Below are 59,870 nucleotides of genomic sequence, written 5' to 3' on the forward strand. Positions count from 1 at the left end.
TGGAACAGTCTTGAGGGGCTGAGTGGCCGACACCTGCTCCTAGTCAATTATTTTAGTTTTAGCTTCAGGGATACAGCATGGAAACAGGCCCTTCGGCCCACCATGTCCATGATGACCACCCTAACCTGTTCACACTACTTCGACGTTTTCCCGCTTTTTCATCTTTCTATTCACTGCACATCTTGTATATGTATGTGACAAATAAAGTTGACTTGACTTCTCTGCAAACTAGGTGCAATTTACAGAGGGCCAATTAACCTACAAACTCACATGTCTTTGGGATGTGGAAGGAAGCCCACGTGGTCACAGGGAGAACATGCAAACTCCACACACAATGTGCAAGGTTGGGATCAACCCCGTGTCTCTGGCTCCGTGGCCATCTATTTTAGTGTCGTAGATTGGGAGATAAAAATCTTAGCCAGGATTTGAGAAAAGAAGTGAAGAGAGGAGAATAGAGGGTGAGTGAGCAAGGAGAGAGGGAGGAGAGGGGTATGGAAACTCAAGGAAAATCAGGGTAGATCGAAGAGTAGAGTAGCGTGTGAGAGAGAGGAGAGGAGGGGAGGAGGGCCAGACAGAGAGGTGAAGGACAGATCATGTTGAAAATCATAAATAACTTTGCTGTTCAATTTATTTATAAGGATTTTTGAAGATTTAAACCAGTAACTAGGGAGTATTCAGAGCAACTATTCTGTAGGTTCAGCAAATAATTCTTTCAATTAGAAGATCAATTTCAGTGAAACCACACTTGCACAAGCCGCTATTTTTGGACGGGGAGGAGGTTCTTGGGATGAGATGAGCTGCTGTGTAGGGAATTCAAAATAATACGTTGCTGGTGATGGATGTTCACATTTACAATGGAGGATCGGCCTGCTTGGCAGGGACTGATTAAAGCTCATTGTTTCAAAACCAAGTGTTCCCAAGGGGCAGCTTTCGCCACAAGATGTCAAGCCATTGACAGCGTTCCTCGGGCGGAAGCTGAGATAGATAACGTGTGGTCTGACCACCAGCCAACCCATGACCTGGCGTGACCCTGACATAAGTCTGAGTTCAAACATAAGAGATGCATATCTCAATGTGGGGTTTCTACCCATTTTGAATTCTGGCTGTTGATTACAGATAGAGGAATCTCTCCTTCACAGCAACCTGACTGTTGGTCACTCCCCTTCCCATTCCCACAACGACCTTTCTGTCCTGGGTCTCCACCATTGCCAGAGTGAGGCCACACACAAACTACAGGAACAGCTCCTCATATTCCGTATGAGTAGCTTACAACCCAGCGGTAGGGACGTTGAATTCTCCAATTTTAGGTAACCTTTAACAATCCCCAAACCCCTCCCCCCTCCCCTCTTTCCACCACGCGCACCCCTTTCCCCCTCCACCCTCTGTGCCGCACCACACCTAGACTTGCACCTATTTCTCCCCCTCCCTCTCAACCAACATTCCTTCGTCTGGCTTCACAATTTGCAACTTTTGAATCCTTTGGTCTCACACTTTTATTTTCATCTGTGGCCTTTGTCCAACCATCCGCCTCTCAAATACCTACCTCACCTGTGTTCACCTATTACCTGCCACGCTCGTCTCTTCCAGCTTTCATCTTCCACCACCCCCCCCCGCAAAATCAGTCTGAAGAAGGGTCCCAGCCAAAAGCCTCACCTGTGTCTGTTCTCCAGAGGTGCTGCCTGACCTGCTGAGTTACTCCAGCACTTTTCGTCTCTTTTTTTTGTTGTAAACCAGCATCTGCAGTTCCTTGTTTGTACATATTGGTCAGGTTTACCTCTAAGTCAGAAGATGGAAGTAGACATTTCTGATCCACGCACATCCCAGCATTAATGGTGTGCTGCACTGGGACACACTAAAGGTAGCCCTGCACCCCACTCAGTGACGGTAATATCCCAAGACTGCTAGTCAATGAAGTGTGAGGGAGACACCAAGAAATGCAGGAGCTGGAATCTTGAGTAAAGTACAAAGTATTGGGAGAACTCACCGGGTCAGGCAGTATCAGTGGAGGGAATGGACAGATGATGTTTTGGATCAGGACCCTTCTTCAGTCCGATGTGTTTCTTCCACGGACGCTGCCTGCGTGACCTGCTGAGTTCCTCCAGCACTTTGCTTTTTGCTCAAGGGTGAGAGCATTCTAACTGAGCCAATATTTATAGCATCAACCGGTGTCACAGTGAAAAGAGCGGCACAGTGGTGACGCAGCTAGAGTCATTGCCTGGGCTTGTCAGAGTCCCGGGTACAATCCTGACCTCGGGTGCTGCCAGTGTGGAAGTTGCATGTTCTCCCTGTGACCATGTGGGTTTCCTCTAGGTGCTCCGGTTTCCTCCCACATCCCAAAGACGTGCGGGATTGTAGGTTAATTGGCCCTCTGTAACTTACCCCTAGTGTGTGGGGAGTGAATGAGAAAGTGGGATAACGTAGAACTAGTGTGAATGGGTGATAGCTGGTCAGAGTGGACTCGGTGGGCCGAAAGGGCTGTTTCCATGCTGCATCTTTCAATCAATCCCTGAATTAATCAGTCAATCAGAGTTTAAGGGATAGGGAAGAGCTCTGGGAGGCTGAACACAGTGACCTGGAGAAACGGGGAGTAGGCCATTTCACTGTAATCACCTCTGTCATGTGAGTGGGGAGGAATTCCTGGGAATATGGGGAGGATTAAAAAAACAGGACTAAGGTGGGATCCGTTGGTTGATAGTGGGCGAAGACATTGAGTGTGCTGTACCACTCCATGACCGAAAGACTTTAGAGCTACAGAGCAGAAACAGGCTCTTCGGCCCACCGAGTCCGTGCCGATCAGCGATTGCCCAGTACACAAGTACTATCATACAAACTGGAGACAGTTTCCAATTTTACCAAAGCCAATTAACCTACAAACCTTGTACGTCTTTGGAGTGTGGGAGGAAACCAGAGCACCTGGAGAAACCCACACAGATCACGGGGAGAACGTACAAACTCCGTACAGACAGCACCCGCAGTCAGGATTTAACCCGGGTCTCTGGTGCTGCAAGGCAGCAACTTTACCGCTACGCCACTGTGCCGCCCAACAGTTTGGGCTGTGAAATGAAACCAAAGCCTGGCGACTTGCACATGGACTCAGTGGGCTGTTTCTATACGTTATGTATTTAATCGGGGATTGTACTTACTGTATCTATGGCAATAATCTTACTGATCTGTATGCAAAACAAGAATCTCACTGTACCTCGCTCGGTACACGTGATAATAAAGGAACCATTGATAGTTTTAAACTCTGCTGCTGTGTAAAAAAGCCGGAGAACATTTCTGCAATATCTTTGGCACCTCTCCCTGTACATCCAGCTCCTGAAGGATTAAGAAAAATCCTGAGTGACGTTATCGGGTGAGCTGTGCTGTGGACTTTGAAAGCATCGCTGAGTTGAGGAGGAACAGGGAGGGGAGAAAGACACAGGAGTGACTGACACAGTGGCACAATTCATGAGGTGAACAAAGAGCCGGGTCATCTTTTCCAATTAACCTTCCACAACCTGGTGGGGTATTCTGGAGTGAAGGTTATCGATCGCTGCTTTGCTAAAAATAACAAGATCACCGCCCACCTTGTTCAGTTTCTGGATCGTTTCACACACACACTGTCTACTGAAGCAAATCAAACATGAAAAGGAATTTGCATTGATATAGCACCTTTCACAGTTCTGTCCACAGTGGGGTGGTCTCTGTTCGATACAGGAAGCATGGTTGCTAGTGTCCTACAGTGATATATTTCAGAGGTTGAGGGGTGGCCTGCTAGAATATATAACATTAGGAGAGACACAGATAGGATAGACAGTCAGATTCTTTTCCCCGGTTTGGAAATGCCAAAGACTGGCTTTAAGATGGCTTTAAGATGGGAGGGGCAAAATTTAAAGGAGATGTGTGGGCAAGTCTTTTACACAGATGCTGGTGGGTGCCTGGAAGGCGCTGCCATGGCTGGAGGAGTCCATTCGGCCCTTCAAGCCAGCACCGCCATTCATGGTGATCATGGCTGATCGTCCACAATCAATAACCCGTGCCTGCCTTCTCCCCATATCCCTTGATTCCTCTAGCCCCTAGAGCTCTATCTAACTCGATCTTAAATCCATCCAGTGATTTGGCTTCCACTGCCTTCTGTGGCAGAGAATTCCACAAATTCACAACTCTTTGGGTTATCAGGCAACTGAACCATCCCATCACCAACTCGATAGCAGTCCTGACCTCCCATGTACCTCATTGGAGATCCTCAGACTATCTTTAATCAGACTTCACTGGACTTTAACTTGCAATAAACATTACTCCCTTTATCCTGTAACCGTACACTGTGGACGGTTTTACTGTAAATACGCATAGTCTTTCCACTGACTGGATTGGATAGCATGCAACAAAAAAGCTTTTCACTTTAGCACCACTCAACAAGCCAGGCAGCAGCACGAGGGGAGAAACCGTTCATACTTTTCCTCAAGGACCTTCCATCACGACTAATTGTGAACCTTACAATGGTGAACTGGGTGAACCAGGAACATTTATTACTGTAATTTTGGCATCGCTGAGTCCCTAGCTAGTTATTTTTTAAAATATACACTGTAATGTCTCACAGAGCTGTAATACACCTGGATAGTGGGGGGGAGGGGGAGGGAGGGGGAGAGAACAACTAATTAACCATTGCCTTTTGCAATGTGCCACTCTGCTTCATTTATTCCATTAGTGCTTTACAGAGCTGGGTCCTAATAGACTGCAGGCAACATCAGATCTATTTATAGCTGCAGTCACAAGCCAAGCTGCTATTCTTACACCGCGATACGGCAATTAATCAGGAGACATGCCGCTAACCTGAACTGCACAATATCTGAGGTCACATGGACAAACTCCGCATTTAAGCTGCAGAGAGCATACAAAGGGCTTGTCCGTCTCACGGGCTGTGTGTAGAATGTCCCAACCCCGCCCACGTTCACATATATACACACACATACACACACATCCAGATACACAGACACAACACACATTGTGCTCGCAGGCACACACACACAAATGAACGTGCACAAATACATGCAAATGCACATACACACACACACTAACTCACAAATGAACACATACAGGCATAGATAGGGTAGACAGTCAGAATCTTTTTTTTTCCAGAGTAAAAATGGCAACAACTAGAGAGCGTTGTGTTAAGGCGAGAAGGGCAAAGTTTAAAGGAGATGTACGGGGAATGTTTTTTACACGGAGTGGTGGGTGCCTGGAACGTGTTGCCGGGGGGTGGTGGTGGAGGCAGATACAATAGTGGCATTCAATAAACTTTTAGATAGACACATGGATATACAGGGAATGCAGGAATATGGATCATGTGCAGGCAGAGGAGATTAGTTTAACGGCATCATGTTCGGACGGACATTGTGGGCCGAAGGACCTGTTTCTGCAATATTCTCTATTCAATAACTCCTGATTTTAGTGACAGCGACAATATTTCCTTGTATGATTGCATGCATGTCTTGTTTAGTTCTGAATGACGTTGTCAATTTCTGAGCTCATGAGCTGGAAATTATGACAAACAGTGTCTCTGTCGAAGACAGACATAACGTGCTGGAGTAACTCAACGGGTCAGGCAGCATCTCTGAAGAACACGGGTGGGTGACATTTTGGGTTGAGACCCTTCTTCAGAAAGTGTGTCTGGCGAGGGGGGGGGGGGGGGGGAGGAAAAATTATTTGTGTCACATATCCGCGTGTTTCTGCTACAGACCTCTGGGTGTCACTGATGGAGCCATGCGTGATTGGTGCATACAACTCACCTCTCAACTGGTGGGACTTGGAGCTCAGCAAACCATCTGTGCATTTTCCACTGCTTAAAACTTGAAGGTTATGAAATTGTGTAAAGAAAGCTTCAGGATCCCGGTTTACATAAGGGAACAAAAGCAGGGAAGTTGCATTGATATTTTAGTTTTGTTTAGTTTAGAGATTCAGCGTGTCCACTTCAGTCCACAGCATATGCGCCAACCAGCAATCACCCTGTACATTAGCAATGTCATTTACACATGGGACAATTTACAATTTCACCAAAGCTAATTAACCTACAGACCAGTTCATCTTGGAGTGTAGGAGGAAACTGGAGCAACTGGAGAAAATCTACGCGGTTACAGGGAGAATGTATAAACACTGTATAGACAGCACCCGTAGTCAGGATCGAACCCAGGTCCCTGGCACTGTAAGGCAGCAACTCTACTGATGCCCCTTGAATTCTTGAAGGCACTGATGTGAGTGCTAGCAACATCCTTGTAAATCTTCTCTGCACCCCCTCCAGCTTAACGGCATCTTTCCAATAGCAGGATGACCAAACCTGAACACAATATTCCAAGTGAACTTGGAATTACTCTCGCAGCGCCTCGGGTGCTGTCTGTGTGGAGTTTGCATGTTCTCCCTATGACCATGTGGTACAAATCGAAGGTATTTATTCAAAAAATGCTGGAGTAACTCAGCAGGTCAGGCAGCATCTCAGTAGAGATGCTGGAGTAACTCAGCAGGTCAGGCAGCATCTCAGGAGAGATGCTGGAGTAACTCAGAAGGTCAGGCAGCATCTCAGGAGAGAAGGAATGGGTGATGTTTCGGGTCGAGACCCTTCTTCAGACTTCTTCTTATTGTTCTTCTGAAGAAGCAGCAGAAGAAGAAGGGTCTCGACTCGAAACGTCGCCCATTCCTTCTCTCCTGAGATGCTGCCTGACCTGCTGAGTTACTCCAGCATTTTGTGAATAAATACCTTCAGATGACAATTAACGTCGTTAGGCTAGAAAGGGTGCAGAGAGGGTTTACGAGGATGTTGCCAGGACTTGAGGGTCTGAGCTAGAGGGAGAGGTTGGGCAGGCTAGGACTTTATTCCTTAGAACACAGGAGGCTGAAGGGGTGATCTTATAAAGGTGTATAAAATCATAAGGGGAATAGATCGGGTGAATATGCTGTTTTTTACCCAGAGTAGGGGAATCAGGAACCAAAGGTCATAGGTTTAAGGTGAGTAGGAAAAGATTTAATAGGAACCTGAGGGATACCTTTTTCACACATTGTATATGGAACGAGCTGCCAGAGGAGGTAGTTGAGGCAGCTTCTAATACAATATTTAAAAGACATTTGGACAGGTACATCGATAGGAAAGGTTTAGAAGGATATGGGCCAAATGTAGGCAGGTAGGACGTGTAGATAGGTTGGTCAGCATGGGCAAGATGGGCCAAATGGTCTGTTTCCATGCTGTATGACTCTGTGACTTTAAAGAATAAGTCGAACAGGCAATGGAAGGAATCACAAATCATCTCCCGTTTGGACCAGCCCTTGAACAGCACTGCAGTTCTGTGGAAAATCATTCCTTTTTTTGAGTTGGACTCTGGCATTTTTTTTTTGCAAAGCTCAGCCAATGAAATTCTCTAAGCTGCTCGTTGCTTGTTGTTGTTCCTTGTAAAATGTTAATGAACGTGTCAGTCGTGATTGAGAATTTATTTTCAAGCTTGCGACTCCTCTCTGAGCTGTCAGTCTGTCATAAGCTCTCCACTGTTGGTGGCAGTATGATTTACAATATGTGCAAGAAGTCTACATACTCATTAAAGTGGATTGAAACACCTGGGCAGGGGTGTCTCGGAGCATCCGAGATGTGGACTTCAGGTTCAGCTCAAGGACGTTCATTCTCACAGCTGATCAGCCTTCGGAGGAGGTTGCAACTAACCTGGGTCCCAACACTTGCCACACACCTTCTGCCCAAATTCCATCATAATTCTGACAACAGAAATCCAACTCAGATTCACATATCAAGTAACACATCATAGAACATAGAACAGTACAGCTCAAGCACAGGCCCTTCGGCCCACAATATCTGTACCGAACATGATGCTAAGACCAACACATATCTATCTGCACAGAATCCATATCCATGTCATCAAAGATGCATGTGCCCTAATTTAGATGAGGCCTTAACACACTGAGATGTGAGCAGTAAATGACTGAAATATTGAAATAGTTATAACTATAGACTAATGTTGAAATTGATACTGCCATCAACATAATTTGGAAAGTAATAACGGAGGAAAAAAACAAATAATACAATGAAATTACCCATAGTTCTGCTTCTCTTGCCATTTATAAATTTCTCTCAGAGTTGGGCATTCATCTCACAGGCTGATTCTGATTTACCAGAAACTGCTGACTATCTTTAACGATTATCTGTTGGCCATCTTCCTCCCCCATTTCCTTTTAAGCTGACCCAAACTATCCTTTTCTTACCTGTAATATGTTCTATTTCCCTTTGACTCATGTCTGTTGATTTCATTGTCAGCGAAGGAGGGGTGAGGAGTGCCTCACACTCTTCGACGAGGAGTGAGAGGCAAGGAGGCTGAGCAGAAGGGGACAGCAGGAATAGATGCAGTGAATGATTCATGTGATTTTTCTTTCCTGGTTTAGTGCAGTAGTGATGGCAGGTAGAATGTGCAATATTCCTTCTGCAGTATGTGGGAAGTCATGGAAACTACTGGTGTCCCTGATGAATACCGCTGTGGGAAATGTGTCCAGGTGCCATTACAAGCCGGGAATTCGGGAATTAAGGAACTGGCGCTGCAGATGGATGATCTCAAGAATATCTGGAAAAATAAGTTATGTCTTAGTTAAGGCATAGCAAGGTGGTCATGCCTAAGGTGCAGGAAGAGAGTAGGTGTGTGGCAGCTAGGAAGTGAGTAGATATAGGGTGCAGGTGACCCCTGTGGCCATTCCCCTTCAAAACAGGTGAATACTGTTGTGGGGGATGACCTGTCGCTGGTGAGCGGCAGGAGCAGGCAGAGCTGTGGCATTGAGCCTGGCTCTGAGGCACAGTTTGGAATGGTTTTGTCAGGCAGAGCGATTAGTGACAGGAGATTCACTATTTAGGGGGGTAGAAGCAGATTATGTGGCAGCAATCGAGGCTCCAGGATGGTGCATTGCCTCCCTGGTATCAGGGTCCAGCATGTCTCAGAGTGGCTGCACGTCATTCTCAAGAGTGAGCAGCCGTATGTCGTTGTGTACATTGGGACAAATGACATTTGTAGGAAAAGGAATGAGGTCCTGCAAAATGATTTTAAGGAGTTAGGCAACAGGCTAAAAAGCAGGATCTCAGGGTAGTGATTTCCAGATTACTCCTGGTGCCACGTGCTAGTGAGGGTAGAAATAGGAAGATAGGACAGATGAATGCATGGCTGAGAAGTTGGTGCAGGAGGCAAGGATTCAGATTTTTAGACATTGGGAACTTATCTGGGGCAGAGGTGACCTGTACAAGAGGCATGGATTGCACCCGAACTGGAAGGGAACCAATATCCTGGCAGGCACACGGGTGGGTTTAAACTAGATTGGCAAAGGGGTGGGATCCAATACAGGACTGAGGCAATGTGACGGGCTGGAAGTCGGTATGGATAACGATGAAAGATTATTCAGTGCACAGAATAGGCAGGAGCATGGCAGGGAGTGAAGAAAGACTTCTGCATGGTATGTTGCTCTGGAAGGTTAGATTGCATGGGATCCAGGGGAGATAGTCAACTGGATTAAAAATTGGCTTCATGAAAGGAAGCAGAGAGTGATGGCAGAAGGTTATTTTTCGGACTGGAGTCCTGTGACTAGTGGTATGCCTCAGGAATTGAGGTTGGGCCCATTGATGTTTGTGGTTTACATTAACGATTTGCTTATGGTATACTTGGCTTCATGGCTCGGGGCATTGAATATAAGAGTTAGGAAATCTCGATGCAACTCTGTAGGACTTTGGTTTGGCCACATTTGGAGTATTGCGTGCAGTTCTGTTCGCTCAATTGTAGGAGAGATGTGGAGGCTTTGGAGAGGGTTCAGAGATTTACCAAAATGCTGCCTGGATTAGAGAGTTTCAGCTGTGGGAGTGGTTGAATGGATGGATTGTTTTCTCTGAAAGGCTGGAGTTGAGGAAAGACTTGATAAAAGTATATGTTATGCTTAGGAAGGAACTACAGATGCTGGTTTATATCGAAGATAAACACAAAATGCTGGAGTAACTTAGCCGTTCAGGCAACATCTTTCGAGAAAAGGAATGGGTGATGTGTTGGGTCGAGACCCTTCTTCAGACCGAGAGTCAGGGGAGAGGAAAACTAGAAAAGGTACAGAAAAATCAGAGCCAGCAACGATGGCCAAGGAGCCTCCAATGGCCCATTGTTGACTGTGGAGAAGATGATAAGGAAGGGATACAAAGTGAATCGCGATATCATGATTGCCAAACATTTTAACTTCCCGTCCCATTCCCATACTGACATTTCTGTCCTGAGCCTCCTCCACTGTCAGAGTGAGGCCACATGCAAATTGGAGGAACAGTAGCTCATATTTTGCTTGGACACCTTACAACCCAGCGATATAAATATTGATTTCTCTATTTTCAAGTAACTCTTGCATTATCTCTCCCTCCGTCCCTCCCCCACCTTAGACGTCTTGCTAGTTTCACTGTTCATATCCATTCGTTATCGGTTTACTCCGATTTCACAGGTTTAAGGAGGGGAAAGATATAATAGGAACCTGAGGAGCAATTTTTTCACGCAGACAGTGGTGAGGATATGGAACGAGCTGCCAGTGGAGGTAGTTGAGGCAGGTACTATTACAACATTTAAGAAACATTTGGACAGGTACATGGAAAGGAAATGTTTAGAGAGATATGGGCCAAATGTGATTAGGTGAGACTCTTGTAGGTGGGATGCCTTCGTAAGAAAGGGCGTTGGGCTGAAGGGCCTATTTCCATGCTGTTTGACTCCACGACTATTCTGTACAATTACACATGGTTACGTCTATTAACTCAAATTACCCGCATCAATGCTTGGTGGGTAATTTGTTAACTTTATGTAGACAGGATCGACATTGTAGAGTCATACAGCGTAGAAACAGGTTGTCAGCCCTATCCATGCCGACCAACAGTCCCCATCTAACACTAGCCCCACCTGCCCGCACTCGGCACATAACCCTCTAAACCGATCCTGTTCAAATGTCTCTCAAATGTTATGATGGTATCTGCCTCAACTACCTCCTCCAGCATCTCGTTCCATATACCCACCACCCTTCGCGTAAAAAAGTTAACCCTCAGGTTCTAGTAAATCTTTCCCTATCCTCTGGATCTCGATTCTTACTCTGGGCAAAATACTCTGTGTATTTGCCCTATCGATTCCTCTCATGATCTTGTACACCTCCATAAGATCACCCTTCATCCTCCTGGACTCCAAATTAAGTTCTAGCCTGCTTATCCTCTCACTATAGCTTAAGCCCTCGTAAATCTTCTCTGCACCTTTTCCAGCTTGATAACATCTTTTCTATAACACAGTGACAAAACTGAACGCTATACTCTGATGATGTCTCGACCCGAAACGCCACCCATTCCTTCTCTCCAGAGATGCTGCCTGACCCGCTGAGTTACTCCAGCATTTTGTGATACCTTCGATTTGTACCAGCAGTTATTTTGTACCAGCAGTTATTTTCCTACTCTAAATGTGGCATCACCAATGTCCTATACAACTGAACCATAACCTCCCAACTTCTATACTCAATACTCATGAAGGCCAATATGCCAAAAGCCTTTATGACCACCCAATCTGCCTGTGATGCCACTTTCAAGGAACTGTGTACCTGCACTACTAGATCCCTTTGCTCTACAACAATCTCCAGAGCCTTGCTATTCATTGTGTAGGCCCTGCCCTTGTTAGACTTCCCAAAATGCAACACCTCACATTTCTCTGTATTAAATTTCATCAACCATTCCTCAGCCCACCTGCCCACCTTATCAAGTTCCTGCTGCAAATTTTGACAACCATAGTCACTATCCACAATACCACACCATCAACATCAGAATTGGGTATATTGTCACCAAACTAATTCTTTGGTATCCTTTATTAATTTGGTGTTCAATTACTATTTAGGCTGCCTCTTTTCTTTATCATTTGCACACTATGCTTGATGGGGTTTTAACATGACTCAGCTTTGGAAATGTGTAGGAAGGAACTGCAGATGCTGGATTATACCGGAGACAGACCCAAAATGCTGGAGTAACTCAGCGGGACAGGCAGCATCTCTGGAGAAATGGAATAGGTGCCGTTTTGGGTTGGAACCATCAGACTGAAAGATGGAGATGGGGCGGGGGGGAGTAAATCCTTTTTGGAAATGAATGGCTTATCAAAGATAAATATTGTTTCAAACTGGCTCTTTGAACAAGGTTTCAGCCATCTGCAATCCCATCTCCAAATTTTGGTGATGCAATGGTAAGCATTTACAATGCAAGATATGTCTTTTAAATATTAAAATAGGGTGCACGTGTTTTCAGATTATATGTCTCCCCATAAACCGTTGTTCCCTGACCATCACAGAGAAGCCACTAATTAGAATTTAGTTTAGACATTCATTTTCAAGTTTTATCAATCTAAGTTTAACAAGGAAATAACAAAAAATATTTCTTGGTGTCACTGTTCTGGAAAATGTTTAAAGGAGCTATTTTAAGTGCTTATGAGGAAGTAAATATTGAATTGTTTTCAATGATGAAAGAGTAAAAGTTGTGAAATTGTCATTTGGACAGGTACATGGATAGATTGATTGAAAAGAGATTTATTACTTACTATTTGTCTCATTATGTGTAGTGGTCAGAAAAGCAATAATTAGGAGGAATTAGATAATATTTGAAAAGAAAAGTCAAGTTGAATTTATTGTTAAAGGCCAGATGCATTGAGATACAGGTTCGATAAAAATCCTTTGTCTGTATCTCAACTGTAACCTGGAAATAGGATTATAATTGCCAGTTGCTTGTAGAACTAGCACACAAAAGCATGGTGGGCTACAGTGACCCCTTGTGTTAAACGTTTATATTTCATGAATTGAAATTTGATTAATCTGTACTTACGATTGGTTGGAAGCAAGAAATTAAAAAATGACCTATTGACAAATGTAAACCAGAGATGAAATATTAACATTCTCTGTAATGTAGTAGATTTTAGTAAATCCGTTACATGGGAGGAGGAGTGATGGTGAAAGTTTGGTTTTTGGACTGGAGGCCTGTGACTAGTGGTGTGCCTCAGGGTTCAATAGACAATAGACAATAGACAATAGGTGCAGGAGTAGGCCATTCAGCCCTTCGAGCCAGCACCGCCATTCAATGCGATCATGGCTGATCACTCTCAATCAGTACCCCGTTCCTGCCTTCTCCCCATACCCCCTCACTCGCTATCCTTAAGAGCGCTATCCAGCTCTCTCTTGAAAGCATCCAACGAACTGGCCTCCACTACCTTCTGAGGCAGAGAATTCCACACCTTCACCACTCTCTGACTGAAAAAGTTCTTCCTCATCTCCGTTCTAAATGGCCTACCCCTTATTCTTAAACTGTGGCCCCTTGTTCTGGACTCCCCCAACATTGGGAACATGTTTCCTGCCTCTAATGTGTCCAATCCCCTAATTATCTTATACGTTTCAATAAGATCCCCCCTCATCCTTCTAAATTCCAGTGTATACAAGCCTAATTGCTCCAGCCTTTCAACATACGACAGTCCCGCCATTCCAGGAATCAACCTAGTGAACCTACGCTGCACGCCCTCAATAGCAAGAATATCCTTCCTCAAATTTGGAGACCAAAACTGCACACAGTACTCCAGGTGCGGTCTCACCAGGGCCCAGTACAACTGTAGAAGGACCTCTTTGCTCCTATACTCAACTCCTCTTGTTATGAAGGCCAACATTCCATTGGCTTTCTTCACTGCCTGCTGTACCTGCATGCTTTCTTTCAGTGACTGATGCACTAGGACACCCAGATCTCGATGAACATCCCCTCTTCCTAACGACACCATTCAGATAATAATCTGCCTTTCTATTCTTACTTCCAAAGTGAATAACCTCACACTTATCTACATTAAACTGCATCTGCCATGTATCCGCCCACTCACACAACCTGTCCAAGTCACCCTGCAGCCTTATTGCATCTTCCTCACAATTCACACTACCCCCCAGCTTAGTATCATCTGCAAATTTGCTAATGGTACTTTTAATCCCTTCATCTAAGTCATTAATGTATATCGTAAATAGCTGGGGTCCCAGCACCGAACCTTGCGGTACCCCACTGGTCACTGCCTGCCATTCCGAAAGGGACCCATTTATCCCCACTCTTTGCTTTCTGTCTGTCAACCAATTTTCTATCCATGTCAGTACCCTACCCCCAATACCATGTGCTCTAATTTTGCCCACTAATCTCCTATGTGGGACCTTGTCGATGGCTTTCTGAAAGTCGAGGTACACCACATCCACTGACTCTCCCCTGTCAATTTTCCTAGTTACATCCTCAAAAAATTCCAGTAGATTTGTCAAGCATGATTTCCCCTTCGTAAATCCATGCTGACTCGGAATGATCCTGTTACTGCTATCCAAATGCTCAACAATTTTGTCTTTTATAATTGACTCCAGCATCTTCCCCACCACTGATGTCAGACTAACTGGTCTATAATTACCCGTTTTCTCTCTCCCTCCTTTCTTAAAAAGTGGGATAACATTTGCTATCCTCCAATCCACAGGAACTGATCCTGAATCTATAGAACATTGAAAAATGATCTCCAATGCTTCCACTATTTCTAGAGCCACCTCCTTAAGTACCCTGGGATGCAGACCATCAGGCCCTGGGGATTTATCAGCCTTCAGTCCCATCAGTCTACCCAAAACCATTTCCTGCCTAATGTGGATTTCCTTCAGTTCCTCCATCACCCTAGGTTCTCCGGCCCCTAGAACATTTGGGAGATTGTGTGTATCTTCCTCAGTGAAGACAGATCCAAAGTAACGGTTTAACTCGTCTGCCATTTCTTTGTTCCCCATAATAAATTCCCCTGCTTCTGTCTTCAAGGGACCCACATTTGCTTTGACTATTTTTTTCCTCTTCACGTACCTAAAAAAACTTTTGCTATCCTCCTTTATATTATTGGCTAGTTTACCCTCGTACCTCATCTTTTCTCCCCGTATTGCCTTTTTAGTTAACTTTTGTTGCTCTTTAAAAGAGTCCCAATCCTCTGTCTTCCCGCTCTTCTTTGCTATGTTATACTTCCTCTCCTTAATTTTTATGCTGTCCTTGACTTCCCTCGTCAGCCACAGGTGTCTTTTACTCCCCTTAGAGTCTTTCCGCCTCTTTGGGATAAATTGTCCTGCAACCTCTGCATTATTCCCAGGAATACCTGCCATTGCTGTTCTACCGTCTTCCCTGTTAGGGCCTCCTTCCAGTCAATTTTGGCCAGCTCCTGCCTCATGCCTCTGTAATCCCCTTTGCTATACTGTAATACCGACACTTCCGATTCTCCCTCCTGCCTTTCCATTTGCAGAGTAAAACTTATCATGTTGTGATCACTGCCTCCTAATGGCTCTTTTACCTCTAGTCCCCTTATCAGATCAGGATCATAATGGGCCCATTGCTATTTGTCATCTATATCATTGATTTGGATGAGAGCATACATGGCATGATTAGCAAGTTTGCAAATGACACTAAAGTGTTCCTATCTGAGCCATAATTAAGTGGGCAACTGCCCCAGACATGAAGCCAGGTTCCGGCTACAAGTTAAAGCCAAAATTCCCTCCAACAGCATGATTAGTAGTTTTATAGATGACATTAGAGAAAGTGGTATTGTAGACAGTGAAGAGGGTTATCAAAAATTATAACAGGATCTTGATCAGCTGAGCAGGTGGGCTGAAGAATGGCTAACATTGCATTTTGGGAAGTCAAACCATGGCAGGACCTTCACAGTGAGTTGTAGGGCCCTGGGGAGTGTTGTAGAACAGAGGTTTCGAGGAATACGAATGCACAGTTCCCCGAAAGTGGCATCACGGGTAGATAAGTGGTAAAAAAGGCTTTTGGTAATTGGCCTTCATCAGTCAGGGTATTGAGTGTAGAAGAAGACACAGAGTGCTGGAGTAGCTCAGCAGATCAGGCAGCATCTCAGGAGAACATAGATTGGCAATGTTTTGGTTTGGGACCCTTCAGATTGTTTGTGGGGGGTGGGGCAAGGAAGAAAGCTCAAAGAGAGGAGTGGCAGGACAACGCATGGAATGTAATAGGCCTAATGTGGTCTTTAAGGGGCTGCACAACAGCTTACTGCAAACACTCTAGTTAGATGATTCCATTACAGAGTAGCTGTATTACATTCAATTTCCAGCAACTAAGTATGACTTAGTATACCACATTACTACATTAGTATGTGTAATTCATGGTGCCGGATCAATTGGAAATGTTTATTTGGTTGTACGACCTTCATAGGAAACTTTATTCCCAACCTTATGAAAAGGTATTGATTATACTTACTGCAAACAGTCTAGTTCAACAATTCCAATACAGAGTAGCTATGTTACATCCAATTGCCAATATTTCCACAGAGCCTTGCAATAACCTATTGTAAACTAAAATAGTATATGTAATTCTTGGCACAGGATTGATTGGAAATGTTTACTACATGTGACAACCTTCCCAGGAAACATTTTTGCCAACCATATGAAAAAGTACTCTACTACAATCAGTCTTGTTTAATGATTCCAATATAGAGTAGCTATATTACATGGAATTGCCGTTATCTCAGCAGTTTTGCAATAATCTGTTGAAAATGACAGTAGGAAATGTAAATCATGGTGGTGGATTGATGTGAAATATATATTTGGTACTACAACTTTCCTTGGAAATGTTATTGCCAACCACATGAAAAAGTAGCCTACTTAATGCAAACCGTCAAGTTAGACGGTTCCAATACAGGAGAGCTGTGTTACTTTGCATTGCCATTATCTAAGCACAACGTTAACGTAACCTGTTGAAAACATCATTACTATATGTAATTCAAGCTGCTGGATTGATTGAAAATGTTAATTTGGTTGTAAAACCTTCCCAGGAAAAGTTATAGCCAATCAGATGATGAAATATTTTGCTTAGTGCAAACAGTCTAATTAAAGATTCGATCTCAGAGTAGGCAGGTTACATTCAATTGCCATAATCTAAGCACAACTGCAATAATCAGTTGAAAACAGCAATGGAATATGTAACTCATGGCGCCGGATCAATTGGAAATGTTTATTTGGTTGTATAATCTTCCAATGAAATGTTATTGCCAACCATATGTAAAAGTATTTTACTTACTGCAAACAGTCTAATTTGACGATTTTGGTACAGAGTAGCTACGTTGCATTCAATTGCAATTATCTAAGCAGAGCATTGCAATAACCTGTTGTAAACTGCATTAGTATATATAATTCATCGCGCTGTATCGATTGGCAACGTTTCTTTGGTGGTACAGCCTTCTGAAGCAAAGTTATTGTCAAACGTATGAAAAAGTATTCTAGTTACTGCAAATGTTCTAGTTTGACAATTCCAATACACAGCAACGTTACATTCAATTGCCTTTATCTAAATACTGTTTTGCAAAAAACAGTTGTAAATGGCATTAGAATATATAACTCATGGCGCTCGATCATTTGCAAACAATTATTTGATGGTACAGCTTTCCTAGGAAATGTTATTGCCAACCATGTAAAAAGTATTCTACTCACTGTAAACAATCTAGTTAGACAATTCCAATACAGAGTAGCTATGTTACATTGAATTACCATTATCAAAGTAGAGCTTGGCAATAACCTGTTGTAAACTACCCACATGTATATTTAATTCATAGTGCTGTATCCATTGGAAACTTTTATTTGGTGGTACAAACTTCTGAAGAAAAGTTATTGTCAAACATATGAAAAAGTATTCTACTTACTGCAAAGAGTCTACTTCCACAATTCCAATACTCTGATTTTGCTGCCACACTCATGAAGAATGTACAGGAGCCTGAAAACCAGGACCTTCAGGTTAAAGAACAGCTTCTTACTTTCAGTCATCAAGATCTTAAACTACATTGCGCAACTCTAACCTAACAACGATCTATTATGGACGATGTATAAGGTTGCACAACGTACTTGGGTTTGCACTATTACGGTCTCGTTTCCAAGTATACTTATGATATATTTAATTTTTACTTGTTGCTTATTTATCATATTGTTATGTTATTGTGACTATAAAGCTGCAGCAGGTAAAAATTTCATTGTTAGACACAAAGTACTGGAGTAACTCAGCAGGTCAGGCAGCATCTCTGGAGAAAATGGATCAGAGCCTTTCTTCAGAATACCAATAATTCCATTCCTGGTGAATATTACAAGAATTCTCATCTAATTTTATGAGAATTACCCCAGGAATGATTGGGTTAACATATGATGAGCGTTTGAAGGCACTCGCTGGAGTTTAGAAGGATGAGGGGGGACATCATTGAAACTTGCCGAATAGTGAATGGCCTGGATAGAGTGAATATGGAGAGGATGTTTCCACTAGTGAGCGTCTAGGAGCAGAGGCCGTAACCTCAGAGTAAAAGGACGTACCTTTAGAAAGATGAGGGGGAATTTCTTTAATCAGAGGGTGATGAATCTGTGGAATTCATTGCCACAGATTGTTGTGTAGGCCAAGTCAATGGATATTTTTAAGGTGGAGATTGGAAATGTTTTGATTAGTAAGGATGTCAGGGGTTATGGGGAAAAGGCAGGAGATTGGGGTTGAGGGGGAAAGATAGATCAGCCAGGATTGAATGGCAGAGTGGACGATGGACCAAATGGCCTTATTCTGCTCCTGGAACATATAACTATTGAACTCCCTTGCCTCTCGTTCCGCCTGACTGCCATTGTGGAAGAGCTGTGTCGGAAGAAACTGCAGATGTTGGTTTACACCAAAGATAGACACAAAATGCTGGAGTAACTCAGCGGGACAGGCAGCATCTTTGGAGAGAAGGAATAGGTGACGTTTTGGGTTCAGTCTGAAGAAGGGTCTCGACCCAAAACGTCACCCATTCCTTCTCTCCAGAGATGCTGCCTGTCCCGCTGAATTACTCCAGCATTTTGTGTCTGTCAATATTTACAATATTTGGGTTGTAAGCTGCCCAATCTAAATTCGCTTGGTATGAATATTGATTTCTCTAACTTCAAGTAACCCCGGCATTCCCCCTCTCTCTCTCTATAGATATATCACTCACCCACCCACCCACTCACTCACTCACTCACTCACTCACTCACTCACTCACTCACTCACTCACTCCCTCCCTCCCTCCCTCCCTCAAGTCGCACCAGCTTCTCGTTTTCATCCAACAAACAGCTAACAAAGGCCTGTTTCCTTTATCATCGTCACTTTTTTGCAGATCTTTCATTCATTATTCTTTGTCACTCTACATTGTCGTCCACATCTCTCGTTTCCCTTACCCCTAACTAGTCTGAACCGTCACCCATTCCCTCTCTCCACAGATGCTGCTGCCCAAAGATATCTTTGCTGCTGCCTGTCCCGCAGAGTTACTCCAGCGCCCCCTTGAGGAGCTCTGGTGCACACGCATGCGCGTGGCCGTCGAGGGGCGGGCTGCCTGGCGGATGTTTTGGACTTGGAGCCGGGGTCACCGGTCCAGGGAGCGGCAGCATCTCTTCAGCGAGTGAGCCACCTTTCACCGAGGTGCCGGCTTGGCGGTGAGGGCTGTCCCTGCAGCAACTCTACGTCTTTTCTCTCAATGTCAGCAGACAAAGAGCAGCGACGTGGAGGCCTTGAGAGAGAGAGAGAGGCCCGAGAACCGGTTCCAAACGGGTCACTGACGGCTCAATGTGTCTGGCATCACAGCACAGGCCGTGACCCTCGGTATTTGAGCAAGTGACAGAGGGGGGAGGGGAGGGGAGGTTGTGTGGGAGGGTGGGGTGACAATCCGGTGCGATACAGTGTGTGTCAGGGAATGAAAGGAGTGAGGGAGCTCCAGTGTGAGGATACGGGGGAGAGGGAAGGGGATGGGGGGATGGGGGGAGGGGGGAGAAGGGGGGGGGGGAGAGGTGGGTGAGGAGAGGGGGGAAGGAAGGAAAGGGAAGTGAAGGAAAGGGGACGATATGGCAGGGGTTGAGATGGGGAGGAGGTGAGAGTGAGGATGGCGAAGGAGGGGGGAGGGTGAAGATGGAGGGGGCTCCAGGAGTGAGGGTATGGTGGGGAGGGTGAAAGTGGATGGAGGTCGAAATGAGAGTCAGAAGATGAGAGCGGGGAGGGGAGGAGACGAGGGTGGGGAGGGGAGGAGACGAGGGTGGGGAGGGGAGGAGACGAGGGTGGGGAGGGGAGACGAGAGTTGCCAGAGGAGGTAGTTGAGGACACGTTTAAGAAACATTTTGACAGGTACATGGATAGGACCGGTTTGGAGGGATATGGGCCAAACACAGGCAGGTGGGACTAGTGTAGATGGGGCATATTGGTTGATGTGGGCAAGTTGGGCCGAAGGGCCTGTTTCCACCTATATGACTGACTCTATAATAATAATAATAATAATGCATTTTATTTATATAGCGCTTTTCATATACTCAAAGACGCGTTACAGAGATTTTGAGAACATAGGGAAATGAATAAATAGATAAATAAGTAAATAAATAAATGAACAGAGAAAGGAGACAGAAGGTGAGGTGACCTTCAGTGGTTGAAGGCAGTACTGAACAGGTGAGACTTCAGCGATGTTTTGAATGTGGTGAGTGTGGAGGAGTCTCTAACGGTTTGGGGTAGTGAGTTCCATAGGGTGGGAGCAGCGATGGAGAAAGCCCTGTCCCCCCAGGATCTGAGTTTGGTCCGGATGTGGGGGGATAGGAGATTGGCAGCGGTAGAGCGGAGGGTGCAGGTGGGAGTGTGCCTGTGGCGGAGGTCGGCCAGGTAGGATGGGGCCAGGTTATGGAGGGCTTTGTAGGTTATGAGGAGGATTTTGTACTGGATTCTCTGGGGGATGGGGAGCCAGTGGAGTTTATAAAGGACGGGGGTGATATGGTCACGGATCGAGGTGTGTGTGAGTAGACGGGCAGCGGAGTTTTGAATGTATTGAAGTTTATTGATGATTTTTGAGGGTGCGCCATAGAGGAGGCTGTTGCAGTAGTCCAGACGGGAGGTGATGAAGGCGTGGATGAGGGTTTCTGCAGCTGTGGAGGAGAGGGATGGACGGAGACGGGCAATGTTTTTGAGGTGGAAGAAGGCTGTCTTTGTGATGTGTTTGATGTGTTTGTCGAAGGAGAGGGTTTGATCAAGGATGATTCCAAGATTCCGGATGTGAGGTGAGGTGGATACTGGGAGACCATCAATGTTGAGGATGAAGTTTTGGTGGTCTATGACCATGTAAAGCAAAATAAAATGTCTGCAAAATACAAAGTCACTTTTAATGTTAATTTATATTGTAGGAAGATTATGTTGACCAATTTATAAGAGGTTATAATTTGTAGGTGCAGATTTGAGGCATACTTTTAATCATCTTTTATATTTATTTAAAAATGTGGAGCAAACTGAGTTTTCCACAGATTCTAACTTTTTTTCCCTATTTTAATTGTAGCTCCAAACCATGAATTATGTGGGGCAGTTGGCAGAGCAGGTTTTCGTTACAGTGAAAGAGCTTTACAAAGGACTGAATCCAGCTACTTTGACCGGGTGCATTGATGTCATAGTGGTGAGACAGCCGGATGGATCATTGCTTTGTTCACCCTTTCATGTCCGTTTTGGCAAGTTGGGTGTACTACGATCAAAAGAGAAGGTGGTAAGTTCTTTTGTATGAGCTTCATTCATTGTCCTAAGCGATAGTCTATTTTACAGATTTCTCTTATTTTACCAATGTCCACTAAGTATTTTACATCTGAAGTAAATTTAAATCATTAATTAACATCACAATAATTCTTGTGAGATGTTTTATGGTATTCATTTCATTAAATTACTTTGTCTTTTGACAATGAATGTTATAAATGTTCCATATGAAGAAGATACCTTAAGTGAATTATTGTGTAGAGGTTCTAGAATAGTACCATGCCGTTGATATTTGCTGTAAGCGTATCTTTTTTGATGTGTTTTCATTCAGCTTATTGTTTCCACATGGGCAAAAAATAATGATTTGGGCTACTCTTTTTGTTTTATGCTTTTACAACGCATCAGGTGCTAATCCGGGTGCTTTTTAAGTGAGCTGATAGTTTTTGTCTATGCTTGGAAAGGATAAAGGAAATATCCATGATGGGTAGAGACAAAATGCTGGAGTTACTCCAGCAGTCACTCCAGCATTTTGTGCCTACCTTCGATGTAAACCAGCATCCGCAGTTCTTTCCTACACATTTTGCCCGCTCCACTGCAAAATCTCCTCAAGGTATGTCTACTTTGAAGAAGTTGAGATGCTGCCTATCCCGCTGAGTTACTCCAGCATTTTTTGTTTATAGCCATGATAGGGTTATGTCTGGTTTGCCAAGGGTATATGCTGTTAAGGAAGTAATTTGCTTCCAGATAAATCACCTTTGTTCTTTCCCTCCCAACCTCCATCCTCTTTGCAAACTAAAACCAACTTCTGTTATCTTCTTCCCTGTTCGAACGAAGGCTCTTCGAAATGAACTTTAATTCTGTTTCTCTCTCCACAGATGCTATTTCCAACCTTTTTATATCTTTATTTCAGACCTTCAACATCTACAGTTTAAAAAAAATCCCACCTATGAATAAAGATTTGCTGTTTGTTGAATAGTTTCTTGACAGGAACAATGAAATACTACAGTACTGCTTTACATTCTGATCATTTATATTTCAGGTTGACATAGAAATCAACGGAGAACCTGTAGAGCTGCAGATGAAACTTGGTCACAATGGAGAGGCTTTCTTTGTGGAAGAAACAGAGAAAAATGAGGTATGCTGTTATTTACTGTCTCAAGTCTGGAATTGAATGCAGTTAAATTAGGGCTATTTTGCACTTAAACTTCATGTTTGTTACTTAACATAAAACTATCTTAATCTCTAAAATTCTGACATTCACTATCATTTTCAATCCACCAGTGCTCTGGGCGAAATGTTCTGGTTTTGCTTCTCAATAGCCTAACTCTAATTTTAGGATATCTTTGTTTTCACTTCCCATTCAACCCAAAGCATATAGCGGGCTCAATGATAGAGTCGCTGCTTTACAGAGCCAGAGGCCCGGGATCGATCCTGAGCATGGGTGCTATCTGTACGGAGTTGTATGTTCTCCCTGTGACAGCGTGGGTTTTCTATGGGTGCTCTGGTTTCCTCCCAAATTCCAAAGATGGGCAGGTTTGTAGGTTAATTGGCTTCTGTAAGTGGCTAGTGTGTAGGAACTAGTGTACTATGCCCTTTCGTATACCACTTCTAATCCTTTTATCTACACTTATCAAGGTTTATATATCCAAGATGTCAATATTTTTCTTATTATTATTTCTGTCTTTGTGATGTGCAAATTGGTTGCCCACACTAATTTCCTTTATCAGATCTGTGGTTACATTTGTCCAGAGCCCAGGAATAGAGATTTTTATAAAGCTAAGACTCTGTAGTTCCCATTATAAATGTCAAGGAACCATCTGAAGTTTAAACATGATGTTATCAATTTGATTCCTGATACTTTTTCTCTCAGGGCATTGTTCCCACACACTTAACAACGTCTCCAATTCCTGTTGAAGGAGCTTATTTTACAAAACAAGCAGATTTGGCTGTGAATCAAAATTTTCCATGTCCATTTACTGGGCCAGAAATCGATAACACAGTAAATAGCACTTCAACCAAAAAGAAAAGACGTCGCAGAAGGAAGCACAAACCAGAGAATTCAAAGAAAGATGAGCAGGAGTCCTCTTCTGATGAGCAAGATGTACCCGAGTTGGATGTTAGTTCAGAAGACCAGCTACGATGTGCAGCTGCAAGGTAGAGCATTTATTAATTGAAGGAACAACATTTCATATTCTGCTTGAGTAGCTTACAACCCAGCGGTATGAACATTGAATTCTCCAATTTGGGTAACTACAAAACCGTCCCCTGTACAGTGGACGTTGTCTGCAGGAACTTTAGCAAGGTCTTTGACATTGTTTTGCATGTAGCTTGTCCGGAATGTTAGATGGTATGGAATCAAAGATGACCTAGCCAATGGGATACAAAACTGGCTTGGAGTCAAAGGGCAGAGACTTAAAGTATCTTCTGGACAAGCCTACCATGCAGGACCTTGTCAATGGCCTTGCTAAAGTCCATATAGCCAATGTCCACTGCCCTGCCCTCATGAATCCTCTTAGTGTACTCTTAAAAAAATCTCTATCAGATTTGTGAGATAGTATTACAGAACAGAGAAGTTTGGGAATACAGGTGCATGGTTCCCTAAAAATGGCATGTCAATGTGGCAAAAAAGGCATTTGGCACGCTTGCCTTCATTGGAAAGTGGATTGAGTGCAAAAGCTGAGGCAATCATAATGCAGCTGTACAAGTTGCTAGTAAGACTCCACTTGGAGTATTGTGTGTAGTTTTCCTTGCCCAACTACAGCAAGGATGTCAATAAGTTGGAAAGAGTGCAGAAGGATTTTACCTAGGCTTGCGGGCTTGAATTATAGGATGTTGTTGAATAGGATGGTAGTTTTTTTTCTTTGACACGTATGAGACTGAGGGATGACCATATTGAGCTGTACAAGATCATTGAGGGATCATGACACAAAATGCTGGAGTAACTTAGCGGGTCGGGCAGCAAAGCTAAAGAACATGGATAGGAGATGTTTGGGGTCGTGCTCCTTCTTCAGACTGTTCTTCAGTTACTCCAAAATTTTGTGTCTTTCCTTGGTAAACCAACATCTGCTGTTTCTTGTTTCTACAAGATCACGTTGGGCACAGATATAGATAACGCTGTCTTTTTTCTCAGGGTAGAGAATTCAAAAATTTAGGGCATCAGAGATTCAGATCTCTGAAGGAAATCAGAGATTTCACAGAGAAATCTCTGTGAAAACATTTTCACACAGGGCAGTCCGTATCTTGAATGAGCTCCGAGAGGAAGCTATAGAAGAAGATACAATTATGACTTTTAAAGGAAATTTGAACAGATATATGAACAGGAAAGGTTTAGAGAGCAGTGTGCCAAATGTAGGGAAGTATGCCATCGCTGCCACTCAATTGAAATAATGTCATAGATCTTTAAATGCCAATTCTTAAAAAAGATCAATGTTTACTGCAGTTGCCTGATAAAAGATTCCCCTGCAAGATATGTAAAATTTAATGTGGTACTTATTTTCTTTTTCTACTGCAGTGAAATGTGTCTTTTCTTTTCTGAATTACCTGATGAAGATTCAAACATATTCCATTCACGAGAAATCTACCCATATTCAGATGGTGAATGGTCTTCTATTGAAAGGTACAATTGTTGGTTAAAGAACATTGAAGTTCATGTTTCTGATGTAGTAATGAAGCTTGCCTTACAGTTTATTTTGTATTTTAGTCATTCCTATGACCGAATGTCATCACCAAAAAGTGACTCTGAATTGGTTGTAAAGTCACACGAAGGATCTTTTTTAGGAACAGAGTCTCGGATGCAGTGGGCATGGGGTGGTTTTCCACAGGTATGGTACTTATTAATAACTTTAAGCTACAATCTTTTTTAGTTCAAGGCAGTTCGTAAAACATTTCTTTATTTCTATAAACTCGGGCAGACCGCTGACCTAGAGCTTGAAATTTACAAATAGGTCAATCTCCAACATGATAAATCTCAGTAAATTTAGAGCAATGATCTTGAGGGTGAGCTGCTGAATCTCACAAACATGATGTAGATGAAAGATCAATATCACAAAAGACTTGACTTGATTGTTTATTTTTTATTCAACTGGAACATGTCTGAAAGTGCCAATGTTCCAATCCTGATGATACATATCTCTTCCTAGCATTTTCTCTTTTTTATTGACTGTTTAATCATGAATTTTTAGAAAAATGCAAGTGACTGCAGGTGCTGTAATCTGTAGCAACAAGCAATCTGCTGGAGGAATTTAGCAGGTTGAACTGCATTTTTGGGGGAGAAAGGAATTGTCCATGTTTCAACATCGGCAATTTTCTTCCCTCCGTGATATGAGATTTTAGCAAAGTATGTTTCCAAACACAATAATAGCCCTTTACTTTTTACAGATGAGTAAAATAGAAAAGTCTGAGCAACCAAGAGTGGCTACCATTATGCCTTCTGAGCATACACATTTCCGAGTCATCATGGACAATGGTATAGCAGAAACCACTACTTCTGATTCCTCTGAAATCAACAACACCATAACAGTTTTCAAGCCACAGCCTCGGACCCAAAGAAGTCCTTTGCTTGAAACATCTGCGGAACAAACAGTTCCATCCGAGGCAGGACCAGCATTCTTAGGAGACGGCTCATGGCCATTGGAGGAACAAAAAGAAGTTGTGTCTTCTGTGACAAATACTCTGGACCAAAGTTCACTTTCAGAAGCTGAAACATGTATGCCAGCAGAGGGAGGTGAAGTCTTTCAGGCAATTTTGCAGCCAGAAACTGAAAGCCCACCTTTAGAAAGCAATAATGGTCCACCGCAGCAGACAGCGTTGAGAGATGGTAGTGCAAAAACAGATGAAATGGATAAAAAGAAAGGTAAATTATGAAAAACAAAAATTAGCATGATTCATAACGTTTATGAATAAGTTTAGTTATAAGTTTGAAATAAGTTTAGGTATATTACATTCAGATTTCTGTTGATGTTTGATTTTGATGCAGTTCTTCATTGAAAGATACAGCATGGAATTGGGCTTTTTGGCCCACTGAGTCCGCGCAGACCATTGATCACCCATTCACACTAGTTAAGATAAAAGTTAAAATATTGTTAGTGTTTGACACTCATTTTAAAGTAAAACCATGACATCTAGTCTATAATATAAAGATGTCGACAGAGATGGCTGATTAGACAAATCTGAGAACAAAGGTCCCTTCTACACAAGTGACGAAGGTTCAGGTCTGTTGATTAACGCGATTCATATCATCCATTTTTAGTGAGTAAAACCACAAAGCATATCCTTAATTTTCATCAGAGTTCTGGATATCTGTATAACTTGCATTGCAAATGTTTCTTCAAAGTCCAATTGAATATCAAAGGATGTAAGATGAATAATCTTAAAAGGTTCATTTGACCCATAAATGAATCTCGTGTAAATTATGCCCCATTATCTTGTATCTCACTACTTCTCACTCGGTCACTCTACATCAAACTAAAATATTCGTTTGTGTAGGTTAATATGACAGCTTTTGTCTTGAGGGGGTGAATAAGCCCATTCTAACAGACTGGCCATTCTAACATTTCCCTAATTGACATTATGCTTTGTAGGTAATTATTTTAAAATCACATAATGGACACCTTGTTTGCACCAGTTAATATAAGGCCCAGACTTCACTTTATGATGTATTTTTATGCAATCAAAAATTGCAATAATTAAAGAAGTATTTTTCCTGTCATAGTCTGCACTATATATCAATGATTTGGATGAGAACATACATGGCAAGATTAGCAAGTTTGCAGATGATACAAAAGAGGGTGGTTTTGCAGATAGTGAAGATGGTTGTGAATAATTGCAGCAGGATCACGATCGATTGACCAGGTGGGCTGAGGAATGGAATTTAATACAGAGAAATGTGAGGTGTTGCATTTTGGGAAGTCTATCATGGGCAGGAATTGCCCAATGAATGGTAGGGCTCTGGCGAGTGTTGTAGAGCAGTGGGATCTAGGAGTACAGGTGCATGGTTCCTTGAAGATGGAGTCACAGGTGGATAGGGTGGTCAAAAAGCCATTTGGCATATTGGCCTTCATCAGTCAGAGTATTGAGTATAGAAGTTGGGAGGTCATGTTGCAGTTGTATAAAACGTTGGTGAGACCACATTTAGAATAGCATGTTCAGTTCAGGGCACCATGTTATAGGAAAGATGTTCATCTGCAAAGGTTACAGAGAAGATTTACGAGGATGTTGCTAGGACTAGAGAGCCTGAGTTATAGGGAGAGGTTGAGTAGACTCGGACTCTGTTGGAGCGCAAGAGGATGAGGAATGATCTTATAGAGAAGTATAAAATCATGAGAGGAATAGATTGGGTAGATGCACAGAGTCTCTTGCCCAGAGTAGGCAAATCGAGGATAAGAGGACAAAGATTTAAGGTGAAGGGGAAAAGATTTAATAGGAATCTGAGGGGTACCTTTTTCACACAAAGGGTGGTGGGGGTATGGAACATGCTGCCAGAGGACCTAGTTGAAGCAGGGACTATCCCAACATTTAAGAAACAGTTAGAGAGGTATATGGATAGGACAGGTTTGGAAGGATTTGGACCAAACGCGGGCAGGTGGGACTAGTGTAGCTGGGACATGTTGGCCGATGGACCGAAGGGCCTGTTTCCATGCTGTTTCACTGTTTCAATATTTTTATAGCCCATTCTAAACTAACTAATATTTGCTTTAAAAGTAATCACATGTAACAGGTTAAAACCAGAATGTAACAACCATATTTAGACGCTAATTTTAGTCGCTAATTTTTAATAAATGGCAGTTTTAATAACACTAATATATTTTTGTGTTCTTGGATAGGTGGATCTAAAAGAAGCCAACATCTGGGTCCTTGTGATATCTATTTGGATGACCTACAAAAGCTAGATCCTAACGTTGCAGCTCTGTATTTTCCTAAGAGGTATTGTGATCAAAATGTATAAACAAAGAACCGCTAAATGTACGGAAAATTCAAGTCAGTAAAAAGATTCAGTAGATCCATAAAAGTACTTTATTGGATTACTTATAATCAGGAAGAATCTGAAGGCAAACTTAGTGGGTCTTGCATGTTTCTCACTTTATCAGTTCTCAATACGATCAATTCCCTGACCTTTCAAAACTTTATCCATTTCCTCTTCAGATTTAGATTTTTAGATTTTTAGATTTAGAGATGCAGCGCAGAAACAGGCCCTTCGGCCCACCGGGTCCACGCCGCCCAGCACATCACATCCCTGCACATTAACACTATCCTACACACACTAGGGACAATTTTTACATTTGCCCAGCCAATTAACCTACATACCTGTACGTCTTTGGAGTGTGGGAGGAAACCGAAGATCTCGGAGAAAACCCACACAGGTCACGCGGAGAACGTACAAACTCCGTACAGACGGCGCCCGTAGTCAGGATCGAACCTGAGTCCCCGGCGCTGTAAGGCAGCAACTCTACCGCTGCGCCACCGTTCAAATCCATCCCATGATCTAGCCTCTACAACACGCCACAGTAGAGAATTCCAGAGATTCAATGAGAATCAATTCATTCATCCTCAATGAGATGTAATTCTAACGCATCTCAATTTTAAATGAGCGTTTGATAGCTTTGGGCCTGTACTCAATGGAGGGGGATCTCATTGAAGCTTACAGAATATTGAATGGCCTGAATAGAGTGAATGTGGAGAAGATGTTTTCACTAGTGGGAGAGTATAGGACCATAAGGCACAGCATCAATAAAAGGACGCACCTTTAGAAATGAGGAGGAGGAATTTCTTTAGGTTGGTGAATTTCTTTAGGTTGATGAATCTGTTGAATTCATTGCCACAGATGATTGTGTAGGCCAGATATTTGGGTATTTTTAAAGAGGAGATTGATAGGTACTTGATTAGTAAGAGTGTCAAAGATTATGGGGAGAAGACAGGCAGGAGAATGGGGTTGAGAGGGAAAGATAGATCAGCCATGATTGAATGGTGGAGTAGATGTGGATGGGCTGAATGGCCTAATTCTGCTCCCATGTCTTAAGAACTCTTTTGTACCTTGTTCAAACTTCCCAAAAATCCGCAATCAAAATTTTCATTGTACCTTTACCTACTGTACTTCTGCATATGATAATAAACTCGATTCTCCTTCCATGTGAAAACATCTCAACATCAATGTCATGCCCCCTTAGGATCTTACATATGTCGCTAAGATCACTGCTCCTCCTAAGCTGCAAATAATACAGATTCATCTTCTTTATGTGTTCATGATAGGATCAACCAAGAGTTGGCCTAATGAACCTCTTGTGCACAGCCTCCAATACCTGTACATCGTTTCTAAATTACAGGGATCAAAACTTTACATGACACTTCAGGTGTGGTCTGACCAACGTCCCGAACCATTATAATAATACCCCTTTCTGAACTACAAACACCTTGCCATCAATGCCATTTGTCTTCCTATTTTCACCAGCTGCTTGCTAATCTTTTAATTCTGGATTACAAAGCATTGTGTACAATGCTTTACATTATATTAGTTGTAGCATTACTTAGATGTTTAGATTTCCCACGTTACCACACTTATGAGGTATTTTCCATCAACTGTGAAGTACTTTTGGATATACTGAGGTTGCAAAAGTTGCTAAATGAATGCCAGCAAATCTCTTAGGGTGACAACCTTCAAGAGGAGACGTATATATGACTGCTGACCATCAAAAGTTTTCCCTGCTGTTTGCCCGAGGGAAAGTCAACAAGGTCTTCCTCAACCATTTCCTCCCGGTGAACTGGATCGCTCCCCAAATTGCAATGAGAGTTCAGTTCCTTCTAGTACAGTGGATCTCATCTACACTGGTTAACAAAGGAAATGAAAGAAAACATGAAATCAAAAACTAGATCATTCTCAGTGGCAGGTGGTAGACCAGAATTTTTCAAGGATCAGCAATGTTAATAAGGTGGGGGGTGGGGGGCGGGGAGAGAAAAGTGTATGAGTGAAAACTGGGAAGTTATGGCAAAATAAACAATGAGTTCCAATGCATTTCTGAAAAGGAAGAAGGTAACTGAGGTAAATGCAGGACCCCTGAAATAGCACATATGTAAACCAATACTTTGCATCCATCTTCAAAATAGCATATCCAAAGATAACTCAAAAGTGCAGGTAAGTGGAGTTGAGGAATATTGGATCAGCCATTATCCTATTGAATGGCTGTTGTGGTTCAAAGGATTGAATGGCCTTCCTCATAGTTATATAATCAAATTGCCATTGTCATCAGTCTGAAGATGGGTCTCAACCCGAAACGTCACCCATTCCTTCTCTCCAGAGATGCTGCCTGTCCCACTGAGTTTGTGTCTATCTTCGATTTAAATCAGCATCTTCAGTTCCTTCCTGCCATTGTATTATGGTTTATGATAATTTTGCTGATTAGAGTGTTATTTGTCATTTGTCAAATATCTTAGTTTTATTTTTATATATACTGGACCTAACTGGCTGCTTTCTTTTCAGTGAACAAGATTTGGGTTCTAAACTGTTGAATGAATCTGGCACACATTCAGAGTCCCACTCTCCCCAATCAGTAGGAAGTGCAGCTGCAGATAGTGGCACGGAATATCTGTCCGATTCAGCTAGTGAGCTAACCGATGTAAATCTTTCCCTCTGTGGCGGTCTCAGTGATAACAATGAGATATCCCAAGGTATAGTAAATGAAGTACAATTGCTGCCTGAAGTGATAATTATCCTCTGTTTATTTGACTGCTAATTTCTGGAGATTTTATTTGGGTCATTTTATTATTTTGGTTTTCACGGGGATGTAGTCTATCTTGTCAAGTGTCACTTGTTTTCGGTTCTCTTAAAAGTATTTTTGCTATTTCATCAGCAAATCTGTATGTAAATATGTAAATAGACATTTAAGAAAGCTTGATCAGGTGCAATATCGCAAAAGTCATCTCAATTGTCATGCTTAAAATAGTCCCCTATCTTACTGGTGCAGAATGGTTCAGTCATGCTAATGACTTGGTTCACATTCAAGCATTTGTTGGAGAAGAAAGCTGAAGATTAGTCCGAGAAGTGGCTGAGTTTGCTACCAATGTCATCAGCCTGGGACTCATTTATCGCAGCATTTAGATGCTATTACTAAAATTAACACATCTAATTGCAGTCCACTAATTAATATTTTGGTATTTTTCAAAAATATGCTTTGTTTGGAATAGTACTATATATCCATTGTTTAACTATTTTTCACAGATTATACAGAATTACCTAAATAGGAATGTGTTATCAGTACTTACTGACAGAAGGATAACAATAAATGAACAAACATCACCAAGAGACGAATTCATAAGCAATTTTTCTTCATTGGAGTGTATTGTACATTTTCTTATCAGTCCATCATTTAGCTTGATTTTTTTTCAGTTTACGAGTCTGAGATGTTAATGTTAAATTCTTTATTGTTAGGTTTAGAGATACAGCATGGAAACAGGGCCTTCCGGGTCCATGCTGACAATTGTTCACACTAGTTCTATGCCTTATGTGCTAGGGGCAATTTACAGAAGCCAATTAACCTACAAACCTGCATATCATTGGGATGTGGGAGAAAACTCACGCGGTCACAGGGACAAACTCCGTACATACAGCACCTGTAGTCAGGATTGAACCCGGGTCCATAGAGCTGTGAAACAGCAGCTCTATTGCTTTGCCATTACTGCTCTTATCTGCACCGAAGAAACTTTTTCTGTTATATTCTTGGAAATAATTGGCTTTTATCTGCATCACAGGGAAATTTGTCCAACATATGGTCACCTACCAAGACTTGGTCGAAAATCCTGGAATAATTGATGATCCAAATCTGGTTATTGGTATCAATAAAAAGTAAGTCTGTTAACTCCAAATAAATATGAATGGATGATTGAAGCTCTTCACGGTGGTATTTTAAAATTTAAAGTAGAGAATTTTCACAAAATTGAAAAAAAATTGGAAATCATGAGCCTATAAATTTTCTATTAAGATATTGTATTTATCTAGATATAATATTGATAAAAATAAAGTTTACTTTAGTTTTAGCTAAGAGATACAGCCCTTCGGCCAACTGAGGTTGCCGACCAGCGATCAACGATAATTACACACCAATGACAATTTACAGAAGCCAATTAGAGGTGAAGTCATTACAAAAAGTATAAAATACTTTAATGTTAATATTATATTTCTTAATGTTTTGTTTCTCACAGGTATTACAACTGGGCTGTTGCTGCTCCCATGATTCTCTGTATTCAAGCCTTTCAGAAAAGCTTACCCAAGGTACAGTTATGCCGTTTTGTAAGGTGTTTTGTTTCATGAAGTAACAAACTATATCTGAAAGACCTGCTGGAGAGATTAAGTTCTTATGCTTTCTCACCAAAGAGGTTAAGTACACCCAACAACAATGGCTTCTCTTCTTTGGCTATTACCTCTAATGTCCCTAGCATCCTGTTTCTTGTTTCTGTGAATTCACACTATTCAAAAACATAGCATAGAGTCTTGCCTTGATACCCATTTCACCAACAGCCTTTATACTTGTTAGCTAATTGGACCCAGCTGTTACCAGTGATGTGAAGGACCGGCCTCTCCTAGCCTGTCTTCCATTTAAAGGGATCAGAGCGACATCCAAGGGAGAAGGCGCTGACGCATAACCAACCCCCCTTCCTTCTTGGTGATAATCCCATGACTTGAGAAAGTTGTTATTTTGTCCGTTTTCCACCATTTTCTGTTCACATTTTCAGCGGCAATTGTTTATTAGTCAGGTAAATATCGCTAAAAGCAAAAAATATATATTTGGAGACCTCTGAAAATGCAGAGTTATACAGCCATACCCATGGCAGGTTGCAGCACGCTTATTCAGCAGCAGAGACCGCGGCATCATTCAGTCTCCAGGTGATTTATTGTACGGAGTGTCAGATCCAGAAATGGAAATTCAGAAGACACAAATGCTTGAAAGCAGATACCACCAGATTCAGGAACAGTTTCCTCCTTGCTGTCATTAGATTGCTGAATGGTCACTTATGAACAAAGCTTGGGTTAGTTTAATTTAGAGCTATAGAGTGAAAACAGGCCCTTCAGCCCACTGAGTCCACCCACACACTAGTCCCACTCTCGCATCCTACACACTAGGGGCAATTTACAGAAGCCTACAAACCTGCATGTCTGGAATGTGGGAGTAAACCAGTTCAACCAGAGAAAACCCACACAGCCACACGGAGAACATACAAAATCTGCACAGACGGCATCCACAGTCAGGATCGAACCCGGGGTCTCTGGTGCTGTGAGGCAGCAGCCCTGTCACTGTACCATTGCACCACAGTGAATCATGATCACAAACCCCATGATCGCAAACCCGTCGCATTCTATACACTTTTATGATCGACACTTTCTCGGTAGCTCTAGCACTATATTCTGGTTAGTTTTCTCTTTCCCTTTTTCTCTTGCCTGTTTTTCTGTGTATTGCTTGATTGATGGTCCGATATGACGGGATAGAACAAAAAATAAATTTCCCATTGCATCTCGGTATACACCTGACAATAATATATCAATACCAGTACCTGAGCCATAAGATGGCCTATTCTCACCTCTGAACCATCTCCTAAATTCACTTCTGCCTCGGTTCATCTGGCATAATCTTTATCCACACCTTTATTGTCTGCATGATTTGATTAGTACGATGCATTTCTGTCTAGTATTTCATCTTCCTTTTCTCAAATTTAAATATCCTAAACTCATCCTGTCCACCTTATAAACCTGTCTTCACTAGCTACTATTGGCTCATGGCCAAGGAATGCGTAATTTAAACATTTTTATCCTTGCTTCTAAATCGCTCAATGGCTTAGCTCCTTTTATCTCTAACCTCTTCCTTGGGTTTTATGGTCTCCCATCTGTGCTCCATTTCTGTACCTGCATTTTCCTTTATTAATTTGGTTTGTTATTCATGACTTAAATTGCTTGGACCCTCGTCTCTTGTATTTTCTCCATAGGTCTCGCTTCCTTAAACCTCAAACTCTTTGCTCCCTTATTTAAAATATAATTGACAAAGCACTTGAAAAAAATCCTTAACATCTGCTTGTGCTGTTTAATTAAAGACTTTTATTTCAAAACCCCTAGGATGTTTTGGTATGGGTAGGCATTAAATAAAATTGAAATACTGTTAGATCAGTAATTAATATTGCGGTATTCCTGAGGTGTTCAAATTGACGGTAAATCACATGAATTTTGTACAGCTCAGTCATGCATTTTAGGTGCAGTTAGCAATTAAAAAAAGGAGCAAACGACAATAAAGCATTAAGGCAGAAGATAATTATGTATCTGAGGTTTCTTTCTTTAATGACACTGAACCATGTCCTGAGATGTATCCCAGGATGCTGAGAGAGGCAAGGGAGGAGATTGCGGAGGCTCTGACACAAATTTTCAGAGCCTCTCTTGCAACAGGGGATGTACCGGAGGACTGGAGGATAGCTAATGTGGTGCCATTATTTAAAAAGGGCAGTAGGGATAAACCTGGGAACTACAGACTGGTGAGTCTGACATCGGTGGTGGGGAAGCTGCTAGAAAAGATTCTGAGGGACAGAATCAGTCTTCACTTGGAGGATCGAGGGTTAATTAAGGATAGTCAACATGGCTTTGTTAATGGAAGGTCGTGTCTGACTAACTTGATTGAATTTTTTGAAGGGGTGACCAAGGAGGTAGATGGGGGTAGTGCAGTGGATGTGGTATACATGGATTTCAGTAAGGCTTTTGACAAGGTCCCACACAGGAGACTAGTCAAGAAGGTAAGAGCCCATTGGATCCAGGGCACCTTGGCAAAATGGATAAAAAACTGGCTTAATGACAGAAGGCAGAGGGTGATGGTAGAAGGTTGCTTCTGTGACTGGAGGCCGGTGTCCAGTGGGGTGCTGCAGGGATCGGTGTTGGGTCCCTTACTGTTTGTACTCTACATTAATGATCTGGATGTCAACGTACAGGGCATCATCAGCAAGTTTGCAGATGACACAAAGTTAGGGGGGGGTGGTGAATAGCGAAGAAGGGATCTGCAAGCTGCAGGAAGATATAGATGAGATGGTCAGATGGGCGGAGCAGTGGCAGATGGAATTTAATCCTGAAAAGTGCGAGGTGATGCACTTTGGCAGGAATAACTTGGAGAAGGAGTACACCATGAATGGAAGGACCCTAGGGAAGACAGGGGTACAGAGGGACCTTGGAGTACAGGTACACAAGTCCTTGAAGGCAGCAGGACAGGTGGACAGGGTGGCCAAAAAGGCATATGGGTTACTGGCCTTCATTAGCCGGGGCATAGAATATAAAAGTAGGGGGGTAATGATGAAATTGTACAGAACACTGGTGAGGCCGCAGCTGGAGTATTGTGTACAGTTCTGGTCACCACATTATAGAAAGGATGTGATAGCTTTGGAGAGGGTGCAGAGGAGATTCACCAGGATGCTGCCAGGGATGAAGGGCCTCGGCAATGAGGAGAGACTGAGCAGACTGGGGTTGTTTTCCCTGGAGCAGAGAAGGCTGAGAGGGGACATGATCGAGGTGTACAAGATCATGAGGGGCATAGATAAGGTAGATGGCGGGGAACATCTTCCACTGGTGGAAGGTTCAACAACGAGGGGACATAGATACAGGGTAAGGGGAGGGAGGTTTCGGGGGGATGTGAGAAAGAACTTTTTCACCCAGAGGGTGGTTGGAGTCTGGAACTCACTGCCTGGGGTGGTGGTGGAGGCGGGAACACTCACAACGTTTAAGAGGCATTTGGATGGGCACTTGAAATGCTACAACATTCAGGGCTACGGTCCAAATGCGGGAAAATGGGATTAAAATTAGACTGTGTTTGGTAACGGGCGGCGCGGACTCGATGGGCCGAAGGGCCTCTTTCTGTGCTGTAGGACTATGACTCTAAACTGCAGATATTGGAAAGCTGACAACTGCAATGTTTTAGTTCTCTCTCTTCACATATGCTGCTTGATCTGCTGTGGATATCGTGCTTTCTGTTTTTATTTGCGATTAGTCAACATTTTCTCAAGGCTGTTACCTAGATGAGCTGAAAATTCACTTATATTACTTGGAATTATTTGGAAGACTGATTGGCACATTTGAAATGCACTTCTTTATGAAAAATTCTCTGACCTACTGAAACAGCACCTGCAGTAACATTTCAAATTGTACCCTGTTCAGTGGTATTTCCTGCTATCATAAATCATTAGGATCTCATAGGATTTATAGAGAAAAAATCAAAAACGTGATGGATTTATGTGGGACGTTAATAGTTTCATTCATGTTATTTGATTCTCAATTGAATGTCTCTAACTTTTCTAGGCTACCATAGACAAGTTGGTAAAAGAAAAGATGCCAAAAAAGACTGGTGGCTGGTGGTTCTCCTGGCGCAGAAAAAATGCAGCGAAAGAGGTATGTTTTTTTTCCACACTCAAATCAAAACATATAAAAGAGAAACAGGAGCAGGCTATAGAGACCATCAAGCCTGTTCAGACTTGCAATCCAACCACAACTGTTCTGATCTTTGGCCTCAGCCCCATTTGAGATGCATTAGAGAATGGTGTCAGAACAATAACTAAGACGTGGTAAGAAGTGTAATACATAGCAAAAAGAGAACTTTATAAAACTGGACATTTACTTTTCCCTTTAGATTTAAGGTACAGGCTGAGTAATTCATTCTTCATGATAATTTTGCTGTTGCCTGGTTTAGGTTTTATAGATGTATGAAGTTTTAAGGTTCAGGTTTATTGTCACATGTACCAAGGTGCAGTGAAATACATAAATGCAATCAAATCATACTCTTTGCTCTATCTACTGTACTTGAGTTTGACTTGATTGTATTTATGTATAGTATATCTGATCTTTTTGGATAGCATGCAAAACAAAGCATTTCATTGTACTTCGGTACATGTGACAATATTGAACAAACCCATCGCCTACTTTGTTGAATGGTTTTCAAAAAGTATAAAAGAATAATACCAGAGTGCAGCATTTAGTTTCTCAACATTGTAGTGCAACAGTTCCAATACAATTGGAGTCAATGGTGGGGAGTTTGGACTGTGTGATGGATTGGGCTAGATCTACAACTCTCTGCAACTTTTTGCGATCTTGGCAGAGCTGTTCGCAAACCAAGCTCTGATGCAACCCGACAGTATGCTTTCTACGGGGCATCTGTAGAGGTTTGTAAGTCATTGGAGACATGCAGAATTTTCTCCATCTCCTGAGGAAGTTGAGGTGTTGGTGTGCGTTTTGGTCTGTCACTTCGTTGCGGTTGGCCCACAACAAATTGTTAGTAATATTTATGCCAAAGAAATTGCAGTTCTCAACAATTTCTACTTCGGCATCTTTGATGCTGATTGGAGCATGTACTCCACTCTGCTTCCTGAAATCGATGACTCTTTCACCTTGCTGACGTCGAGGGAGAAGTTGTTGTTCTGACACCATGTTACTGTGTTACTAAATTTAATTCTGTTATTTTTTTAGCCAGAATCCGCTATCAAAAAGGGTGAAGATCAAAATCAAACAGGAGATGCCAAACAGACTGGCTTACTGGAAGGTTGCAGGTAATAGTCGTGTGCCAACTACACAGATTTTTCAAAAACTTTGTACAGTTTACAGGCATTTTGTTTTGAATGTGCAAATATAACTTTTATCTGATAGATACTGAATTCTTTAACAAGTAAAAATTCACCATGAGTTGTTGTCAAACAGGAAGTATCTTCCAGTTTTTACTGGTTATTTATACAATGCACAAAACACACATCTCAAACATTTGCATAGCTGTAAAAAAGAGATTGACAGTTGGTTTCTTGGTTATTTCTGTAAAGGAGGTAATGGGTCTCAGTTTCAAGAAATAGTGTTACAGGATGTTGATCATGGCACTCATGTAACATAATTGCCAATGGAAAGCATAGAGTGATAGAGCCATACAGCATCGAAACAGGTGCTTCACCGCAACTTCCCTACGACGACCAACATGCAGCACCTACACTAGTCCTACCTGCTCGTGCTTGTGGATAACATCACATTTATCCACATTACACTGCATCTGTCCAATCACCCAACCCATTCAAGTCACCCTGCAGCCTCATAGCATCCTCACAGCTCAAACTGCCACCCAGTTTTGTGTCATTCACAAACTTGGAGATGTTACATTTAATTCCCTTGTCTAAATCGTCAATATATTTTGTAAATAACTGGGGTCCCTGCACTGCGTCCTGCGGCACCCCACTAGTCACTGCCTGCCATTCTGAAAAGGACCCATTAATTCCTACTCTTTGCTTCCTGTCTGCCAACCAGTTCTCTATCCATGTCAATACCTTACCCCCAATACCATGTGCTCTAATTTTGCACACTAATCTCTCGTGTGGGACCTTGGCAAAGGCTTTTTGAAAGTCCAGATACACCACATCCACTGGCACTCCCTTATCCATTCTACTTGTTACATCCTCAAAAAATTCCAGAAGATTAATGAAGCATGATTTCCCCATCATAAATCCATGCTGACTTTGACCGATCGTGTCACTGCTTTCCAAATGCGCAGCTATTACAACCTCTTCCTGTAGCTTAGGCAATCGAGTCCTGGCAGCATCCTCATAATTCTTCTCTGCACCCATTCTAGCTTGACAACATTTTTGCAATAATATGATGACGAAAGCAGAACACCATACTCTCAATGTTGCCTCACCAATGTTGTGTACAATTGTAACATGACCTCCCAACTTCTATACTCAATACTCTGACTGATGAAAGTCAATGTGCCAAAAACCTTCTTGACCATTGCATGTGTATAAGAAATATGTACAGATGAAATGTAGAAATATTAGTAATATGAGAATGCTCAAAATGTATAGATATTGGCTTTGGAAGGGGCGCAGCATATATTGGCCAGAATGACACACATCTCCAAGGGCTTTTAAGTTAACTTGACCATAATTTGAGTGAAAAGAGCTTTCCTTTGCGATAAAGTTTTCAAACTAGAACAGTTCCTTTAGTTTTCTTCAGGTGCAAGTTGAGTAAGTTTGTTGTCTTGTGTCTTTATGCATACTATGTTCTGTATTGCGACACCATTAGACTTTTGTCGGCTGGTGCTTGTTTACTTTCTATGTATTGTTCCTGTACTATACATACTAATTCATACTTCTTGTTTCTATATACATGTTTTGAGGCAACCTGGGTGTCACTGCTTTAATATTTTGCCAATGATAACTTTTAAATGCGTTATGGACAGGCGTAAGGAAGAACTCACATCTAGCGATGATGACTTCGGTACTATTAAAGACCGTCCAAAGCCCATTTCTAAATGTCGAGATTCGCCTTGTCAGAGCAGCACAGCAACATACAAAAAATCACTCCGATTGTCCACTGAAAAACTGGTAAGAAAGTAGTTCTTAAATCTCTGCAACAACCATATGATAACTTAACCCAGAAAAAAAGTATAGTTTTTAATATTTGGTGTAGCCTGTCAGGTTAGCACACCACCGCCTCTACTTCCTTAGAAGGCTTAGGAAGTTCGGCATGTCACCAACAACTCTAACCAATTTCTACAGATGCGCTGCAGAAAACATTTTATCAGGGTGCACAACAGCATGGCTTGGGAATAACTACATCCAAGACCGCAAGAAATTTCAGAGATTTGAGGACGTAGCCCAGACCTTCACACAAACCAACCTTCCTTCTATTGACTCAATTTCTTCCTCGCGCTGCCTCGGCAAGGCCACCAGCGAAATAAGAACAAGTAGCACTACGGCCACAACCTGATTCTCCCCTCACCCAACCAGGTGGCGCCAGCAATGGCTGCCTCGCCAACAGTCTGTCCCTTCCTCCTTTGTGTTTTAGTAGGATTTGTTAAATGTATGTTTTTAGTGTTCTTCAGCTTGTTTTATGTGGTGGAGGGGGGGGGGGGGGGTTTGGGGGAAACTTTTTCTAATCTCTTACTTCGATGGAGATGCGTTTTTTTGTCCCGTATCGTATCTCCGTCCGCACTGCGGCCTAACATCGAGGAGTTGGCGACCTTTGCTGGAGACCGACTTTTGAGAGTTCCACTGTGAGGTGCCTACGGGACTTTAACATCGGAACCCGCGATCCCTTTGCCAGGGATTTACCATGGAGCTCCAACCGTGGGCGCTTGCGGACTTAACATCATGGAGATCGCAGTCTCTGGTCAGAGACCGACTTTGGGAACTCCAAGCCACGGGAGCTTCGACCGCCCTGACGAGGGAGCTTCGACCGTCCTGACGCAGGAGCTTCGATCACCGGCTGCGGGAGCTTCGATCGCCCCGACTGCCCTGACCGCGGGAGAATAAAGAGGAAGACGATTGGACTTTTTTGCCTTCCATCACAGTGAGGAATATGAAGAATCCGCTATGGTGGATGTTTACGTTAACTTTTATATAGTTGCGTGTCTTGTTACTTTTTTTTTCATATGGCTGTATGGTAATTCACTTATCACTGTACCTTAATTGGTACAGGTGACAATAAAAAACCTTTGAACAGGCAAGAGGTATCGAAGTGTGAAAATGCACATGTCCAGATTCATGGACAATTTCTTCCCAGTTGTTTTCAGGCAACTGAACCATCTTACCAACAACTAGAGAGCAGTCCTTGAGCTACTATCTACCTCATTGGAGACCCTTGGACTATCTTTGATCGGACTTTATTGGACTTTAACTTGCACTAAATGATATTCATGTTATTCCTTTTATCATGTATTTGTACCCTCTGGATGGGTCGATTGCAATCATATATTGCCTTTCTGCTGACTGGTTAGCAGGTAACAAAAGCTTTTTACTGTACCTCGGTAAATGTAACATTAAACTAAACTCAAACTGAAGATTGATACAAATAAATCATTAGTTTTGATGAATAAAGAAGTATGGATTTATGCATTCTGTTTCAAAACTTCAGGACATTCCAAAGTGCTTCAAAGGCAAAAACATGTGAAGTGTAATGGCTCTTTTAATTTAGAGAAAAGCAAGAGCAAATTGGTGTACATCAATGCTTGACAGTCTGAGGAAGGATCCCGACCCAAACATCGCCTATCAATAACCTCCATAGATGGTGCATGACCCGCTGAGTTACTCTAGCACTTTGTGTACTACACAAGATTCCAGCATCTGCAGTTCCTTGTGTCTACAGGATGCCAAGTAAAACTAATCTTCTCTGCCTGCACGTGATCCATATCCCTGCATTTCTTGCATTTTCATGTGCCCATCTCTTATCATATCTGTCTCCACCACAACCCCACCAGCACATTCCAGGCTCCCACCACTCTCTGCAATTAAAAAAAACATTCCTTCGACTACCCTACCCATCTAATAATTTTGGATACTTTTATCAGATCTTTCCACAACCTCCAGCATTTTAGAGAAAATAATCCAGGCTTGACCAACTCCTCCTCGTAGCTAATACCCTCTAATCCAGGAAGCAGTCTGGGTAACCTCTTCTTCCTCACCAAAGCCTCCACACCTTCCTGTAATGGGGTGATCAGAACTGCATGCAATTCGCCGATTGCCGCCTATAAGGCTGCAACATGACTTCCTATCTCTTCTATTCAGTGCCCCGAGTGATGATGGCAAGTGTACTATACACCTATTTTCCCACTCTATTTACTTGTGTTACCATTTCAAACAGCTATGGGAATGTACCTCACGATCCCTCTGCGCATCATTGCTGTCCAGGATTTTGCCATTAACTGCACATTTTCCCCTTGCATTCGACCTCCCAATTTGCAACCACTCATACTAGCTTGGATTAAACTACATCTGCATTTCTCCACTCATTTCTGTAGCTGAAGGCTGATGAGAGCAAAGCCGCAGATATTGTCAATATAGACTTCAGCAAGGACTTTGATAAAGTTCAGCATAGTCGGCTGCTCTGGAAGTTTAGGTCACATGCGATCCAGGGAGAGCTGGCTGACTAGACAGAAAATTGGCTTTTTAGAAGGAAGCAGGGTGATGGTGCAAGGTTGTTTTTCAAACTGGAGGCCCATTACCAGTGGTGTGCCTCAGGGATCAGTGCTGGGCCCATTGCTGTTCAACGATTTGGATAAGATTGTACATGGCATGATTTATAAATTTGCAGATGGTACAAATGTAGATGGAGGTTGTAGAAGGGGTTGTGTAAATTTTATCATATCATCATATCATATATATACAGCCGGAAACAGGCCTTTTCGGCCCTCCAAGTCCGTGCCGCCCAGCGATCCCCGTACATTAACACTATCCTACAGTATGTACAGTTGTATGCACAAGAACTTCTTGCTCCCCCTAAATGCTAAGCTTGCTGATGGACATGGCATGCTGCAGCGCTTTTCCATGAATCTCCAAGAAAGGTTTTAGGAAAGTGCTGGCAGATCCACTGAATTCTTCAAGATGTTATTTTCCAAAATTTTACTTTGTGATCAAGGTATAAAATTAATACCTTGACTGCCTCTTTTATTCCCCTCTCTTAACTCCTTCCTAATCTATTGTTTGCTTCATACATGTTGCTTCATACACTTGTTCTTAGTTTATATATTTTTTAGCTTAGACTCATTGGCTACGTATCAGCCTGGGGAGAAATACCTTGAAGTGGAAAACCTGTGGGATATGTAGATTTTAAAGCTTCGAATTATTTTTCTGTAGCTTTTGCAACTCTTTTTAAGCATTCTCCAGGGATTCAAGATTACTTCAGTTTAGTACGTTATGAGGCAGCAAATAAAGCAAATATTGGAATGCTTTGTACTGTTAGTTTTGCTGTCAGCATCATGGTTTAATGCTGTTGTTTAAATGCTGCAGTTATGGCATCTAATTTTAATTTTAGACCAGCTCGTGAAATTTGTGCATTTACATTTAATCACCATCATAATAATTTCATGAACATATGAAAACAGCAGCCTTGAAACATTGGCAAGTTGAACTTTTTTCCTGGTTAAGCAGTTCAGATAGATGACACTCTATTTTTCAGCCCAAAATGGCTATATTTAATTTTACAATGTTGAATTATTCACCATTTATTTGTTGTCTTATAATTTACAGCGCAGCCTTAATCTGAAAGATGGCCCAAATAATGCTGTGTTCAGTGTGACAACTCAGTATCAGGGGACTTGTCGATGTGAAGGTACCATTTATCTCTGGAACTGGAATGATAAGATTATTATATCTGATATTGACGGGACAATAACAAAGTAAGTCTCCCTATAATCATTATTTTTGCTGGTTTACGCTCACCATCTCATTTGGTGTTCACTCCCACCATGCTGGAGTGACTGCCTTCCAAAATGCTGTGCACATCTCTTATCTCTTGTCTCCTTCGTCTGCCTGGTCTTCAAGGTTGTGCTACTTGGTGCCTTTCCCCATGTTTTTCTATTCTGATCTATCCTATTCCCAGAACCAGGATATGTGCTATGTGCTTCTTGCTGTGTTGTCTGAACAAATTATAAATACCGTTACACTGCGCTTTCATCATGATTAACTGACACACGCATTAATGACTACTGACCAGTGGCACTAACATCCATGGTGATAAAGTGCTTTGAGAGGTTGGTTATGGTGCATGTCAACTCCTATCTCAGGAAGAACCTGGACCCACTACAATCTGCCTAACTGCCCCAATAGATCAATGAGGAATGCGATCTTGCTGGTCCTCCGCTCTGCACTCGACCACTTGGACAATGAAAAAAACCTACGTCAGGCTGTTGTTCATAGACTACAGTTCAACACCATTATTCCCTCCAAACTGTTACCAAGCTCAGAGAACTGAGTTTCCGTGCATCTCTTTGCAATTGGATCCTTGACTTCCTCATTTGCAGAACACGTTCGGAATGAATTGGCAACAACTCTTCCTCCTCAATAACCATCAGTGCAGGGGCACCGTAAGGCTGTGTTCAGCTTCCTGCCCTACTTGCTTTATATCCATGACTGTGTAACTGGACCCATTTACAACTCCATCTTTAAATTTGCTGATGACACCGCTGTTGCTGGACAAATGTAAGATATGATGAGTCAGATTATAAGAGGGAGATCGAATGTCTGATTGAATGGTGGCAAAACAGCAAATTGCTATCAAGATCTAGTTGCATCACGGCCTGGTTCAACGACTCGAACTCCCAGGAATGAAGGAGAATACAAAAAGTGGTGAACACTGACTGGTCCATCACGGGTACTGCCCTCCCTACCATCCAAGGGATCTATAGGAGACGTTGTCTTAAAAAGGCAGTCAGCATCATCAAGGATCCATATTACCTTGGCCGTGCTCTCATTTCACTCCTGCCATCAGGAAGAAGGTATAGGAGTCTGAAAACAGTAACATCCTGATTCAGGAACGGCTTCTTCCCAATGACCATCAGCCTATTGAACACTACGAACTACCTTGATTGCACTAGGATCTTTGGGCTTTGTTGTTTGAAGTGTATTGTTTTTTGTATTTATTGAACTTTTGTAAATCTTATTCATTCTCTTATCTATGTAATTGTTCCGTTTTGACACATGACAATAGAACAATCGTGACTCCATGCCTTCGGCGTTTGCATTCCTTTTCTCTTTCATGTGTAGGCTTGCTTCCACCGAGAGTGGTCAGTTGTGAAGCAGGAGGCTGTGGTTCATCAGCTATTTTCCTGAAATGAGATAGTTAGTGGGTGGACTTGGTCTGCCTATGTGGGTGAGAAGAAGGCAAGTCGTGACATTTAACCAGTGCAGTGTATGCACTGGCTGCCTGCCAGTCTGCACACAAACACAGGTGTAATTTTATCAGTAACCTGTGCCTACCCACCTGGGAGCAAACCCTTCCTTTTTCGGCTGCCCACTTGGTCACCTGGCTGCAAGAGGATTGCCTTCTCTTCATCGAGCTAACCCTGATCAGCCTTATGTTGTTGCTGTTTTGCTCGGACTCTTTTGAGCTGGGTAGAGGTTTTTCATATACTGGGTACCTCGAGCTACTCCTGGCTCCCCATAAGTGCAGCTCTCAACTGGTTCCTCTTTTCTCCACTTCTCATTTACCTCTGCCCCTACATCTACATACAATTTTACTAAACTGGCTTTGGTAATTTCTTTCACTTTGCCAGTAATTTCTATCGTCTCATATTCTTCTGCTGCTCTTTTTACCATGATCTCTGCCACTCATTCCGTTTCTGTTCCTTGCTATCCCTTTCATTTTAACTGGGTTTATCTTTACATGTGCACATTATAGTTTGTGTCCAGGCTATAATCCTGGGAAGTGTTGACAAAGTAACTTCAATCTATTTCCAAGGTAGTCCTCTCATTATCTGGGTCGATCCAGAAGTACATAATGAGATGCATTCCCTCTATTTCAAGTATCTGTGACTTGCTCTCCCTGTATTATTTTTCTCCCTGCACTGGTAATGTGAATAGCCTCTCCAGTCATGTGTAATGGTCAGCCAGTTATTGATGTTGGTCCCCTGTGTCCACAAATAGATGACATTGTTAACCACCTAATCAAGCTCTTGTGTACATCTGGGGGTGACTAGTAGTAGCAATGGGGACAGCTGCCAGCTAATTGATCTGGATACTGTCTTCACCGAGTTCTCTCATCTGGTTGATCAGGTTGTCAGTCAGTGGACAGAGACAACATGTGTTTTTGCCTGTTCTGGCAGCTGATTTTCTTCCTCCCTTTTTGGGACACCTCCAATCATGGCCTGGGAGACCACAGCTGTAACACTTCATCTCCTTTACCCTTCTAGGTGTCTGGTGCATCAGTCTCTTGTTCAATGTCTTCGTTGTTGAGTCATAAAGCAAGTCCTTTCTGTCCTTGCAGCAGCTGTATTTATTGAAGCCACCTTAAGACCTCTTTTCCCTCTCCTCCGATTTATCTTCCCAGCTCATGAAACTATTGCGTGTTAGGTGGATTTCACAACTACTCCCAGGTCTAAAACCTCTTGGTAGGCCAAGCTCAGTCCTTCAGCATTTTCAGGAAGACTGAATGATACAAAACAAGATTGTCTACACCTGAGTGTTCTTCCAATGCCCAGTATTTATGCTCCGCATAATCCATGGCAAGCTCATCAGCTTTCTGAATCGCTGACATGATAATTTCCCAATTACTCTCGCCTTGCCTCCAGCATCCAGTCTCAGCCTCACTTCCCCCTTAAATTAGCGATACCTCTCCATAAGACTGGTACTCCCACTGGTTGCTGATGCACTGCACTGCCTGAGCCATAGAATTCCATGTATTCCTTGGGTATTTAGCTTTAACTAAAACATGTCTTTGGGGTACATCTGGAGAATTGCAATTATTTTTTCTAACATGCACTAAAATTCTGCACTCCCACAAGCAACCCTGAGTGATGGCAGCACAGACAGAAAGCTTTGTTTCGCCCTGGGCTGAGGGCTTAGTTATGGTGGTAATCATTGTAAATAGCTGCCTGGGGTCATTAGGATTCTGGGCCTGCTGTTGTCTGCCTTCAATAGGAGTATGTTCCCACTTAACTTCTTGGGCCAGCACATCCAAATCTGTCTTATCATCTAGTATCTTCCACTTTAGCCACTCCCCTGTCTGCTCCCCAGCAAGCACTCATCCGTTGGACTTTAAAAAGTTTTAAAACGCTACCACTGGACTTGGGGAATCATTGCAAATTGAATGATCTAATCTAGTCATATAGCAGAGAAATAGGCCCTTTGGGCCAATACGCTCATGCTAACCAATGTGGCCTGTTGAAGCCTGCCCAAGTATCTTTAAAATGCTGTTCCGTACCTGCCTCAACTATCTGCCTAACAGCTCGTTCCATTTACCCACTCTGATTGGAAATAGTTGTCCCTCAGGTTGCCTCTTTCATCTTAAACCTATGTCAGTTCCACTCTACTTGCATCTCACCTAACTCTTCATGTTACTTGTTCCTTTCCGTCTCTAGTTCTGTTATTTGTGTGCTATGTGCTTCTTGCTGTGTTGTCTGATGTCTATATGTGCCATCCTGACAGATATATAAAGAACAAACATCTCCCTCAAATACTTCCACACTTATTCTCATATTAAACAAAAGATACAAGTTTACACGCACCACTTTGGTATCCTGAATGGTCAGTAACAAATTTTCATAACATGGTGGCCCTGATTCGCAAAACTACCCAGGTATGCCTGGAAAAGCTGGTACATACGCACACGGTAATTAACATTTCTTTTTGTCTTGCATTCTGATGATTATTACTGTTTGCAAAGCTGTCCTTTTAATTTTCATTGAGTCGTACATTTTGGAAACAGGCCCTTTGGCTCAGCTCATGTTCATAAGAGATAGGAGCAGAAGTAGGCCATTCAACCATCAAGTCAACACCATTCAATCATGGCAGATTTATCATTCCCTCTTAACTCCATTCTCCTGCCTTCTCCTCATAATCCGAGTCACCCATGCTAACCAAGATGTCCCATCTACACTAGTCCCACTGCACTAGTTTTTTGACCCATATCCCTCTAAACCCCACCCATCCACGTACCTGTCAAAATGTCTTTTAAATGTTGTAATAGTACCTGCCTCAACTACCTCCTCTGGCAGCTCATTGCATATACCCACCACCCTCCGTGAATGAGAGGAGCTATCCCTCGGGTTCCTATAAAAAATGTTCCCCGCTCACCTTAAACCTATGTCCTCTGGTTCTTGATTCTCGTACTCTAGATAAAAGATGCTGAGCATCTACTTATTCCCCTTATGATCTTATACACATCTAGAAGGTCATCCCTCATCCTCCTGCATGGCAAGGAATAAAGTTCTAGTGTGCCCATCCTCCCTATAGCTTGAGCCCTCAAGTCCTGGCAGCATCCTCATAAATCTTCTATGCACCTTTTCCAGCTTAATGACATCCTTCCTATAGCAGGGTCACCAACACTGAACACCATTGTCCAAATGTGGCCTCACCAACATCTTGTACAACTGTAACATAACATTCTAACTTCTATACTCAATACCCTGACTGATGAAAGCCAATGTACCAAAAGCCATCTCGACCACCCTACCCACATGTGATGCCACTTTCATGGAACTATGTACCTACACTCTTATATTCTCTGCTCTACAATGTAGAGGGTCCGACCATTCACTGTGAAGCTCCTGCCCTTGTTTGACTTCCCAAAATACAACATCTCGCACTCATCTGTATTAAACTCCATTAGCCATTCCTCAGCCCCATTGCTTGGCTGATCAAGATCTTGCTGTAATTTCGGATAACCATTGTCATCTACAATAGCGCCCACAATAGTGTCAACTTCAAACTAATCACCGCTTTTCGTGTATATAAGGCCATACCTTCTGGTAATTGGTTCTTGGTATGAATTAACGGCTGCTACCTCCATTTAATTTTATAACCCCTGAATAATTCCTAACGGCTCATAACCCTGAAAGCCAGGGGTGCTGGTGCTGTTGGAAACTATTTTAACTAAATCAAGTTAATTCCAATTCATTCACATGAAAGAAAATTCTTTGTCAGGCCACATCTGGACAATTTTTGCTTTTGTCCAATGATTTATGAAATTGAATATAGATTAATGACTTTTTCAGTGTCCCATTGAATGTACTTGTTAAATATTAATGATTTTATTTATTTTCAGATCCGATGCTTTGGGTCATATTTTACCACAACTGGGCAAGGACTGGACTCACCAGGGGATTGCAAAACTCTATCATAAGATACACGAGTATGTATTTTTCTACATGTGGCTGATTTGCAATATAAATTGTTTATTTTTTATATATTTGTTACTTCAGTGAATGTTAAGTTAAACTGTTTTACCTGAATTTGAAATCCTGAGACTGAATTGATAGGTTTATTGAAATTTGAATGAAAAATAATTTGTGGTGATGCTTTTATACAAGATCATAGTGAAGAATACCATTTTAATTGATTATTATTATTTGCCTTTTATACAGAAATGGCTACAAATTTCTTTACTGTTCTGCCCGTGCAATAGGAATGGCAGATATAACCAGAGGATACTTACACTGGGTTAATGACAGAGGTACTGTACTTCCTAAAGGACCACTCCTGCTAGCTCCAAGTAGTTTAATTTCAGCGTTACACAGGTAACTATACTTTTCAATTTTTATCGATCTTCAGAAAGGCAAAGTTGCCATTATCTGTCTCAGCCCTCAAATCTAGCTGTTTAAAACAACATTTTAGCCTTGTAGTGCAAACATATTTATTGGGTAAAATTGCATAATGGTTTTCCACTTTAAATAATAACTTCTATCTTTAATATTGCCACAACAGTATATACAGCATTTCTGCTCAATTATTAAATGTACTGTTACTCATAATAGGTAAATCTGTCAGTTATGATAGCTGACATTAACTAAGACTTCTCTCTTATTTTCCGCTATTTAGACATCAGTTATTAAATAGTTATGCTGCCGTACATTTGTTTAACACTGGAAGAGAATGCTGATGATTTTTACTTCCAGATAGCAATATTAATTTTGTTTATTTTTCCTTTAACATTCAGCAATACTGTTTTCAAATAAAATGTATTAAACTATATTGTAACTGCAATACTTGAATACACTTGACTTTTGTGCATGAACAATAGGGTATTTGATTAACAATGCTCCTGGAATTTCAAGGGCCTGTTTTTCTGTCAGCGTTTTTAATATAATATAACTATATAAATATAAAATCTACTTTCCAAATTCTGGATGTATTCTATAGACCCAAAAGTTACAGTTACTACACATGGGCCTCTCCCATTTTGGACAAGGTCAAACAATAGCAGTCCATTACCCATGCATAAATGCCCTTAAAGCCTGCTTATTCTCTATGCTCCAACAATAGTTCACTGTTATAATAATATAGTAAGTACTTACCACAGTAAATATCGGATTGTTTCTGTGCATCAACACAGGATCACTAACCATCAGTCCTTAAGATTTCCAAATTCTCTCTCACCACTATTATTTGTAGCAATGACGAGTACTTTCCCTGGGTATTATTTTTTTTAAGTGTTTAAAAAATAGGCAGTCCTTTTGATTGGCAATGTATATTTATTGGTAAAGCTAAAAGTAGGTTGGGTGATACAGCAGATGAAACATTTTGTTCTATTTTTCAGAGAAGTAATCGAGAAGAAACCAGAACTTTTCAAAATTCACTGCTTGAATGACATCAGGAATCTATTTAATCCACATAGATCCCCATTTTATGCTGCTTTTGGAAACAGGACTAATGTAAGTGAAGTATCCTGAAATAAAAACTAATTGCATTAGCAATCTTATACTTAAATATTTCTAGAGACTGGTGGGTAAGTTGTCTTTGCTGTTGAAAGGACATAGCCTTGCTGAGACATTGGCACTCTTTAAACAACTGATGGGGAATTCTTGCAGTTACGGTAAATGGACAGTGTAGGTTATTCCATTTCTTCAGGAATGTTCATACCTTAATAAGAATTGGATAAAACATCACTGTTGAAGCCAGCAAATTTCATGTATCAAGTAATTCGGAGGCTTAGATTTTGTATTGTTTTAACATTGAAGTTAGCAATGTTTTGCTGCCATGCCTAGCCAGTGTGAATATAAAACCAATCCTTGGAAGTGCATTTGGGTGAATAAAACTAAGTGTAATCAAATCAGATGTAAATTGCTTACGGTCTTTCTTTCATATTCATTATAGGATGCATATGCCTATAAAGAAGTTAACGTGCAACAAAGTAGAATTTTCATTGTAAATCCCAAAGGAGAGCTAATTCAGGAACAAACTAAAAGCAACAAATCTTCGTAAGTAGTCAGTGATGTTATCCAATGTAAGTTTAGTATATTAAAAGTGAAGGTAGTTTTTATAATTACAATGTTAGATGAACATTGCAGATATCCAACAGCTAATAACAATTATAGTGAAATCCATCTGGCTTTACATTTCACTCTTCTTCTCTGACACTTTTGTTTCCTTTTTAATCTCTAACCTTTGTCCACCCATCTGACAATCAAAATCACTTCACCTGTATCCATCTATCTCTTGTCAGGCTTTGTTCCCCCGCCACCAATTCTTATCCAGCTTTCTCCCCCCCCCACCCCCCCCCCCCCCACTACAATCAGTCTGAACACGGGTTCCAACCCAAAACGTTGCCTTTCCATTCACTGCACAAATGTTGCCTGATCAAATGAGGTACTCCAACACATTGTGTTTTACTACTAGCAGTGGGTATAGTTGTTTTAAGACAATGAACACCTTCTCATAGTGCTTAAAAACCTGTCTGCTCGGTACATCATACTTTTTTGCACAGTACTCTGCTTTTAATTTTGTGCCAATTTTGTGGCATGTGAGAAGAAAATCCTGAAGCCTCAGGTAAATAATTGAAAACTATTTAAACACTTACATTGTAGCACATTTCTGAAACCTATTGCTGTGCAGATGTTTTTGGAAAACATTATTTAGCACTTGAGCTCCTAACATTCACAAGAAGTGAGGCAAAATGGCAGCATAAGCATTGTTATGATTATGGTGCTGGTACGTGAAATGCCAAAGTCTGCTAAGATTTTAACCATGCAAAAAATATTTTGTGGTGAAGACGTCTTTCTACATAAGCAAGACTTTAAATTTAAATTTTCAAACCTTGATGGTTTTTAAATTAGGTTCCACAAAATATTGGTTCAGCCCCACAGCATTGTTGTTAAGTAGCAATTAAAAAATTGTGAGCAGGTGCTATGGACTATGATTAACTAGGAACAAATGATGGCATCGATGAGCCTTGGGCGCCCCCACATCCTGTCGCTGGTTTGTGGTTTGTCGCTCCTCGGTCCACTGTCGGTAGATACTTGCCTCTGCTGACTGGGAGCACCCCACAAGCCTTGCCGTTTCAGAGATGCTCTGACCCAGTCGTCTGGCCATAACAATTTGGCCCGTGTCAAAGTCACTCAGGTCTTTACTCCTGCCCATTTCTGCTGCATCCAACACATCAACTTCAAGAACTGATTGTTCACTTGCTGCCTACTATATCCCGCCCCTTGACAGGTGCCATTGTAACAAGATAATCAATGTTATTCACTTCACCTGCCAGTGGCCATAATGTTTTGGCTCATCGGTGTATCTACGAGCTCTTTGATATATATCAATAATGCAGAGTGTGGGGAAAAAATTGTAGTTCTCTTTCAAATTCTTCCTTTCTCTCCTCAGGTATTCACGATTGGGTGAATTAGTCGAACATGTATTTCCACTAGTAGCACAAGAAAGAATCTCAGCTTTTGTTTACCCTGAATACAGCCATTTTGCATTTTGGCGTGAACCACTTCTTCAGCTTGATCTGGATGAGCTCAATGAATTTAAAAACACCAAAGAACAATAGACTTTGCAAGAACTCTGAACAATTTTATGCATATAAGTACCTTCAATTTTATTATAGCATATTATGATCTGTAACTTCTGATTCGAAGGCCATTGATCTCAAAATGGACTTGCACTTAAAATGCTAGTTGTAAATATTAATCTGAGTGAATTCAAGTAGAGTTTCAAATGTTGCAACTTGTGATGAGACTCGCACAGCTCTGTCATCCATCTCGCACTTTGCACATTAACAGTTTTATGAAAACCCCCAAAGAACTACAATTAGTTTATTGAAAAGTCGCAGTTGATTGGAGATTCTCTTTTGACTTTGAAAGACATTGCCCTTGTGGTATAGGACTTTCAACTCTAGAGAATAGTTTTACTACATTCCAAAGAGGGTAGAGGTGGTAGAAATCTCTTTCCAAATTAATCAAAACTTGCCTCATCAATATGGTAGAAATTAGATGCAAATCTGAAGTAAAATTCTTGTTAATGGCTACGACTCTTGAATTCTCAGTCTTTACCGGCAAAAGAACTATGAAAATTTGCACTCAATGATTATGCTTTCGTGGGTGGGAGTGAGAGGGGTTCAGCAAAACAAAAAACAAAATGGACATGAATACATAGAAGGGTCTTTGTCTTAACACATTGTAGAATCAAATGTGGAGGAAAGTGCAGCAAGTAACAGGACTTGTTGAAGAGGGGTAATGGAGATAGGTACTGAGAGGACAGGCCACGGAGAGTTTATGTGAATTAAACATCAAGTATGCAGTTGGAAGTCATGCAGTAGAATTTTGAGGGGGGAAGTCATGATGTTACTCACTGGACTGTAAAGGTATTTCCCAACTGCTGAGGTGTGGTACAAAGCGAGCGATAAGAAAACAAAATAGCATCTTATGAAACTGCAAAACAGTTCAACATAAAGAAGGCTTTACCCTAACTAAATTTTTAACTTTTCAAAATGTGACTCCTCTGATGGACCTCATATACAGGACGATGGAATAATTGTAGGGAATTTAAAATGCCACAGTCTAATGGCGGGCTTCCTTTATGTAAAGAAATCTACCTTTAAGAGTTGTGGCATTTGCAGTGAACCCTAACATGCTTCATGAAAGACGCCCAATAAGAAGCTAAATTTACCTGTGTAATCTGTGAGAACTGTGGACAATCAATATAAGTGCGCCTGTTCATTTCAGCTTTTTAAGGAAAAGTTACCACATATAACATATAAATTCAGCCATGTATTTTTCGTTTGTTTCTGTCTTTTTGTTTTGAAGACTACTACAGTTCCCTAATTAGATTTCCTCAGCTTCCATAGAGTCGCAGCACATGGACACAGGCCCTTGCCCATGCAATGAATTCTTAATTACCATACCTGAAAAACTCTTCTGAAACACACTACAGTATGGCATGGAAATCAATAGTAAAATTAAACACAGTTAAGCAAAGTAAACCATTAAAAACCTTATGTATGGGTTTTTAATGAGTTAGATTAAAATATTTTTAAAATATGCTAAATAGCAAAATTAAAGCCAGTTGGCAGATTAAGCTAACAAGCATGTGTGGTCAAACCTCAGACCAATGAATTTAAATCTTTAAACTGACTAGGCATTGAGGTAACTGCTTGATGGAGGTGAGATGGTGTGCCATGTGCGTTAGAATCCTGAGGAAACCAAAAATCTTATTTTTCCTCTTGTTTCAATCATGACTCTTTTGTGCTTAATTTATAGCCAGTGGTTAGTCCTTAATAGAGAGATGTGCTTGATATTGAGATGATTGTGAGAAAACAAGTAAATTGTAGAACTGCAGTTGTATTGCATTATGGAAAAGGTTATCACGCAGTATTTATGAGGTTTTAAAGATGGTGATATTTGCCTTGTTATTTCACTCAATATAAATGCATAACTTGCTGGGTCCCATTTTGATCTGAATGTAGGAATTATTTTGTTACCAAGCAAGCAAGCAATAGTTGGACATTGGTGGAAGAGATAATTTGAAATGCATGTTCTTTCTGTGAAAGTTCAAACATTTGTAAACAATGACTTTTTAAACGCTATTTTTCTATTTTAACAATGCTGTTTGTGCTACCTGTATGAAATGAACATTTTGTAAGGTACAAATTGCATAGTAGTTGCTCACCTGATATAACATACACACTCTGAGTCTGAATCAATGCACAGAGTAGCACAGAAGGCAGATGCTTATAGTTACAGTTCTATTTAGTCTGGAAAAAAATGGGCTTCTTGAACAGTAAAACAAGCACTTATTTAATTCTTTATTATTTTGGAGTTCTAATTTGTAGTTACAAATTCAGTTAAAATGGCTAAATCCTACAAGGTATGCACCTGTTGCATTCAATTTTCATATGTCATCCAAAGGATATTTTTTGATCCACAGCATATTCAAGTCTTAACTATAATGCAAGAAAATGACACCTGAATCAAACTAATATACCATGGAAAGGGTAGCAGCATTTTCAAAACTATTTTATTTATTACATTGGGTTACTGTAATTTTAACAATTGTTAATGTAAACTTGTTTCAACGTATGCTATTATCTATTTCTTAAATATTTCTTAGATATAACTGGAATAATTAAAGAAAAAATAAACGTATTTGTATGCCTGACATGTTATTTTTGAACTAAATATTTTGTCCTGGGTCAAATATCATTAAGTAACACATTCAAGAAATAAATATATGAATATTTATATTTACTAACTGGAATCTCATTAAGCATTTCACCAGGAAGGAGCACAGGAAATAGGGGGAGGAAAGGGCGATGAGGAGTGAATATTAGCTAAAGCTGCAAAATTCAATGTTCATATCATTAGGAGGAACAAATATGAATTGCTGTTCCTCCAGTGTGCGTATGGCCTCACTCTGGCAATGGAGGAGGCCCAGGACAGAAAGGTCATTATGGAGAAAAATGGTTAGCAACCGGGAGCACTGACATGCCTAGGTTGACCGAGTGTAATTTGACCGAGTGTAATTTGTTGGTGAAATGGTTGCCTCATCTTCACTTGATCTCACCGATGTAAAATAAACTATATCGGGAGCACCGATTATATATGCGGTTAGGGAAGGTGCATGCGAGTCTTTATCTCACCTGGAAGGACTTCTGGAGTACCTGGATGGATGTGAGGGAGGAGGTATAGGGACAGGTTTTGCATCTCCTGTGATTGCAGGGGGAAATACAAGTGGAGGGGACAGTTTGGGTGGGAAGGAATGAGTGTACAAAAGGAGATGTAGAGGGCGTGGTCTCTATAGAATATGGTGGAAATGTGACTGGTGGGAACATGTTGAATGTGACAGATGTTGGAGAATATATGTTGATTGTGGTGAAAGATAAGGATCGGGATCTCCATCCTTGTTCTGGAGAACACAATGTGCTGGAGTAGCTCAGCGGGTCAGGCAGCATCTCTGGAGAACATAGGTAGGTGACGTTTTGGGTTGGTACTTTTCCTTATTCTGTCTGGAGGGGGAGCGAGAGCAGAACTGTGGGACACAGACATGGGTGAGGGATCCATCTTCAACAGCAGAGGGAAAACCAGTTTTACAAAAGAAAGAGGCCATTTCAGATTTCCTAGAGTGGCAAACCACACCTTCAGAGCAGATGCGGCAGAGAAGTTGAAATTGAGAGAATGGGATGACATTCTCGCAAGAGGCAGGGTGGGAGGAGGTGTAGTCCAGATAACTGAGAGGCAGTGGGTTTATAGTAGACATTTGTTGACAGTCTGTCCACTGTGATGTTGACAGACATATCAAGAAAGGGGAGAGAGATTACAGAGATGGTCAAAGTGAATTTGAGGGCAAGGTGGAAGTTAGTAAAGTTGATGAAATCAATGAGCTCTGCATGGGTGCAGGAGGCAGCCCCAATGCAGTTATTGATGTAGCAGAGAAAGTTGGGGATGATGCCAGTGTTTGTTTGGAACAAGCAAACAAGCACTGTCCTGCATAACCAAAAAAGCCAGGCATAGTTGGAGCCCATGAGAGTGCCCATGGCCACACTCTTGATTTGAAAAAGTGAATGGATTCAAAAGTAGACTGTGAAAAAGTTCTGCCAGGTGGCAAACAGTGTTAGTAGAGGGGAACAGATTGGGGCTATTCAAGGAAGAATCAGGGGGGGGTCTGCGACCTTCCTGGTTGGGAATGGAGGTGTAAAAGGACTGCAAGTACATGGTAGAGATGAGGCAATTGGGACGGAATTATTATTGAAGTGTTGAAGAGCGCAGGAGGTGTCTTGGATGTAGATCGGGGGGACAAGGTAGAATCAAAGTATTTGGAGATGTTTGGGGTGGCAGTGGCAAGCAAGAACAATGAAGCTGCAAGGCAGTCCTATTTGCAGGTTTTGGGAAGGAGATCGAAACAAGCCATACAGGGCTGGGGAAATATAAGGTTGGATGCAGTTGAGGGGAAATCGCTGGAGGTGATGAGATTGGTAACGGTCTGGGAGATGGTGACCTGGGTCATGGTCAAGCGGTACGTATGACGAGTTGTTCGAGAGCTGGCGCATGGCTGGGGTTTTGCTACGTTGGGTATTGGCAACTTCAAGAGTGCTGCATAAATTGGGCCTATTGTGAGAGCAAAGGTTTGTGCACCTAATCCTAAAGTGTTAACATTGATTTCAACTGTGGAAGATTGCCACTGTGTTAAACTTCCCTAAAGTTTGAGCTTAAAGTGGAATTCAGGATATTTAAAATGTACTGGGTCCTTGGGTTACATAATGGTTTCATTCCAGAGAACTGTCTAAACTGAATGTTCAGAAAGTCGGAAACATATAATTTCCCTTAATTATAATGAGAAATCTCTTTCGGGGATAGATTTGTAAATCTGTGCAGGTGATAGGAGTAACTGAACTGTGACAAATGTTGGTCGGAATGCAGCCCAGGTGGGATATCAGTGGGGGAAGCTAATCTGTTAATCAATGAGAAAACTATTGGTAGTTTAATATAACAATGGTGAAGATATACGGTGATGGCTAGACACTTACCAGTATTGATGTGCAGAGGTATCTTGGGGTCCAGGTCCATAACTCCCTGAAAGTGGCAATACAAGAATATAGAGTGGTGAAGAAGGCTATGTATGCTTGGTCGAAATATTGAGTATAAGACTCAGAATGCAGCTCGATAAAACTTTGGTTATGCTGCAATTGGAGTATTGCATGCACAATGGTGCAGCGATAGAGTTGCTGACTTGCAACGCGAGATGGGTTTAACCCTGATTGCAGGTGCTGTCTGTACAGAGTTTGCATGTTCTCCTGTGACCACATGGGATTTCTCTGGGTGTTTTGGGTTTCCTTTCACATTCCAAAGATCTGCAAGTTTGTAGGTTAATTGGCTGCTGTAAATTGCCTATAGGATATAGGACGGAACTAGTGTATGAGTGATCATTGGTTGGCATGGACTCGGTAGGTCGAAGGGCCTATTTACACACTATCTCTAAGCATGTCGATGCCAAGATGCCCCATCTCCATTAGACCCACCTGCCCGAGTTTGGCCCATACCCCTCTTATCTTTTTCTGTCCATGTACCCATCCCAATATTTTTTAAAATATTATAGTACCTGCCTCAACTATCTCCTCTGGTTGCTGTTCCATATATATACCACCTCTGTGAAAAAGTTACCCCTCAGGTTCCGATTAAATATGTCCCTTCTCACCTTTAACCTATGTCATCTGCTCCTTGATTACCCTACCCTGGGTAAAAGATTCTGTGCATTCACCCTATCTATTCCAAAGCTGGAATGTGGTTTGTTGCTAAAGTCTGCTGATACCTTCAAAGAAGCCTCTCTTTCATAGTTAGGTAATGTTGCTCAGGGCATTACTGATTCTAATAAGTTTGTCTGAACACTAAAATCAAGATTTTTGGCAATACAGAATGCACCGCTGCCATACCACCACTAATATTTTTCTTGTATCTGAGAGGCAGTTAATTATGTCTTCCAAATATTTATCTTCTGCTTCTGAACAACTAATATATTTTAAAGTCAGTTGCTGCAAGGTGTGCCAGAACTGATTGTGTATGGGTCTATGAGGATCAAGGCCATCTCTTGTTTGCATTTTGGGATGTCGAACAAGGGCAGGACCTACACAGTAAATGGTAGGCCTCTGGATAGTGTTGTGGAGCAGAGGGATCTAGGTGTACAGGGGCATGGTTCCTTGAAAGTCGAGTCGCAGGTAGATAAGGTGGTCAAAAAGGCTTTTGGCACTTTGACCCATCAGTCAAGGTATTGAGTATAGAAGTTGGGTGGTCATGTTGCAGTTGTATACGACGTTGGTGAGACCACATTTAGAATATTGTGTTCAATTCTGGTTAAAGGATATTGTCAAGTTTGAAAGGATTCAGAAAAGATTTATGAGGATGTTGCCAGGACTAGAGGGTGTGAGCTAAATGGAGGTGTTGAGAGGCTGGGTCTCTATTCCATGGAGCGCAGGAGGATGAGGGGAGATCTTATAGAGGTATACAAAATCATGAGAAGAATAGATCAGGTAGATGCACAGTCTTTTGCCCATAGTAGGGGAATCGAGGACCACAGGACATAGGTTCAAGGTGAAGGGGAAAAGATTTAATAGGAATCCGAGGGGTAACTTTTTCACACAAAGGATGGTGGGTGTGTGGAACAAGCTGCCAGAGGAGGTAGTTGAGGCTGGGACTTTCCCATCGTTTAAGAAACAGTTAGACAGGTACATGGATAGGACAGGTTTGGAGGGATATGGACCAAGCGCAGGCAAGTGGGACTAGTGTAGCTGGGACATTGTTGGCCGGTGTGGACGAGTTGGGCCATCGGGCCTGTTTCCACACCAGTGCAGAGCTAATTAGCTATGTCCAGATCTCAGATTCTGTGGGAAAAGGGAGACCAATGCACGTATTTAGAGGTTGATAGTGAAGTGCAGTCTGTGGTGGCTCAGGGCCAGGTTGTAACATTGTGCCTTTCATGATTGGGTAGGGAGCGGGTGTAAAAGAACATTATGTCAGGAATTATGTCGCTACATTGGCATCAGGCATTCGAAATGGCAAGACCAATTTGATAAGGAGTGCCCAGTCCAATTTCCGGAGTAAACCCAATGCCATTGTTAACAATGCCTTTTCTGAGACATAGATCTGCTATGTTT

At 41.9% G+C, this 59,870-nt stretch overlaps 1 protein-coding gene across 6 annotated transcripts; it reads left to right on the forward strand.

Moving 5' to 3' along the window:
• The first annotated feature begins 19,388 nt into the window (after positions 1-19,388).
• On the forward strand, positions 19,389-55,375 carry LOC144604462 (phosphatidate phosphatase LPIN2-like). 6 transcript variants are annotated; one of them, XM_078418910.1, is made up of 20 exons: positions 19,389-19,497; positions 21,369-21,569; positions 22,593-22,688; positions 23,424-23,707; positions 25,065-25,169; positions 25,254-25,374; positions 25,931-26,405; positions 28,375-28,474; positions 31,023-31,210; positions 32,291-32,384; positions 32,741-32,810; positions 36,855-36,944; positions 38,016-38,095; positions 39,700-39,907; positions 43,550-43,698; positions 49,062-49,148; positions 49,381-49,533; positions 50,553-50,667; positions 51,110-51,213; positions 52,610-55,375. In XM_078418910.1, exons 2-20 carry the CDS (start codon positions 21,378-21,380, stop codon positions 52,776-52,778), a joined length of 2,880 nt encoding a protein of 959 aa, XP_078275036.1. In that variant the 5' UTR covers positions 19,389-19,497; positions 21,369-21,377; the 3' UTR covers positions 52,779-55,375. The 6 variants fall into 6 exon arrangements, with proteins under 6 accessions (XP_078275036.1, XP_078275037.1, XP_078275035.1 ...); XM_078418911.1 differs by having other exon boundaries at positions 19,391-19,466; XM_078418909.1 differs by having other exon boundaries at positions 19,393-19,500.
• Positions 55,376-59,870: the final 4,495 nt, after the last annotated feature.

The sequence above is a fragment of the Rhinoraja longicauda genome, chromosome 22 (assembly GCF_053455715.1).
Source record: "Rhinoraja longicauda isolate Sanriku21f chromosome 22, sRhiLon1.1, whole genome shotgun sequence".
Lineage (NCBI taxonomy): Eukaryota > Metazoa > Chordata > Chondrichthyes > Rajiformes > Arhynchobatidae > Rhinoraja > Rhinoraja longicauda.

Coding starts and splice junctions, on each gene's coding strand:
- LOC144604462 (XM_078418910.1), top strand. CDS start 21,378: ATGAATTATGTGGGGCAGTTGGCAGAGCAGGTTTTCGTTACAGTGAAA. Junction 22,689..23,423: donor AAGAAACAGAGAAAAATGAG/GTATGCTGTTAT, acceptor TTTTTCTCTCAG/GGCATTGTTCCCACACACTT. Junction 23,708..25,064: donor CTACGATGTGCAGCTGCAAG/GTAGAGCATTTA, acceptor TTTCTACTGCAG/TGAAATGTGTCTTTTCTTTT.